Source organism: Typha latifolia, chromosome 5 (assembly GCF_019914945.1).
Source record: "Typha latifolia isolate L0001 chromosome 5, TyphaL0001v2, whole genome shotgun sequence".
Lineage (NCBI taxonomy): Eukaryota > Viridiplantae > Streptophyta > Magnoliopsida > Poales > Typhaceae > Typha > Typha latifolia.
Genome location: NC_133090.1, coordinates 7,529,026 through 7,601,114, shown reverse-complemented (window position 1 = coordinate 7,601,114; position 72,089 = coordinate 7,529,026). Strand labels below are relative to the sequence as shown.

Here is a 72,089-nt window from a genome sequence, read left to right as displayed (position 1 = left end):
CGCCTCCGCAACCTTGTCCTCAAGGTTTGAAATTTGGGAAGCAATCCATGATATCTGACTCTAGCTCCCATGTAGACTTGTCAATTGGTTTGCCCAGCCACTTGATCAGCACTTCGATCTCCAATCTGGATCCATGGCATCTTCTCTTGCGGCCTAAGACTCGGACCGGTTTAGTGGAGCTATCTTCCTCCATTGGTTCAGGCAAGGCTGAACCCACCACATGGTTAGGCCCGATCTGGGCCTTCAATGCCGATACATGGAAGATAGGATGTATTATAGTTCCCTCAGGTAGGTCCAACAGGTAAGCTACTGGACCAATTCGTTGTAGCACTCGGTACGGACCATAGTACTTGTAACCCAACTTCAGGTTCAAAATTGGTCTCACATTGGATTGCCAGTACGATTGAGCTCGAACGAACACCCATTGATCCACCTCAAATTCTCGCTCACGCCGGCCCTTGTCATGAGTCTGCTTCATGCGGTTTTGGGTTGTTGCTAGGTGAATCTTGAGTCGTCTCAATGTTTCATCTTGATATGCAAGTTCCAAGTCGAGCTCGGTTCTATCTCCCGCCGCGAGTCTATCGTAAGTGCACAAGACCGGGGGAGTGCGCCCATAAACTGCCTCAAAGGGGGTCATCCCTATGCTAGAGTGATGAGCGGTATTGTATGACCACTCGGCCCATGGAAGGAATTTGACCCAATCCTTTGGTCGGTCCACCACAAAGCATCACAAGTATTGCTCCAGTCCGCAATTCACCACCTTGGTTTGGCCATTCGTCTCGGGGTGATAAGCTGAACTAAGGTTGATTTGAGTCCCTTAAAATCTGAAGAACTCGGACCAAAACTCGCTGACGAAGATGCGATCCCGGTCTGACACGATCGGTCTAGGCATCTCATGTAAGCGCGCCACTTCCTGAAGAAAAATTTCAGCAACCTTTTTCACTGAAAACGGGTGAGACAATGTTATGAAATGAGCATATTTGCTGAGCCTATCCACCACAACAAACACCACCAATTGTCCTCGAACCTCCGGCAGCCTTCGATAAAGTCCATGGAGATATTCTCCCAAATATGCTCTGGTATAGGCAGTAGTTGCAACAGCTCGTTGGGTTTGACCGTCTCCGATTTGACTCGTTGGCAGATGTGGCATTCACGCATATATTTCTTCACGTTCGACTTCATCATTGTCCATGTACAGTTTTGGGCCAGCCTTAAATAGGAACGCTGGGTTTGACCGTTCACCCGCAAAGTCTTTGGCGCGGCTGTCCCTAAATAGGCATGGAGGGAGATATCGGCTATCATGTCCTCCACGGGTTGCTCCTCAGCTACTTCTCCTTAATGTCCAGCCACAGCTCCATTTTCAGCTGCAAACTCATCCTCCACATCCTCCAATCCATCTATTAGCATCATCAATCCCATTGGTTTAGCGCGATGCTCGGGTACAAACTTCTCATCACAACAAAAGCATAGGCTTTTGGCTCTTCGTTCCTCCACTTGAGAAGGTGTGAGTGCTCGTCCCGGACCTCTAGGTGCGTACTTCACATCTTGGGATGGCTTTCGGAGTGCTCGAGGAGGCACCATTGCAGCAGCGGTCCTTGGTACGTTTGTAATATTTCCCGCCGCTATGGTTGGTTGAGCTTGATTGCGGCTTCCTTGGCTCGTCCAATTCTGTTTCAGGTGTAACTTCATGGCCCTATGTTTGTCTTCCATGAGCACTGCATCTTCGAAAGCCTCCTTTAAAGTTCTAGGCCTTAAAGCCCTCACGTCAGCTTGTATGTCACCTTGCAACCCAGAGATGAAGGTGCTGCGAAGTTGCTGATTCGTCCATCGGGGTTGACATCGGGTACTTATCCTCTCCAACTCTTCTTGGTATGCCCCAACCGTGGTCTTTTGCACCGTCTTTGAGAGGAGAGCATTGAAGTCTTCATACCCCAACGCTCCAAATCGCCGCGTGATATCGTCAAAAAATTCAACCCAAGTTTCGATAGCCTCATTGGAATTGGCTTCTCGAAACCAATAAAGCGCCGCATCTTCAAGATGGAAGCTCACAAGCGTCACCTTGTATTTTTCCACCGTACCTTGGTATGAGAAGAATTGCTCCGCCCTATACAACCAATCGATCGGATCGCCACCTTTGAACTCGGGAAATTCGAGATGCACGATTTGTCCACGGATGCCGTTGTTTCATTCCGGATCATATCGAAATCCTTGTCTAACCGGAGGAGGATGCACCATGAAGGGTTGATAATCCTCCTTTGGTTTTGATTAACTCGCCGTGGTTCCGGATCGTATTGACCCGCCCACGGATCTTGATCTCCAAGGTGATCTCCATAGTGGTTCACTCATTGGATGGGTTCACCTGCAACTGGCCCTAGTGGAACCATCCTTGCTTGTCTCTGCCCATAGGGTGGTGTAGCAGCGGCTCTTGTGGTTGCAAATTCTGAACCAGTGGCGGTGGGTTCATGGGAGTGGACTCGCGTTGTGGGATCGATGGTGCATTCCCATTCGCCATGGCTTCCCTTGTCGCCCGTAATTCTCGCATCATCTCCATCATCATCTGTTTCTTGATTTCCATTTGTTCAGAAAAAGACCCCAATACGGCTTGAACAATAGGTTCTTCCGTATTCTAATTAGATCAGGTGGTTCCGCGGGTGGAAGTCCCCGCAACTATTTCCTCCTCCTATATTGGGAGAATCTCTTCTTCATCATCTCGCCGTGCAGCTATGGCTCTGATTGTCGTCATAAAAAGCGCGTGTCCGAGGAACGGTGGCTCGGTTACCAGCTTGATACGATCTCCCCTTTTGGCTAAGGTTCGACCTCTTCCAATTTTCAGATCTAGACTAGATCTGGCACAAAACTTTGTAAATAGATCTCAAAAGATGCTGCCGTCAGATTAATCTGAGATTTTGATATATTGTAGCTCCGGAAAAGAACTTTCTAATGAATCTAGTTTCAGGCAAATCAAATATAGGGATCTTGAGATATAGTCCGATTAGTGGATGAACATCACGGGGTCTAATCAAGATCTGTGGATGGAGGCACAAGATCCTAGATGATGGTGGTTGGGGATGGACTGGTGTTAATGGGGTGGCACCAATGAAAAGTGGTGGTGGAAGGGTTATGGTTGATGGAAGGGTTAGGGCAAGTGTTGGATAGATTGGAAGAAGGGGGAGTAGAGGGCCACCCCTAAGGGACTAGAGTGATTGGCCAATCGAGAGAGGTTAGAAGCGGCGTCGCTGGGGATCAAGAGAACGAGAGCGAAGAAGATGAAGGAGGCAAGGCAAAACTCAATTCTTCAATAATGACTGTATAGTTGCCATCTACATCCTTTAGAGGCTAACCAAACAATTCAAAATTAACCCTAAACAGTACATTATCGCCGACCGCGTTCGAATGCGCCCGCTCGCGTTCGAACACACCTAGTTCGCTCTTCTCTGGATTTGCGAACGCGATGCAGGTGTTCGAACGTGCGACCGAACGCACCTGTTTTCCACTTCTCTGGATCTAGACGTGATGTAGGCGTTCACAACTACGTTCACAACCGTGTTCAGAACTGCGTTCGAACGCACTCCACCCGCGTTCGAACGCGACTTAACAGAAAATTTATTTTCTTAGGATTAAACATTAAAACAAGAAACAAAGACACCCCTAAAGAGTATCTGTGCTTGAGACAACATCGGTGAAGTCTAAATCGTATCAATCTCCTTCGTCTGTCGAGTCCTCCCTATTCTTTGGGATCTCAAACACTTCTTCCTCTTCATCTTTATCCCTTAAACAACATCCACCATCCACCCGCATCTCTATTATCATCCATAACACTAACTTCCACTCCACCCGTCACCACCACCATTATCCGCAATATATCGTATTTTCATCCAAGTTTCAATTCGAATCTACGAAGGGCATAAATACAAATAAAAACATAGATAAGGGAGTTACAGATCGATTCTACTTAGTTTTGTAATTTTCTAACTATAGGAGAATATTTGGTGAATATTTTTTCTCCGTTGCATGGACTGCTTCTTGTAATAAATTCAGATCTTAAAGGAATCATTCAGTAGCCTATCATTAGTATTAGAGCCTATCTTTTGGTACTATAGAATCCCTATAAAATATCAAACTAGTTGGATAAGATCGCCAACCTCCAAATATTTAACTTTGGTATTCACAACTTCTCTAGATTTGGAATCTATCTACGGCAAAATAAAAGGTTAATCCGAGAAGATAAGGAAGACTGGTTTAGTTAAATTTGTTTTAGACTTTTTGATTTAATCTCTATAAATAGGGCATTATGGCTTCTATCTTAGATATGCTTGGAATGAAAGATTAATTGGCTTTTGCCCTAGCATCTCTCTCAACTAAACCGCCGACCTCTACATCTCCCTCCTCCTCCTTTACCAACCAGTGTCACCTCTTCGGTTAGCACAGTCTCGTCTAGCTTCTAATCTCCCTCTGCCGTCGATCCTCCTAGTCTCGTAGGGCAGGTCTACTTCTCCCCCTTCATCTCTTTATCTTAGTCGTCTTTACCTCTTATACGATTTTTATCCCAGTTGTATGCCAATCATAGCCTTCAACCACCACCACCATCATCTATTACCGAGCCACCTCCATCAATTACTCGGCCTCCACTCCATCATCACCTCCATTCTATACCTAGGAATCTGTGCCTCTACCCACGGATCTCAAATCCCATGCAGACCTGAATCTCAACTGCTACAAATCGGATCAAGCCAGTTCATAACAGCATGACATCTAAATCCACGTTCTTTCTTGCATACAACATTCACTCTAGATGACTCATTTTTAATGAATTTGTATTCATAACCTTCCTTAATGTGAAATTGCTTAAGAAGTAGCCTAAATGCTTGCACATTAGGAAAATTCATAACAACAAATAATCTAGGGCTCTCCAGGTCTTTTTCACCCATATATTCTTCATAATCAGGTTGATCATCATCACTTGAGCCCCCTCTCAAACTTTTTGCCTCTTGACCACTGGCAGAGTCATAAAAAGCATCTAAGTCCTGACCTCTTTTTCTTTTGGTAGAGGTAGGGATAGATTTGGAAGAATGCAAACAATTATCATCCATAAATTCACCTTCCTCTTCACTATCATTGGATTGCTCATCATGACTATCATAACTATCCCACTCCTTATCACTATAACTATCATCATCCCACAAATTATCAAAATATGCATATATTCCATTCTCATATGCATGTGTTTCTAGCTTAGAAGGTGGTAGTGTTTTAGGCTAAGGTACATGTGTTTCTGACTCAATAGGTTCTTCTGCTAGATTAGGTGGTTTATGTACTGCCTCTATGGATTTTGTTGGTTCATATATGTATAATAGTACCTCATCTAACCCAGCATGCATGCCAAATGTGATTAGAACATCATTGTCACTAGTAATCTCCCTTAATCCACTATTCAGGTCAATAGAAGGCAACTTGTAATACACCTTAGCTTTAGTACAATTTAATTTTTTCAAAATATCCAACACTTCTATATAAGACATCAAATCAGGGTATACTGTCATATATGATACATCTCCTCCAACATAACTGACATTGGGGCCATGAACTATCTTCCCCCCATGATTAATGACTAATTTGTGATAGGCAAAAGACATCTATTTTGAGGTAAAATTAATTAGTATAAATATTACATGCAAGGTATTTTGCTACTAATCTAGGGGACAATTCGGACAAAACTACCACAAAAGTGAAATCTAGACATTAGGTCAAACAAAATAAGGACCACAAATGCATTTTTTTTTCGACTACTGTAGAAGAAGAAACATTTTTCTAGCTTATAGTCACACTAAAAAAATTCAACATAGGTCCAGATATCAGGGACCACAAAGAGAAAAGCAACCATACTTTTATAGGAAGAAATCAAACAGTTCCCCAAAATAGAGACAAAGAACATATATTCGCACTAAAAATCATATTTTTTTACTTAATCCAAAAGATATTACACTATTTCCAAGACATTACACTACCTTCAGGCTATTTAGATGAAAATGTAGGCGATGACGACACAGAGGCGACGATGACACAGAGGCGATGATGGGAGATTAGGGCACAGAGGAGGCATAATGCCTAGATAAAAATGGAAAGAGGAAATTAAATTTCGAAATGGAGAAGAGAAAGGTAAAGTTGCTGTCGTTTCTTCCCCAATCAAATAACATCACATCGAAGGGTAAAATGGGTAATCCGCATTTTATCTAATAACAACTAGTAGAAATAGAGATTAATGCCACGTGGACAGGGATAAACGAGTAATCAACCATTTTCCGTTGCCACCGTCCGATTCGTTACAATCCCTGGTAGTTTAAGGGGCCTGGTTGTAGCGTTTTAAATGTCAGGGTGTTATTTCGATACTACCCTATAGTACAGGGGGTGTTACTGTAATTAAACCTATTATATATGTATTTTATTTTGTCTTCTAACATGATTATATGATTATATATATACAGATGATTATAGATAAACATATATTTATCATTCATTTGTTCGGCTGATCTAAGACATGAGTATACAGATGATATAGAAATAGTTCGATATTGATATATTATTTATATTTTATTTATTGAGTTGATATCGAATATGAGTATATATGGGATATATATATGATTGTAGACTATATTGCATTATATTTCTTTTAACTTTCTCACCACTTAAGTTTCAAATATGCATGAATTATTATAGTATTGAATAAATGCATATGATATATTATTTAGAAGAAAAGTATGAAATCTCATTGATATGATACTTGATAGAAAACGTGGGAATACTCGAGTAGGTGCCAAGGTTAGGAGTGCTTGGAGGGGGATTGATTGTGAGAGATATGATCATGTGGCTTATGATCGAGGTTAGTAGTCCGTGTATAGACATTTGGGCATATATCATTTGCTAGTGCATATGTGACGAGTTATCCTCATGTAATTTCAATCAGCTAGAGGAGTACCTAGTCTGGATGGATATTGATATACCGTTAGTGGATGGTAGGATATGATTATGACTGAGATATATTTAGCGGATGATAGAGTATGCTTTGCGCCTTCGAGCAGGATGATGAAACCGAGTACTGTGCATGGTAGCCTAAAATGATGATGTTATTTAGAGTTGACATTAATAGTTGAGATGTTGAGAAATGCATTGATTCTTTTATATGTTGCCATGCATGATTATTAAATGATCATCATGCATCATCTGTTGTTGCATTTGGAATTGTCATAGTATGGTCATGGTTGGCATGCATCATATATTGATATTGATATATTTAAAAAAGTTAGAATATGATATAAGACTTACTATCTATTTATATATTATTAATGATACATTTATATACTCATTTATGATATGATGCTCTTTTCTAATTCATATTATCCACTACATAATTTACTATTTATTTGATATTATTGATTCGGGTAAGGCCTATTCATTGAGCATTTAGCTCATGACTATGTTTTTTTTTAACCCTATATATGTCGTACCTAACAGCGATTTGAGATATATAAAGAGACGTTTAGAGCAAAGCTGGGTGAGCTATAGAGCTTATGTAGAAATTGAGTTGTAACGATGTTGTATATCTTTGCATTGTATTATATTAGGTAATGTTTTGTAAAGTACATGTTGGTTATATTTTACCTTTGTATTAGTAGTAACTTAATGGCTTGTCGTAGTTTGTGTGGACCTTACCAGATTATGTAGTCATTTACTATGATTATTGTGGATTTAGATATTCATATGTTAATATTTTTTAATTTGGATTGTAACATGATTTATATTTGTGATAGATTATATGAGTATAGATTTATATCTGTGACAAACCCGTCTGTATGGTCACATGCATTGCGTGTGCCGTGTGGCATGCATGTGGCTGCCGGGTGACAGGGCCATTACAAAGTATCTTTGACGCACCGTAGTGAATAAGCTCGAATTGATGAAATAAAGAATTATTACACTACCCTAACTAATGGTGTTGGCATACGACAAATCTTATATTTGAGGTAAATACATCATCTAGTATAATTTTGAAAGCTCTAGACAACTCTAGCTAGGTGTGGTATGTGTTATTAGTGATAGGTGGACCATTGACACGCAAACCCATCAAAATCATCACATCTTGCAAAGTCACCATGACCTCCCCGATAACAAGATGAAATATGTGTGTTTGTTGGCTCCAACAATCGGTTAGAATAGTAATAAATGCTCAGTCAATGGTAATCTCTGGTACTCTATAGGCAAGTAGAATTTACCCTCTATAAGAATACAAAGAATTAGTGGATGTGGCACCTATGGTCTTAAAGTTCGTATAAAATGATATCGACAAGTGAAGCTACCTGAATCTTACAATTTGCTAAGATAAAAATAGTTAAGTTATATAAACTAAATATTATAGCAAAGTCATTTACATAATAAAGTTTCTTACATTGCTTCTCCGGATAGCCTCAAACTTATACTATTTCTACAACCTCAAAACATACCTATTTATGAGGTTTAGATCCTCATGTGCATCTATGTTTACAAAACTACATAAAATTACATATACAATAGTATATATGCTAAATGTCGTGACATAAAAAAGTAACATACATGACAAAAAAGTTCATGCAATGAAAAAGCATGCAAAATATTTTACAAATCTTAATAGTATTACATATAAATTCTTAATTTAGAGTGTATTGAAAAGTTTGGCTAACCCCATAAGGCGAAATTTGTAATGACAAATTTATGGACACAAAATAGTAAATATTTATTATGTACAATCTAGAAATTATATATGATCAAGATACATTACTTATAGAAAAATGTCGATTCAAGTGAGAAGAATTAAAAACCTTAAATTTAGTATTTGCTACGGTGTTGGATGAAGTGGCATCTACTCTTTAGACAAATGTCATGTAGCCGGGTGCTAGATGACGTAGTGTCCACCCACTACCTGAACGACGTGGACATGATCGTGTTGGGTGCAATAGCATTTAGGCAGCGACCAAATGATGTGCGGATGGCTGTCACAAAATTGATGTACCAATATTTAAGTCGCATCTAGACATCACTTAATGGAAGCAGGCGGACGACACCACAAGGCATACAGATGATATGTACAATACTGGAAAAGAAACTTACGTAGCATTTTGACGACAAACGGTGTCCAAACTATGTAGTAGTTTAGAATCTAAACATTCTAAAACCTACTCACGACTTTACTTTAGTGGTTTCTCCTGGTAAGAAACAGTAATGTTTCCCACCTTTATATAAGTGATTTAGAGGTTTAGAGGAAGGCATCCAATTCATAAAATTTAAGTAAATCATATTCTGAGTTCTAAGATCCCTAGAGCTAAAGTTGTTGATCATCAATAGTACTAAAGGAGTTGAAAAAAAATTGTCTTCATCAATATCTACCACCACATCAATACTTGCGTCGGAGGTTGATCCATCACTTAGTTGCTATCAAAGGGAGATAATCTTTTTCGCAGAGTAGTTAATCAATTAATTCTTGTTCAAGATGTTACTTGAATACTATGACATTGGAGTGTTGAGATTAGAAATAAATCTTATTTCTATTATTTTGTGAAATAAAATCGATAAGCTTTGAGTGGGTCCATGGTTTTTCTTTTTCTCTCCATGCCAGAGAGGTTTTCTATGTTGACTTGCGTTAATCGCGTTTACTTTTTTTATTTATATTTAGCTTTTCATTTTTTTTATTCTTACTTAGATTTTTGCACAAAGTCGAGTTATCATTATTAGAGTAGGATTCAATTTTCTTAATTAGTTTTACTTTAAAATTTTAATTCTTATTTAGCTTTAGGGATTTAGTATGACTGGGTTTTCTTGAACCAATTTAGATTCTTTTTTCTAACTTTTGACTTTGATTGGGCTTTGGCTTTTTAATATCTCTAAACCTAGTCGGTTTATACAATTATACTAGTAATGCCATTTGGTTTAGTAAAACTTCCTAATATATTACAAGTTCACACCATACCCTCATCTCATAATAAATATTGAAAAACCCGTAGACACAAGTATGTATTTAAATACTAGGCAATGATATCACTCATTCGCTTAAATAAAAGTCCGTAGAAATATTAAGAATAAAAGCAGAGATGAACGTCAAGATTTTAACATGGAAAAACTCAAACGGGAAAAAACCACGAATCCAAACTCGGATCAAAACCAATCACTAGAATAGTAGCAGTTACAAGACTGACTCACAAAACAACCCGTCGATCCAAACGACTTTGTTCCTCTCAGTCTTGCTCGCTAAAACCCACGATTCACTGCTTCTCGTGATTGAAGTCCAACCTCGGTAACCCTCGAGATTGATCTTTCGTCTAGATAGCCCTTAAGACGAGAGATTAAATTTTGTAGATGAGTGGAACCTTGTTAGTTGAAGAATCGATGTAGTCTCAAAAAGTCTCCTTCAATAATGCTTCTTCAACCCTTTAGAGATAGGGCATCACAATCCTTATATATGATCTCCAAGATAGAGCCAAATCCAAGTCTTATATGTACTCACGAAAGTCCAATTTTTTCAAACTTCATTGGTGCGTTCGAACGCGGCCCATGTGAGTTCGAATGCGGCCCAGGTGAGTTCGAACGCGGCCTAGGTGCGTTCGAACAGCATGACTTGATCTCAGGTGCGTTCGAACGGGCCCGAGTGCGTTCGAACGCGACAACTTGAATTCTTCAGGTTGCGTTTGAATGCGTTTGTGAACGCAGCTGTCGGTCTGTGTGAACGCAAGTACTCGCGTTCGAACGCGTTTGTAAACGCAGCTCTCAGTTTCTGTGAATGCAAGTACCCACATTCGAACGCGTCTGTGAACGCACCGCGTTCCAACGCGTTTGTGAACGCACCGCGTTCCAACGCGTCTGTGAACGCACCGCGTTCCAACGCGTTTGTGAACACGGTGTGAACTCAATAGCTTTTCTCCAATAATTTTACAATTCTTCAAACCAGAGATATTTTAGACTTGTATAAAGCTCATATACATGTAAAAATACACTTAGAATATTTTGTACACAATTGCCAATAATTAAAAACCTAACAATCTCCCCCTTTGGCAATTTGTGACAAAACATCTAGTTTACAAGATATTACAAAGAATTCAAAATGAGCATTCAACAAGTCTATTACTTTTAGCACATCAATCCCTGCAAATAAAAATATACCAAACCAAGATCAAGTGAAAATAACTTGAAATGAATAATAATCCAAACACAAGTTATCAAGCAAGCAGTTCACAAGTATTCACGCAAAGTTATTATGCAGCAAACATAAACTAGTAAACTCTCCCTACGCCATTACTCCCCCTACACCAGTAAACTCCTAAACTCCAAACACACGTCTAAACTCACACTCACTCTTCCCCTTTTTGACAAAAATGCCAAAGACTAGGAACTCGGAGGGAATTGACGATGAAGAATCGACAACACAGAGTCGAGTACGGTCCCTTGATGAGCTTGCTCAGCTCGTAAATCATTCACAACCGAATGGAGGTCCTGCATCTGAGTGCTACGCTGATCGAAACGGTCAAAGAACTGTGGTAACTCCCCCTCGGTGTGAGATGAGTCATTGTCCGAACTGTCATCAGAAATGTCGAGGTGTGATGAACGTCCAGTGGCGGAAGAGGATGGCTTGAGAGGAGATGAATGATCATGAGCTTGACTCCGCTTAAGAGTAATCTGATCCAACAGTTTTTGCGAAGTAAGGGAAGGTTCTGAGGCATCCACTCTCACCCCACTCTGAGTGCACAAATTGATAATAAATATGCCAAATGGCAACCCTTCACGGGGCGCTTCTTTCTGTGCAGCTGTTAGAATGGAATCATAGATCACCGCAGCCAAATCAACAGAAACTCCTAACAACATCCCATGAAGGAGAAAGGCACGATCAGGACTAATACTGGAATGGCGTGTAACGCCCCCGCCTAGCACGTGCACACACACGCACCCACACGGCACGTGCGACTCACGCGACAGGTCGGGCGAGGTCCGTCATGCACAAATACACTCCTATGCACATACAATCATGACATCATCAAATAACACCTGCTAATATATCCATGATCACATAATCTATCGCCAAATAAATCATACTATCAACCAAATAAATCTGTTAACATATGAATATCTACGTCCATAATAATATACACTAGACCACTATATAATCTGGCAAGACCCACACAGGCCATAACAAACCATCAAGATAGAACTAAACAACTAATACACGAGTGCTATAAAATCTGACATATACTATACAAATCATCATCTGATACAATAAGGTACAACTATAACAAACAACGATACAACTCAATGTCTGGTTAAATTATCTTCTATACTGTCTCGCATCAATAGCTCACATCATCATCACTCTAAAATATCTTCTCAAGATATCTCAAGTCGCTATCACGTACCATAAATCTGAGGGGTTAGAAAAGAAATAGAGTCATGAGCAAAAGGCTCAGTGAATAGACTTTATCCCGAATCAGTGATGCCAAACAGAGAGTAAATCATGTACTGGAAAATATGAATCAGAAAGAGTATCATGTCATAAATGAGTATATGAATGTATCATCAATAATATATAAATGAAAAGTAGATAACATGACATAACTGATAAAAGTATATAATCCTCGACCATGAGTAAACAAATCTCCGTATCATACTATCATCATAACTCTCTCTCAAATATGACACATGATGCATGCCGACTATGACCACGTTATGATATCAAATGCAATCATATATGATGTATATTGACCACTCGATAATCAGGTAACCAAATGATAATGAAATTATATGCATTTTTTAACATCATAATCATCACCGACATCTCGGTATAATATCATCATACTATACCACTGTGCATAGTCAACACCCGGTACCCGATCTCAACATCATGCTCGAAGGCTCTGAGCATACTCTGCCATCCGCAAGGAGTATCTCAAATATAATCATGCCCTGCCATCCGTTAAGGGTATCAACATCCATCCAGACCAAGCACCCCTCATAGTTGATAGAAACCTCGTGAGGATAACTCGCCACATATGCCCTGGTGAACGGCATGTGTCTGATTGTCTGTGCGCACAGACTCAACTGACCTTGGACATGGGCCATGAGATATCGCATATCAGCGACCATATCATCACTCCAGGCACCCCTAACCCTGGCGCCTACTCGGGTATCCCCACGCTTTCTATCAACTATCCTATCAATCACATTTCATATTTTCCTTCTAAATGACAGATCATATGCATATATCTAGTACGATAACAAGTCAATGCATAACAGGAATTTAGGTGGAATAGGAATCAAGAGAAAAATGATGTCATGTAGACTCCAACCATATATCTAACACATGCATACTCCTGCTAGTCTATCACATGCACACTCATACTAGAAATCATTTCGACATAAAGTCATAATAGTATAATCATCTCTAATCATCTCTAATCATCTATATTTATCATCATCATACTCATCCAAGTTTAGCCTAATTCTATACATGATAAAAATATACTCGACTGTAATCATCTCTAGGTAAAGTCATATAATCATGCTGGAGGCCAAAACATGCATGTACATCATATATACTACTCACCGTCTGATCAGAAGATACAAACCACACATCTCTCACGTCCGTCAGGTAACCGAGTGACACTCATCGCTAGCAAGGTCCAGGGGGTCTCAAATAAGGGGTTCGGGATCTGAAATATTTAAATAGTATGGTGTTAGCCGTTTATCTAATTAGAATTAATTCAATTAAAATATAAATGTTTATTAAGTTTAAAATCACTTTTCTTTATTTTTGATTACATAACTAGGTCTATAATATAGATACGATTCAAATATTATAATTCTTTATTATTATAAAAGGTTAGTTATAACATAAGGAGAAGAGGCCTGTTTCCTATTATATGAGAGTATTTCTAAATATATAATTATAAAATAAAATAAATAAAATAAAAGGCTAAATAAGTATAGACAAGGTCTAATTTTAATTAATTTTATAATTCATACACTATCTTGATTAATTAGGGACAACGCAGTCTTTACTCGATAAAATAATAAATAAATAACTAACTAAACCTAGTATTTTATTTGTTGCAGAATAATCATAAAATTAATAGAAATACTTAAAATATATGATGAGGGTATTAGAATATAAATCTAATAATTATAATTTACAAATCTATCTATTAATCTAATAGATACGTAAATAAATAAATAAATATAAGTATTACCTATATTTATACCTAATTAATCATTAATTATAAAAATTATCATTAATAAAATTATATTGAAGGATATATAATATTATTAAAATAGTTAATGTCTAAATAATCTATTTGTATTAATTAAGAAGAAAAATACCTAAATAAATAACATAAATAAACTAATTAAATTGCCATCGTCAGTGCCGGGCTCGGCCAAAGATCTTTGTCTACTGCTGATGGGCCGAGCCCAACACCGTGCGTAAAGAAAGAGAAGGAGCTGAGGAAGAAGGAGAAAAAGAAAGAAAGAAAGAAAGAAAGAAGAAGAAGAAGAAGAAGAAGAAGAAGAAGAAGAAGAAGAAGAAGAAGAAGAAGAAGAAGAGAAGAGGAAGAGAAGAAAGAGAGGAGGTGAGGGAGGAGGTTGCGGACATGGGTCGGCGGGGAGGGCACCGGCCGCTAATAGCCAGCCAGCGGTCGGCCTCTCGCCGGCGGCTCGGCTCCGACAAGCCCAACCTCGGGCAAGAAAGAGAGAGAGAGAGAGAGAGAGAGAGAGAGAGAGAAGGAAAGAGAGGGGGAGTGAGAGGTCTCACCGGCGGCGGCGGCGGCTCCAAGGAAGGTGTCGGTATAGAGAGAGAGAGTAGAGTGAGAGGGTGGCCGAGAGAGAGGAAGAGAGAGAGAGAGAGAGAGAGAGAGAGAGAGAGAGAGAGATTTAAAGAAAGAGAGAAGGCGGTGGAGGAGGAGTAGTGGCGGCGCCGGGGCCCACCGCGGCTAGCTGGCCGCAGGTGCGTGGCGCCCCACCAAGCTGCATGAGCAGCTGGCATGTGCACGAGGTCGGCCACAGTGTGGTCGGTCGCGTCGTGCCTATAATTTTTTTTTGGGGGGGGGATTGTGTTGTTACATGGAGAGTCTTGGGGTGATGTTGTACAGACAAAGCAGATGAAGCATGCAAGCCACTGATGTCAGTTTCGCATGAGGCATCATGTTGCTCTTCCAACGTTCCCCTTTGATTCACACAGTACCAGCATATTTGTTGACATCAGGAAGTGGAGCAGACGATGGATACCGGAACTCACCATGAAGAAGTTGGAGTTCTGCACGAATAAGCATGAGGTCAAACTGTAATGAATACATTTTTATTAATCTTTTATGAATACATTTGTGATGACTAAGCATGAGGTCAAACTGTGCAAATCAAAGTCAATAGTGAGCTATTTAAAAAAAAAATTATGATGTCATGCTCACTCAAAAATATACACACGTTATGAGTGCATTAAATTTACTTTAATTCTCATAGAAGTCGAGAGAGTGAATAAATCAAAAATGATACAATATACTACAATATGACAAAATTGACTATAATAACTCATAATCAAAAGAAAAATTATATTTTTATGTCAAGAGTATATTATTGAATCTAGGAGTGCATCAATTTTTTTTTATGATAAAAAAACTCTCGACAAATCTGAAACTAAAAAGAAATGAAAAGAATTAATAAAAAAGAAACACGCAAACCAAACCACGCAAACCAAAAAAAAAATCAATCCAAAGCACAAATCCCTAAAGAAGTACCAAGATACTCAAATCTCTGTAAATCCAAAGGTTTTGTAAATAGATCACCCAACTGTTTCTCGGTCTCAACATATTCTAGTGCTATTGTTTTGTCTTCAACTAACTCGCATATAAAATGATGTCGGATATCAATATGTTTTATACACGAGTGTTGAACAGGATTTTTCGATATATTAATAGCACTCATGTTGTCACATTAAAGCACCATAGTATCTTGTTCAATACCGTAATCTTTGACCATCTGTTTCATCCATAGTAACTGAGAACAACAACTTCCCGCTGCAATATACTCGGCCTCCACAGTAGATAAAGATATCGAGTTTTGTTTCTTACTGTGCCAAGCAACCAGATTGTTTCCAATATAAAAACATCCACCTGAGTTATTTTTTCTTTCATCACATGAACCTGCCCAATTAGAATCCGTGTATCCAGATATGATAGCTCCCGAGTCATATGTAAACCAGATACTTAAGTCAACTGTGCCACCGACATATTTTATGATACGTTTCACAGCAAACAAATATGTCTCCTTAGGTTCAGACTGAAACTTAGCACACACACCGACACTAAATGCAATGTCTAATCAACTAGCAGTTAAGTACAAAAGACTACCAATCATGCTCCTATACAGTGTCTGATCGACACTTTTTCCTGAAATATCCTTACCTAGTTTGGTAGTTGTACTCATAGGAGTTCTAGCATGTTTTGCATTTTCTAAACAGAATTTAGTCACAAGATCCTTAGCATACTTGGTTTGAGCGATAAATATCCCTCTTTCCAATTGAGTAATTTAAAGTCCTAAAAAAAACTTCAACTCACCCATCATGCTCATCTCAAAATGACTATGCATGAGATCTGCAAACTCCTTAGCTAACGATTGACTCGTTGCCCCGAAGACAATGTCATCCACATATATTTGTGCCACAACTAAACTCTTGTTCGACCGTCTAATGAACAATGTCTTGTCCACTCCCCCTCGAGTGAACCCCGCATCCACTAAAAAAGTGGTCAACTTCTCATACCAAGCTTTTGGAGCTTGTTTTAGCCCGTAAATGGCCTTTTTTAGTTTAAACACATGAGAAGGAAATTTTTGATCTTCGAACCCTTTCGGTTGTTCCAAATAAACATCTTCATTCAGAGTACCATTCAAGAAAGCACTTTTAACATCCATTTGAAACAATTTAAATTTTAAGTGACAAGCAATAGCAAACAATATACGAATAGATTCTAATCTAGCAACAGGAGCAAATGTCTCATCAAAATCTATAGCCTCAACCTGAGTATATCCCTGTGCTACGAGTCTAGCTTTATTTTGAACTATATTGCCATGTTCATCACTTTTATTCTTGTAAATCCATTTTATTCCAATGACGTTCATATTTTTAGGTCTAGGAACTAAATACCAAACATCATTCCTAGAAAATTGCTCTAATTCCTCATGCATAGCATTAAACCAAGAATCGTCTAACAATGCTTCCTTCACATTTTTAGGTTCAAAAGAAGATGTATAACAAGTAAATGATACCTCACTTTGGATTTGTCATCTTGTCTTAATTGGTTCATTCACGTCTCCGATCACTTGTGACAGTGGATGATTTGATTTCACTCTAACAGATGGTTCATTTTAACTTTGTCCTCATCCTGATTCTCAATTTCCAGATCAAACTCCTTTCATATTTCTTCGTCATATGTATCTACAGAAACAGAAATAGGAGTAGCTTCAATTAAATCAATCATGGATTCATTTACGTCTCCGATCACTTTTGACAGTGGATGATCTGATTTCACTCTGGCAGATGGTTCCAGTACGTTGCAGTCATCTTTGTTCATTTCAACTTTGTCCTCGTCCTAATTCTCAATTTCTAGATCAAGCTGCTTTCCTATTTCTTCGTCATATGTATCTGCAAAAACAGAAATAGGAGTAGCATCAGTTAAATCAGTAGTGAATTCATCTATCATAACATTAGCAGATTCCATAACAGTAGAAGTGTCAAGATTAAATACTCTATAGGCTCTGCTATTATTCGAATACCCTAAGAAGATGCCTTCGCTACTTCTAGTGTCAAATTTAGTCAAATATTCTCGATCACGCAAGATATAACAATTACTACCAAAAACTCGAAAATATTTAACTCTAGGTTTCTTACCTTTCCAGATTTCATAAGGAGTCATTTTTGTACCTGGTCTTAGATAAACATGATTTATCACATGTACCGCTGTATTGACCGCCTCTGCCCAAAACCTTTGAGTAACCTGTTTAGCATGAAGCATAACCCTAGCCATTTCCTGCACAACTCGGTTCTTTCTTTCAACAATCCCGTTCTATTGTGGAGTTATAGGAGCTGAAAACTCATGTTGAATACCAAGAGAATCACAAAATATAGAAAAATTTTCATTTTCAAATTCTCTATCATGATCAGAATGAATCCTAACTAGGGTTGTAGATTTTTCATTCTGCAATTTTAAGCATAGTGATTTAAAAACTTCAAAGGTTTCAGACTTCTTACGTAGAAAGGTAACCTAGGTATATTTGGAATAATCATCGACCATTAAGAATATATAGCGTTTACCTCCAAGACTTTCCGTTTTTGTTGGACCCATCAAGTCCATGTGAACTAATTGAAGCACACGGTCGGTGGTAGCTGCATTTACCTTCTTGTGTGAGATCCGAATTTGTTTTCCAATTTGATACGAACCGCACACTCTTTTTGACATTTCTTTCATCTTTGGTATTCCTCTTACCACTTCTTGTTTGGACAGAGTAAATAATTCCTTGTGATTCACATGTCTAAGACGTTGATGCCAAAGATCTGCAATGTCGAAAGAGGCACTGTTAAATTTTAGTTTATGTGACGTTCTAACAGCATATCAATTATCAAATGTTCTAGATCCATAATATATAACATTACCACCATGATCTAAAATAGTACAATCATTTTTGGAAAATTTTACCTTATAATCTTCATCACAAAATTGACTGGTACTCAGAAGATTTGCTTTTAAGCCCTTAACATAAAGAACATTTTCAAGAATAGAAACCCCCAGCGAACTTACCTTTCCTTTACATATTACCTTGGATGAATTATCATCTCCGAATGTCACAACTCCCCCTTCATGGTTTTCAAGATTAGAAAATAACGACTTATCACCCGACATATGTCTTGAACAGCCACTGTCTAAATACCACAAATCAAAATTTAAAGCTTTGAAGGCTGTATGCACAACATAACATTTCAAATCACTTTTCTTGACCCATATGGCCTTTGTTTTCATCCCATAAATGAAAACAGTTCTAGGTTTTTGCAAAATTTTACAATGAGGTCGAATATGCCCTAGAATGCCGCAATGATAGCATGTCGGAACAAACCATTTTCTACTCACCTTTTGTCGAGGAGTGTGACTAAAGTTTACCTTTAGAAGCATTCATCCAGGATTGCTTTGTAAATGCGGTTGATGACTTCAGATATTCTTCCTTTTGTATACCTGCAGAAACGAAGACAGTTTTATTATTATTTGAATTACTAGTGTATCCAACACCATACCTATCTTTTCCAGATATCTGAGCCTTTAGAATCTCGTCAAGTTTGTTCTTCCCTTTTAGAAATGTCACTTCCTTATTCAGTCGCTCTAGTTCAATTTCATCAGCCTTCATTTTATTTTTTGCATTGTCAAGTTGTTTAGAAAGGTCTTCGACACGTTCAAGTTCCAATTTGTACTTCTTCTCAAATTGAATTCTTTCTAGTTTGATTACCTTGAGTCGTTGAAGTAGTCTAAGATTGCTTTTCTTGAGTTTAAACGACTCCAAGTACAGGTCATTATACGCCTTTTGAATTTCAAATTCATCTTCCTCAGCTGGTAATATATCCTGATCATCTGTACTATCAGTATCAACAACAGAATCGATATTAAGTAGAGAAGAGACAAAAGCAACAAAGTTTTTTTCATCTTTTCCAGAATCATCATCAGATTCATCTGAGTCATCCCAAGTAACTTTCATAGCTTTACCCTTCTTCTTAAGGCGATTAGGGCATTCTTGTGCTATGTGTCTAAAACCAGAACATTCAAAACATCGAACTTTATTCTCAGAATTCTTATTTTTCTGTTTGACACAGTTGTTACTCACACCTATATTCGAACTCGCAGTATTCTTCTTTTTCACAAAGACTTTGCTTTTCTCAAGTTTGTCAACATTCAACTTGTTTGACTTCCGAAAGAATTTATTGAACTTTTTGACGAATATGGCCAACATCTCAACATCTAAATCACCTTTATCATCAGACTCCTCTATATTTTGTTCAACTGTGGATAAAGCAATCCCTTTGGACTTCCTCGGTTTTGAAATACTGGACTTAAATGTTTGTAGATTTCCTACCAATTGTTCAACTTTCATAGAATCGATATCTTTACTTTCCTCAATAGCTGTAACTTTCGCTTGAAACCTTTCTCGAAGAGACCTAAGGATCTTACGGACAATTCTGTTTTTAGGAATTTTCTCTCCTAGGTTGAAACTGGAGTTGACTATATCACTCAGCTTTGTATAGAACTCATGAAATGTCTCATTCTCCTCCACACGTAGAGTTTCAAAACTAGTAGTCAACCTCTGAAGTTTAGACAGTTTTATAGCCATAGTTCCTTCGTGGGTAGTTTTAAGATCGTTCAAGTTTCTTTTGCTATCTCACAAGTAGAAATTCTTCTAAATTCTTCCGAGGAAACACAACTAAAAATTACATTTATTGCCTTGCTATTCCATCCAACTTTTTCATAATCTGACCTACCCCATGACTCTATCAGTTTTTCAGCAAGTTTATCATCCACCATGTACATTGGTGGACTTCAACCGTTCACAATGGCAAACCATACTCGTTCATCTATAGACTTCAAGTAAGCTCTCATCCTAGCTTTCCAATATCCATAATTTGATCCATCTAGGATAGGAGGTCTAATAGATGATGGTCCATCTCTATGAAAATCCATGCCTATCTGATCTCTCTCAAAGGGTGAGAGAACCTACTCTGATACCAATTGAAAAACCCCTAGACACAAGTATGTATCTAAATACTAGGCAATGATATCACTCGTTCGCTTAAATAAAAGTCCGTAGAAATATTAAGAACGAAAGCAAAGATGAACACCAAGATTTTAACGTAGAAAAACCTAAACGGAAAAAAACAACGGATCCAAACTCGGATCAAAACTAATCACTAGAATAGTATCAGTTACAAGACTGACTCACAAAACAACCCGTCGATCCAAACGACTTTGTTCCTCTCAATCCTGCTCGCTAGAACCCACGATTCACTGCTTCTCGTGATTGAAGTCCAACCTCAGTAACCCTCGAGATTGATCTTTCGTCTAGATAGCCTTTAAGACGAGAGATTAAGTTTTGTAGATGAATGGAACCTTGTTAGTTGAAGAATCGATGTAGCCTCGAGAAGTCTCTTTCAATAATGCTTCTTCAACCCTTTAGAGATGGGCATCATAATCCTTATATATGATCTCCAAGATAGAGCCAAATCCAAGTCTTATCCGTACTCACAAAAGTCCAATTTTTTCAAACTTCGTTGGTGCGTTCGAATGCGGCCCAAGTGCGTTCGAACGGCATGACTTGATCTCAGGTGCGTTCGAACGGCTCGAGTGCGTTCGAACACGACAACTTGAATTCTTCAGGTTGCGTTCGAACGCGTTTGTGAACACAGCTCTCGGTCTGTGTGAACGTAGTACCCGCGTTTGTGAACGCAGCTCTCGGTCTGTGTGAACGCAAGTACCCGCGTTCGAACGTGTTTGTGAAAGCAGCTCTCGGTCTGTGTGAACGCAAATACCCTAAAATAACCACTAGACACAAGTATGTATCTAAATACTAGGCAATGATATCACTCGTTCGCTTAAGTAAAAGTCCGTAGAAATATTAGGAACGAAAGCAGAGATGAATGTCAAGATTTTAACGTGGAAAAATCCAAACGGGAAAAAACCACGGATCCAAACTCGGATCAAAACCAATCACTAGAATAGTAGTAGTTACAAGACTGACTCACAAAACAACCCGTCGATCCAAACGACTTTGTTCTTCTCAGTCTTGCTCACTAGAACCCACGATTCACTGCTTCTCATGATTGAAGTCCAATCTCAGTAACCCTCGAGATTGATCTTTCGTCTAGATTGCCCTTAAGACGAAAGATTAATTTTGTAGATGAGTGGAATCTTGTTAGTTGAAGAACCGATATAGCCTCAAGAAGTCTCCTTCAATAATGCTTCTTCAACCCTTTAGAGATAGGGCATCACAATCCTTATATATGATCTCCAAGATAGAGCCAAATCCAAGTCTTATCCGTACTCACGAAAGTCCAATTTTATCAAACTTCGTTGGTGCATTCGAACGGCATGACTTGAACTCAGGTACGTTCGAATGGGCCCGAGTATATTCGAACGCGACAACTTGAATTCTTCAGGTTGCGTTCGAACGCATTTGTGAACGCAACTCTCGGTCTGTGTGAACGCAATACCCCACGTTCGAACGCGTTTGTGAACGCGACTCTCTGTTTGTGTGAACGCAATACCCGCGTTCGAATGCGTTTGTGAACGCGGCTCTCTACCTGTGTGAACGCAGTACCCGCGTTCGAACGTGTTTGTGAACGCAGCTTTCTGTTTGTGTGAACGCAGATTTCGCGTTCGAACGCGTTTGTGAATGCGATGTGAACTCGACGGCTTTTCTCCAATAATCTTGCAATTCTTCAAACTAGAGATATTCTAGACTTGTGTAAAGCTCATATACATGAAAAAATACACTTAGAATATTTTGTACACAATTGCCAACAAAAAAAAACCCTAATATACCCGCGTTCGAACGCATTTGTGAACGCACCGCGTTCGAACACGTTTGTGAACGCGGTGTGAACTCAACAGCTTTTCTCCAATAATTTTGCAATTCTTCAAACCAGAGATATTCTAGACTTATATAAAGCTCATATACATGTAAAAATACATTTAGAATATTTTGTACACAATTGCCAATAATTAAAAACCTAACAAATATCAACGAATTACTAATTTACAACAAGTAGAAAGTTAATCATTGTTATCGGTTAGTATAGTAGAGAATTAAAAGACGCTAATATATTCATATATAAAGAAGCTTGCCAACATTTGATAAGGGCGTGTTTGGTTACTAGAAAATGGAGTTCATTGAAGTATTTCATTTTAATGAAGTGACTCTCTTAATGAAAAAAAAATGAAACTATTTTTGATAGATTACAAAGTCACTCTAATTTATTTTTTGCAACCAAACATTAGTAGTAGAGAAGTTATATAAAGTTGGTACTTTCTACTTTCACTTTCTAGCAACCGAATACCCTCTAAATCAAAAACATTATTTGAGAGACTAGCAACATCACAATCTTATAATCTCACCAAAATGACTAATCTTGGCATGATTACCTAGACTTGCATAAGCAATTTGAGTGCAAAATATATGATAGGACATGGATTTATCCATTTTATCAAATAATAGCACTTATATGAATATGATATTTTATTTGCGAAACAAACAAAAAAAGAGCTAAGTATTCAGTTCTTATAGATGATCATATGGCTCTTAGATGGTGCATTATGTTACGTTTCAAAGTTTCAATTACGTCAAGTCGAATGTTATCAATCAAGTGGCAAAATCCAAAAATACAACCCATCACATAATAGAATCACACATTACATTCATGAGAACTAGTTCTCACATTAACTCTCCCTGTGGTGAGATTTAAGGGATGGAGAAATTGACAGTGATAGAGAGGAAAAGGAGGGTGACTAAAAGTGAGTGAAGACAAGAGCTTACATTGAGAGAGAGAGAGAGTATAATGCTCAAGGTTTGCTATTGATGCACCCATTTCAAGGGGTTCCTTTTAGTTTGGGTGCGAAAATCGTTGAGAGAGAGACAAATCGTCGCTCGGGTGACTTTTGAGAGGGAACTAAAGAGAGGAAGAGAGAAGAAGAAAGACCATGGATTTTGTCAAAAATAGGCTTGGGGTTTAGTAAGAAATAAAATGTTGTCTGTAACATCCTATTCAAGTTATTAAAAAAAAAATAGTGAGCGCACGTGCTTGGCACATGCGTTGCCTTACCCTTTCCCCCTCCCTCTCTTCTTTTCCTTCTTCTTTTCTTTTCAACCCCCTACAGCCGCCACTCTCTCCATTTTCTCTTCTCGTGTGCCGGAGTGTCGTCGAAGCTTGCCATCGCCGCGGATCAACTCGTCGGTAAGTCTCCTTCCAGCTCAAGAGGTTAATTTGGGTTAATAATTTTGTTAGTGCCTTCTCTCTTCCTTCTTCCTCATCGTCGGCCTTGTTGAGTGATTGGCCGACTGGCGGCTTCGTGCTTTCCCGTGCCGGCCCCGATAGCTTCACCTCCATAAAGGGGAGTCATTGGCACCTTGCTTCAGGGTTCTCGTACCCTGGGCGACGGTGTGGCCAACTCTATGGCCGCCGACATTGGAGGAGCCTTTCCTCTCGCCGCCGGCCACCTTAGCTGGCCGCTTGTGCACTATGCACACTCCCCTCGACCCCCACATCCTTCTAGCATGGGTCTTTCATTGATCTTTCTGGTGACTTGCTGATCCGCTCCCTCGTCGCCATTGAGCTCTCCCTTCCATGTCAATCGTGTTTCCTCACCGGTCGGCACCTCGTGTGCATTTTCCCCCAGTCGGAGAGAAGGGCCAGTAGGTGAGTGGCTAACTGTTAGTGTCGGCAATCGCCGACAACCACTCCCTTTCTTCTCGGCATGCCTCGGGTGAGGATGGGAGATTGGCTGTGAGGTTGGGCTGGGTGCGGCCCAGCCCATCTCGGACTTGGGTTGGGCTACAGGCTATAATGCCCCCGCTTGGCACGGGCACATGCACGCCCACGCGCCCACACGGCACGCGCGGCGCACGTGACAGGTCGGGCGGGGCCCATCACGCACAGATACTCTCCTATGCACATACAATCATGACATCATCAAATACTATCTGCTAACATATTCATGCTCACATAATCCAACACCAAATAAAATATACTATCAACCAAATAAACTTATTAACATATGAATATCTAAGATCACAATAATATACACTAGACCACTAATTAATCCGGGTAGGACCCACACAGCCACAATAAACTATTAAGATACAACTAAACAATTGATACACGAGTACACTATAATCTGACCTATATTATACTAATTATCGTTTATACAATGAAGTACAAATATTAAATAATGGTACAACTCAATATCTGATTAAATTATCTTCTATACCATCTCACGTCTATAGCTCATCTCATCTTTCTAAAATATCTCCTCGGGATATCTCAAGTCAGTATCATGTACCATATTATCTATGGGGGTTAGAAAAGAAATAAAGAGAGTCATGAGCAAAAGACTTAGTGAATAGACCTTACCCTGAATTAGTGAAGCCAAACAAAGAGTAAATCATATACTGGGTAATATAAATTAGAAAGAGCATCATGTCATGAATGAGTGTATGAATGTAACCTCAATAATATATAATTGAAATGTAGATAACATGTCATTAGTCATAACAGTATATAATCTTCGACAATGAGTAAATAAATCTCCATATCATAATATCATCATAACTCTCTCTCAAATATGACACATGATGCATGCCGACCATGACCATGCTATGATATCAAATACAACCATATATGATGTATATTGACAACTCGATAATCAGGTAATCAAATGATAATGAAATCATATGCATTCTCAACATGTTAGTCATCAATGTCAGCTCTATATGTCATCATCATACTAGACCACTATGCACAGTCAACACCCGGTACCCAATCTCAACATCATGCTCGAAAGCTCAGAGCATACTCTATCATCCTCAAGGAATATCTCAAATATAACCATACCCTGCTATTCGTTAAGGGTATCAACATCCATCCAAACTAGGCACCTTTTTATCTGATACAAATCTCGTGAGGATAACTCGCCACATATACCTTAACGAATGGCATGTGTTCGAATGTCTACTGTGCATACAGACTAATGACCTTAGATGTAAGGCCACATGATCGTGATTATGTCGAGCGTTCAATCATCCACCAAGCGCGTCCTAACCCTCGCACCCACTCGAATATCCTCACACTTTCTATCAACTATCCTATCAATCACATTTTATGATTTCCTTCTAAATGACAAATCATATGCATATATCTAGTAGATAACAAGTCAATGCATAACAGGAATTTAGGTGGAACAGGAATCAAGAGAAAAATGATGCAATGTAGTCTCCAACTATATAATCAACACATGCAAAATCATGCTAATCTATTACATGCATACTCATGCTACAGATCAACTGGATATAGTATTAGAATAATATAATCATTTCTCATCATCTCTATATATCACCAATGTACTCATATCCTAGAACAACCTAATCAAATGCATGATAAAATATGCTCGACTGTAATCATCTCTAGATAAAGTCATATAATCATGGAGGCCAAAACATGCATGTGCATAATATATAATATAACCTAATTTGAGAAAGACATCTAGGGGATAAGACTACTCACATTTGATCAGAAGATTCAAACCACGTATCCCTTATTAATCACATGTCAACTCATCGACAGGGTCCACGGGATCTCAAATAAGGGGTTCAGGATCTGAAAATATTTAAGTAGCATGAAGTTAGTCGTTTATCTAATTAGAATTAATTCAAGTAAAATATAAAGGTTTAGAATCACTTTTTTTTATTTTTGATTACATAATTAGATCTATATTATAGATAGGATTCAAACGCTATAATTATATTATTATCGTAAAATGCTAGTTATAACATAAGGAGAAAGGTTTGTTTCTTTTTATTTTAAATATTTTAAATATGTAATTATAAAATAAAAGCTAAATAATTATAAATACGATATACGTATAGACAAGATCTATTTTATGATAAATTTTATAATTCTTACTCTATCTTGATTAATCAGAAGTTATATAGTATTTACTTAATTATACAAAATAATTAATTAATTAATAAGACTAGTATCTTATTCTACACAAATGAATTATTAAGATTACTTAAAATGCATATATTATGAATATCAGTACATAAATCTAATAATTATAATTTACAACACTATCTATTAATCTAATAGAAATATAAATGCATAATTAAATAAATATAAGTATTACATATATTTATGCATAATAGTTTATAACCTAGTTAATCATTAATTATATTAATTATAATTAATAATCATAATGTTGAAGAATATACATTATTATTAAAATAATTAATGTCTAAATAAGTTATCTAGATTAATTAAGAAAGCAATACCTCACTAAATAAATAAAAAAAATTAAAATAAACAAATAAATAAATAATGCCACCAATGCTCTGCTACACAGCACTGTGCAGAAAGAGGAGGAGGAGAGCTGACGGAGAAGAAAGGAGAAAGGAAGAAAGAAGAAATAAGAAGGAAGAAGAAAGAAGAAGAAGAAGAAGAAGAAGAAGAAGAAGAAAAGAAGAGGAAGGGAAGAAAGAGAGAAGGTGAGGGACGGGGATTGCGGACTCGGGCCGGCGGGGAGGGCACTGGCCGCTGGTGGCCATCCAGGGGTTAGCCTCTCGCCGGCGGCTCAGCTCCAATGAGCCTGAGCCCAAGGGCAAGAGAAAGAGAGCTAGATAGAGAGAGAGAGAAAGAGAGAGAGAGAGAGAGAGAGAGAGAGGGGAAAGAGAGAAATTTACCCCGGTGGCGGTAGGCCAGCAGTGGCACGAGGAAAAAGAGAGAGAGAGTTTGAGGGAAGGAGGAGAGAGAGAGATCAAAAGAGAGAGTGGGGAGAAGAAAAAGATGGAGAGAGAGAGGCGGTGGGAAGGGAAGCTCCGACGACGGCGGCGGTAAGTCGGCCTCGGCGAGAGAGATATATATATATATATATATATAGGGAGAAAGAGAAGCGGTGGAGGGAGGTGGCGCCGGGGCCCGTAGCTTGCATGGGCACGAGGCCAGCCACGTCATGCCCAAAAACATTTTATTTTATTTTATTCTTAAAAAAGTTTTTTTTAGGCAGGTTGTTACACAAGCAGTCCATCCCAAGTTGGTGGGTCGGGCTGCGGCCTAGCCCAAGAGGCTTTTAGGCATTACAAGGTTAGTTCATTTAGGGTCTTGGGCCCAATCTGATGGGCTTGTGTTGGACTCTTAGGCTTTGAGTTAGCCCAAGTAAAGTAATTACTCCCTAATTATTTTAAATTACTTTGGTCATGTTATTTAATTATTGTTGGCAAATTTGATCCTTAATATTAATTATTGATAAGGAATAGTATTGTTAGATATAGTAATTGACATAAATTAATATTAATAAATTAGAGTACCACTACGAATTGCTTTAATGGGAATTTATCTCTAATTGGAGTTTGATAACTATATTAGATGTGCGGCTATATTAAATAGAGTAAATTAACCCAATGTGGTATATTTTATTTACTTCGAATCGATAGTAACTAGTCGAACGGTAAATATGATGAGAATTATATTAATAACTGTTATTGGTGCGTCAGACCGTCATAATTAATATACCCACTCTATTGGATTAATAAAGGTAAAGATTTTTGATAAACCTACTCAAACCTATATCGGATGTCAGTAGGGTTATTTAATTAATTAGTGGTAGAATTGTTATGCTCATGTTTTCATTACTTTCATTATCAAGGTGGACTCCATGCTATACAAGGATGATTCGTGGTGCGGTTGAAGTTGATTAACTTGGAAACTTGTCAGGCAAGTAAATCCTTCGTAATCTAAGAATAGTGTAACATTGATGTGATGTTGATTTTATGAATTCATGATATACAAATCACATGTGTGCAAATAATTTATTTATTGGTCAATGTTATCATATTTACTTTATTACTTCATAGTTATTTACGGGTTGTTGGTGCATACTTGAGTATGATAACTTTGATGTACATGTCATATGATCGATGATGTTATCATTGCACCACTTGCATGTATTACCACATAGTTAAGTCCGGACTAGGCAGTGCCCTTCACTAACTCAACTCGGAGTTAACAGTAGAGTTCATTGTATGGTGCCTATGAGATAAATAGTTTTTGCCTGAGGTCGTTAGCTTGAGTGGCATTCAAGCGATTACATTGCCTTGTCAGAGATTAGATATTGGTGATATGAAACTATAATTTAGAGCGTCCACTGATGAGCTGAGTGCTTTTGACTATCCCGCTACAAGTGGCGATGATTGTAGAGAGGGAGATATGGGCTTACGACTCGGGTCCTTAGTCTGTTGGCCACAGACAACCAGTCATATGCAGCGTCGCCAAACATGTATGGGCGATAGTACCACTAGATGTCTATCCCTCCTCATGTATAAGATGATTGGTGAGCATGTGTTTATGATGTGGTGGATAGCTCAATGAGTATATCATGATAATTTATAGCTATGGCTCTCTGGCAGCATGAGAGCAAAGATTTGATAGTTTAAACGATGCATATCATGTATTCCCTTATTATTATATGTGAGTTGTAGATATGGGCATGATAGACATGTTGCATGGATGCATTATTATGATCATGTTGCTACACATGCATATTTTGTGACATCATTTCTTACACTACTTTTAGATTGTAGAGGTATACTTGCTGGGCTTTGTGCTCATTACCTTCAGTGGAAATATTTTTAGATTAGTTGATGACCCCGAGTTTGTAAGGAGCTAGTGAAAAGTTGTTCATAGTCTCTTTTATCTATTTCACTGTGGTACGCAGGTATTTACCCTATTTAAGTTGTATGGATATGTATTTTGGGGCTTCTTACGACCTGTGGTATTTTGAGTTTTTTTTTATTGTATTATTTGTAGAAATGTGAGGTCGTTATCTTATTATTGTGTAGAAACTTGACCAACAGGTCATGCGAAAATCACATGGGTTCCACTCACATGGGAGGCACATATATTTGGTGGCGGGTGTTTCATTATCAATGAAAGTATTTTAATTAGTTAAAACCCTATTCTAGAGAGCATTATGTAAGTCGTGTTTTGGGAAAGCGATTTAATTAGCAGAAAATAATTTTCTAGTATACAATATAAATCTTTGTTTCAGATTTATAAATCGTCCTTTCTAGATAGAGTTTTATAAATCACTTTTCCTAACATCCTTTATATAGAAAATAATAATTTTCTAAGATATCGATGTATTGATAAAATTACTATGAATCACTGTCTAAGATAGTGATTTCTCACGTGATGCTGAACTAGCAAAAGTTGTAGCTTTGGAAATAATTTGAATAGTGCTATACTTTTGGAAATATTTTATCGCTTAGCTAGGGATGTAAATGAGTTGAGCCTAGGCGAATTTGAAATTAATTTCGAGCCTAATTTTTTTAAGACTTAACTTCACTTAAGTCGAGCAGAGCTCAAACTGAATTGACCCTATTTTCAAATTGAACTAAAATCGAGGTAGTATGAGCCAAGCCAAGCATATAACTAAGCTATTTTTAAGCCGAGCCAAACTGAGCCTATTATTCAAGCTGAATTTGATCGAGGCCAAGCTGCTAAGCCTTAAAATGAGCCTATTACTCAAGCTGAATTTGATCAAGCTGCCAAGCCTTAAAATGAGCCTATAGAACCAAGCCGATCAAGCCTTATAATATATATAATTTTCTGAGTCGAGCCTAAGCTTCACACGGGCGAAGCTTGAGCTGGAGCCGCTCATTTATTTTGATACCCTTCGTGTAGTTACATAGCAAAGGTTGCAGCGGTAACAGCCGCACAAATGGAGTTCCATTTTCCAGCCCGGCCCAAATCCAACCTATCCAAAAAAGGCCATGGAGGGGCCCGACCCAGCCCAGAAGGTTGGCTCGAACGCGACCCATCGCTTATCGATGATCATCATAATTCATACCCCGCAAGCAATCGGATGCCTCGTTGCCACTGCAAACGCCTGTCCGATCATCTCTCCGCTCGTTCTTTCGTGATTATTTCGTTCGAGTCCTGTTCCACACGCTGCTCGACGTCTGACCTCTTTTTTTTTTTTTTTTTTTATAATAATCTTCCCACGTTTTTTTAAGCCTTAAGCCTTTTCCCTTCTCCCCCGGTTCTCTTAATCCACTTTTCGCCGTGATGACCTCCTGCTCTTCCCCGTCGAGATGGAAGCTTTGTCTACTGCCGGTGGCTTCTTGAGCGGTATAGTCCGACCCCCACACATTCCTCGATCCCTTCTTTCTCTCGTCATCTTAATCGATCTTTGCGTTTTTAGCGTTTCGTTATTTTTGGAAACTTTTTTTAGTGGAGGAAGGAGTGAATGAGATGATAAAGTATCTGGCGAACGAGCCCTCCGTGGGGTTGTTCTTCGTCCAGCAGCACGTCCAAGCTTCCGCGCCTCACCTCCTCAATGTCACGGTAATTCTCTTCTCTTGCTTCTTGGAATCATCAAGGATTCCATGGTTCTTTTATTTCCGTGGTACAAAGTGGAGAGATCGGTTGGTATTTCTTCTTAGAAGATTAAAACTTGTGTTTCTTCGGACACTTTAGTTGTGAAAAGCGTAGATTTAAAGGAGAGCACAGATAATTTTATCTACCCATCTTGTTTGCGCTCATTTTGGTAAAGTCTAATCGTAGATTGATAGAAATCTCAGTTACATAAATGGCTATGGTATGAAATGCGTACATGATCAATGTTTCTTATTTTGTAGCTTCATACATATCAAAACTTTATTTTCAATCCTTTCGTATCCACTGAACCTCCTATTTGTATAACTGAAATAAAAATTTGCTACGTAATGAAAAATATATTTTGTTAAGTTGCACAGATAGTGTTATGTGAAAATTGGGGGTATATTGTCTGTTGCATCATAAATGATGTCACAATGCTAAAAGCTAAATATTATCCATCTAAGCAATTTTTGATTCCTGTTCGGCTTTGTCTTTTTAGAAATATCCCAGATTATACTGGGGTTATGTTGTTAGTTTAATTTTTTTAATATGACTTCCTCAGTTTACTTGATCTTTAACTTTGGAACTGTATATGAGGCAACATCATCTATTGTGAAGATTGCCTAATTGACATTCATTTTGGATACCTTGAAAAAGAATTATGTAGAATGCATCTGACATTGATTTGTGTTATTTGATCTAGACTAATTTGAACTAGGTTTAGGTGTTAAGTTGAAACATATAGGTCTAGGCTGAATTGGGTTGGATCTGACATCATTTGGGTTTTATGTTCTTTTGAACAACATGGATTGTTTTTAGACATTCATTTGAAATTTGAATCAATTTAGTCTAGATCTATTTGGATTGCCGGAGTTATCCCTCATTTGAGTTAGGGTGTGTTTGGTTGCTACTTGCTAGAAAGTGGAGTTTAATAAAGTGATTATACTTCAGTGAGATGACTCTTTCTACTCAAAAAAGGAAATTGAAAAGAAAAGGTGAAGCTAATTTTGATAGGTAAGGAAGTCACTTCTTTAATTTATTTTTTGCAACAAAACATCAAAGTAAAAAAGTTATTAAAAGTAACTACTTTCTTCTTTCACTTTCTAATAACCAAACACCTTCTTACTTGGAGAAGATCTATTTTAATTGTGTGATTGCATCTCACCGTCCATTTGAGTTACTTACCTTAAAATCTTTTTGGACTGCATCTGACCGTTCATCAGGTCAATCTACTTCATTCCTTGAGTAGATGACATAAAAAAGTGAGTTTTTTTTACATGTATACCCTTCTAAGTCCATTATTTATGTGTATATAGCTGTAAAACTGATACTTATATGCATACCCCTCAAAAACTTAATATTTGTATGATACTCCTTAAAACTCTTGTGTAACAGTTAACCAAAAATTAGATTTTGATCCATTTAACAATAAAAAAACAGAAATACCCTTATTCTATTTTGCATACATTACTCTCAAAGACTCAAGTAAGGGCATATTTTCCATTTGATCTATTAAATGTTCAGATTTTAACATATAATTATCAAAAAGTAACAAGAAGGGCATCCATGGAAAAACAATAGAGTTTGAAAGGTATTTACCATGGTTCTAAGTTTCAGCCAATTCCGATCCATGATTGGTTTCGGCCAGGAATCCAGTTGATACCCGATCCGTATCAAGTTGGGATTGGCCTTATCGGTCGATCCCGCCTAATACGGGCTCTCCCTCTCTCTTCTCTCACTCCCTCTCTCTTTTCTCTCTATTTTTTCATTTCTTTTCTTACTAGTGCCCCATATCTCATTTCTCTCTAGTCTCTCCCTCTATCATCTCCCTCTCTCTTCTTCTTCCTCTCTTTCTTTTCTCCAATCTCTTTCTCTGTCTGTCTGTCTCTTTCCTTCAATCTCTATTACTGCAACAAAAAAATCTGCTGTAGTAACAAAGAATGAGATAGATAGATGAAAGAGAGAGTGGAGAGTGAGAGAGAGATAGAGAGAGGAAAGAGAAGGGAGAGAGAAGAAATGAAAAAAAAAATCAGAGAAAAAAATTACCTTGCAATAGTAAGAGAGGAAAAGAGAGATTGAGAGAGAAAGAGAGAGAGAGAGAGACAGAGGAGGGAGAGAGAAGAAATAAAAAAAAAATTTGTCTTGTGGCAATAAGGGAGAGAGAAGGTAGAGAGAAGAAAGAAAAGAAAATTAAAAAAAAAATTTGCCTTAGTAGTAATAAAGAAAAGGAGAAAAAGTTAAGAGAAGGAAGAACTAACTCGGTATTCATTAAAGTTTTAAATAAGTTACTGTAATTTTTAGTTTTTAGACTTTACATGTAAATAATAATAATTTTTTTATTATTTTTCTAAATTTTTAGAAATTTTTCTGTATTTTTAAATAATATTTAGAATTTATATGATTAAAAAATAGTTTAATCCGATACGGGCGGCCGATACATCCGATACATATTTTTTTTTCGGATGGCCCATCCTGATCCCGATACTGAGTTTTGGAACCTTAGTATTTTTACAAATATACGAATTTAAAAGGTATGCATACAAATAAGAAACTTTTGAGGCGTATACTTGCAAAAATCCTTAAAAACAATTATTTTTGTTATATGAGATCTAAGCTTAGGCTTCTGCTTTTCAAGGTAAATGGAGAAGACAAATAAAAAGGAAATGAAAGAAAATGAAATAGTAGCTTGGTGCTTTTTTTTATTCCTAGGTCAGTGGAAGAGAACAATTGTTTACTTGAAATTCGTTCTGTAGTATAATTTATTTTGAGAACTACATGTTCTTTTTGTATGCTGGAAGCAATAAGCAATCCAGTCTGATATTTTTTCTATGTATAATGTTAGAATATATCAGCATTAACCATTTCTTCTGATTACAATAGAAAGAGAATAGATAAGTAGCAGAGGAATTTCTAAGACCTATTACTTATTCTATGCTATTTTAATTGTTTATTTTTATGTAGACCTGAAGTTCCTGAAATAGGACGTTGTACATTGTCTATGCAATCAAAGCGGGTTTGGAGGTGGGTGGATGTTGCCTGCTATATTCTGAATTAGATACCCTGTTGGACTTCTACTAGACAGAAGAAGATCATGCTGATTTCTAGCATGATTAAGAAAGTGAGATATTGGAAATATAAACAATTTATTCTTTTCAGGAAAAGGATACCATTTCAATATAGGATTTCCTTCTTGTTGAAGCCTAGGTGGATTTGTGGTTGTGGGCATCCTTTGACATCTGTGTATCTAATGGAATTATCTTGATGGTGTCAATATGTCCATGAATTATTTTACTTTCATATGAAAGTTAGTAAAAAATAATGTTAATGTGTCTTTCTTTTTCCCATAAATCTGTGGAGTTATTGCTTTTCAAATTTTCATTCATCATTATCATCCAATGCATCATGTATTATGGATCCATTCCCATTGGATATATACCATGCTACCATTCTACAATGCATCATATATTATGGGTCTATTCCCATTGCATTTATACTATGCGACCATTCTACGATGTTATGCTCTTTTGTTTATATGATTATAATCATGTTGACTGTAGAATCTTTTTGTCTTTAATTAGTTTTTACTTTTTAAGTCAAGTATACAACATAGGTTTTACACCTACTAATTCAACTTGCTAGTTTATGTATTCTGCTTTCTTTCTTTTTGCATTTTTCTCCTTGTATTACTAACTTGTTGATCTAGCAATTCACTTTGTTCTTTTATTTTGCAAGTATGAGATCTCGTCGGGTCCTTCTTGTGCTATAATTTATTAAATTGAATGATTTTCAAATTTCTTCTCTCCCCTATTGTAGTAAAAATAAGACAAATCAATTTCGTTTCTAGGATAAGTTTGCAGACAAGATTCATGAAGTAACCTTGCATACGGAAGATATAGAGGATTCAATTTGTTCAGTGAGGTCAATGGCTGAGTACGGGCTTCCTATTGCTGATGAGATGATTAAGGACATCAATGAGTCTCTTCTTCTCATTTCAACATCCCAACCAAAGAGAGGGTAAGTTTGCTATTATCTATCCCAAGAACTAAATTGTTATTTATATTACATTTTCTTGTTTACTTAGATATGTGCCTCCGTTATAATACATCTAAATGTTGTACCGCTATTATTACTATACTGCCAAGACCTTCTGCCATCATATTAGCATCTTCAATGGATCATGAATTTTTTCTATAAGGATTTCCTATTTTTGTTTTTTTAAGTCTCACTGAGAATCAAGAATTTTAGGGTCTCATTCTATTTCATTTATTGAATCAGAATATTTTCTCTTTACTATCCAGTGCATAATTTTGTTGTGGAATTATTTTGGAAGTTGCAAAGCACTCTTCTTCTGTCCTGGCCCATCTTGTCGAATTCTTCTTTTGTTGAATGGATTTTGCAACATAAATACTTGGACATCTCAATTTGTTCATCTTAATGTATCCATTAGCAAATACCTATATTTGTCAACTATTATTTGTATCTATTTTATTTAAACAAAAAGGAAATTTAATGGATGTAGTAAGGATTCATTTTTATTTTCTGGGAACCTTTCTTGGCATGGGATTATAAGCATGGATCGAAAAATTGGTCGATCCCAATTCAGATTTAGATTGGGATCGGCTGGTTCTGGTTGACAGGGAACATATTTGACCCAGATGCAACCCTCGGGGACTTTAATTGATGCCCCCATTTTCGTGTTCTTCCTCCTTTCTCTCTCACTTTTTCTCTATCTTTTTGTTTGTACCATAGCCATTGCTTCTCGATGTAGAGATCTAGCTCTAGCAAACTTCGGCGGCGCAGATTCAACTCCAGCGACAAAATTTATGACAACACAGTTTTTTTTTATATTTTTCCTCTCTTTTCACTGCGACAATTTTTTATTTATTTTCGGTTCTTCCACTCTCTCTCTCTCCCCTCCTTTTTATTCTTCACTGTGGCTGATCCTTTTTTCGGTTCTTCAACTCTCTTTTTCTTCATCACTGTAGCATATCTTTTTTTTTATCTTTTTGGTTCTTCCACTCTCCTGTCTTCTTCTTCAATGCGGCAGATTTTTTATATTTTTGGTTCTTCTACACTCTCTCGCTCAGTCTCTTTTTCTCTCTTCTTATTCATTTCAGCAAAATATTTTTCTTTTTGATTATTCCATTCTCTCTCTTTTTCACTGCGACAGATTTTTTTTTGTTTTTTTGTTTTTGGTTCTTCCATTCTCTCTCTAATATCTTGTCATTTTTTCTAAATTTTTAGAAATTTACTTATATTTTAAAATAATATTTAGAATTTTATGTAATTAACAAATAGTTTGATCCGATCTAGACGACCAATATGTATAGTTTTTTTAGATGGCTTATCCCAATCTCGAGTTTTCGAACCTTAATTATAAGGATCATCATTATGTAATGATAATGATGATTAGCTATCTAGCTTTTTCCTAAGATCTTCAAATGGAAAGGATCCGATGTCCCCCCACTCACCCACCTCTCTTTCTCCCTTTTCTCTCTCTCGCTCTTTTTTCTTTTCTTTCTTTCTCTCTTTCTCTTTTTTCTTTTCTTTCTTTCTCTCTTTCTCTCTTTTCTTTCTTTCTCTCTTTCTCACTGGCGACTAAGTAGATCTCCGGTGACCTCGACCTACGGCGACGTTCTCCGATGAAGATCTGATGACCTCGACCTCCGGCGACCTCGGGTGAGTTTTTTTCTTTAGTTTCTAATTTCTTTCTTTCTTATTTTTTTTAATTACACACCTGCTGCTGTGGTGATGCAGCAGCTGCACCAGTAGCAGCACCAGTAGCAGGGTGCTGCTGCTGCGCACCACTGCTGTTGCTCAGCAGTAGCACCTGAGCAATAGCAGCACCTGCTACTGCTGAGAACTTAAGAGGCTGAGGGGTGGAAACTGAAAGGAAGTAAAAAAAAATAGGAAAAAAATTGAGAGGGTTTTATACTTTTATTTTCATAAATTTTAAATTATTTTATATTTTATTTTAATTTTTGTTTATGTTTTTTAGTTACAGAGTTAAAATATCAATGACTCCAAAAGAGAAGTCATATGATACCGACATTGGGTGGCAACATTGTAGCACTATTGGGCAAGATAAAAAACGTATTAAATGTAATGTGGAAATGAAGTGAGTGGTGGTATCAGCCATTTGAAAGAACATTTAGCTAGAAGGCAAGAAAATGTAGCAGCTTCCACTCAAGTGTCCTTGGAAGTTAGAAAGTAGATGTTGGCTCATCTAATTACAAAAAAAAGGATAAACAATCTACACAACAGAGAAAGTCAATAGTTCATAAAGAATTGATGCATAATCCTGTATACATTGATGATGATAGCAGTGAACAGAGTGGGGAGGATGAGGAGGGCAATGAAAGAGAGCAGAAATATACATAGAAGAGATGAAGAGATAAAAAGAAGCATTGGTGGTAACTTTCAGAGATCTAGATTAGTTACAGGGAGAGAGAATATGGGGGTAGCAGTTCTACTCCTAAGACTCCTGGTGTAACAGCAGAGTGGAAATATTGAACCATTGGATACATATCTTAAGAAAAAAAAGAGGTTATAAATAGACTTCCATCAAGACAGTTCTCAAAGGAATTAAAAATGCAAACAAATATATTGGTAGGGCTATCTCTAAATTTTTCTATTACAACCATATTCCTTTCAATGTAATCGATAATCCTTATTATCACACTATGGTGGATGCTATACAATTAGTAGAGCCTGGTGTTCCGCCTTCTAGTTCAAATGATATTGCTATTAAATATCTTGATTCAGAGGTAGATGAACTTCGTACTTACATTGAGACATTTAAATGGTATTGGGATGAATTTGGTTGTACACTAATATGTGATGGGTGGAGTACACAAAATAGAAGAAATATAATTTTCTTAGTGTACTCGGGCATAGGGACAATAATTTTGAAGTCTGTGGATGCTATTGCTTATTTTAAAAATGCAGATCATATTTGTTAGTTGATGGATGAGGTGGTACAAGAAATCGGTAGAAAAAGAGTAGTCCAAGTGGTTACTGATAATAGGGCAAATTATAAAGCTGCTGAAAATTTACTTATGATAAAAAAACCTCATTTATATTGGACGGCATGTACTGTACATTGTATTGATCTAATATTAAGGGATATTATAAAAGAGCCTGAAATTGACATGGTGATACATGAAGGTTAGAGGTTGACAAATTTTATATATAACCATGGTTGGGTTCTTAATTTACTTAGGCAGATAACTAGTGATAGGGAGATCATCAGACCCGGCGTCATTAGATTTGTCACTCATTTTTTAGCCTTGGAGAGCATCATATGCTACAAAGATAATATTATGCGGATGTTTACATCACAGTATTTGGGCCTCTTGTCAAAGCATTACGATTTATAGACAGTGATGACAAGTCTGAGATAGGTTTGTTATATGAGGCAATGAACATAGCAAAAGAATCAATAAAAAAAAATGTGGGCCAAAGTTATAGGAAGTGGTGGAAGATGATTAATTTTAGATGGAACAGACAACTACATAGAGATATACACGCTGCTGGTAGGCATGCTTTTAAGTTTTAAGTTTTAATTTACTAATTTACTTTTATTTATGAATATTTAAAAATTTGAATGGTTATAAATTTTAAAATTTTATAGGGTATTTTTTTAATCTAAGATTTCAATTCTCTACAAATGTCAATAATGATAGTGAAGTCTTATTGTGAGCTAGGAAGGTAATTAGCAGGCTTGAGCCCGATATTCATAAACAAATATTTTGCGATAAAGAAGTGAGTTATGATTTAATTAAATAATTTTATTATTATTTGTTTTAAGTTTTAACTTTCAATATAATCAGTATGCAATAATATATTTTTGATTTCAGATGGAGAGATATAGATTGAGAGCTGGGCAATTTAGTACTGCTAAATTTGCTGCAGCTATATCTCATAACACTCTAGCTGAATGGTGGTCAATTTATGGATAGGAGGCACCAAATTTGACGCCAATAGCAAACAAGATTTTAAGTCAAACTGTGTTTTTTTCATAGTGTGAAAAAATTTGAACTAAAATTTTCTTAATTTACACAAAAACATGCAACCGATTGATAATAAAAAGATTAGAGAAGTTAGTTTTTTGTCATTATAGTATGAAATTGAGGGAGATAAATTTAAGAAGAAAGATAGAAAATGAACAACTGATTGATTTAAATCATGTTTTTGATGAAGAAGACTCTTTAACTTCATAGATCAGAGAAATAGAGGATAGGTAATTAGATGACAGAGATAACCCATGGTTAGATGAGATATTGGGGGAGACCACGACGAGGAGGCTGGTACGAGTCATTTAGCAGCGAGAGATAGTATACTTATCAGTACTAGTCATAATCCTGATGATACACCTAGTAGTGAGATCGTCCCATCTACATTTGTTGAGAAAAGTTAAAGAGGCATAAGGATTAAAGACAGAGAAATTGAGGATGTATATACCAAGGTTCCCAGTATCGGGATCGGGATCGGTATCGACCGTCCAGAAAAACGATACGTATCGGCCGTTCGTATCAGATCAGACTATTTTTTAATTATATAAAATTCTAAATATTATTTAAAAATGCAGAAAAATTTAGAAAAAATGAAAAAAAATAAGAAAACAAAAATTACTCACATATGAAGTCTAAAAACTTAAAAAAAATGTATTAACTTACTCAAAATTTAAAATTTTGTTGAATACCGAGTTGGTTCTCGTAAATTTCTATAGTCTTCATCATCATAATCACCATAAGTTTGTAAATATTGATGTCTGGGACCTAATGCTCCAAAAAGTGATTCCATCATACTAGTCATATTGTATGGATCTTGTTGTGTGACTTGCGTTTGAGGATGATAATAACCAGCATTTGGATCTTGTGCCTGATAATACTAAGGATAATAACTAGCATATGGATCTTGTGATGGCTCCAAACAATAAATACTCGATGTACTATAATCATAGGAACCAAAATGCATCTCATGACGACATCGCTGATATGTATATATATCCTTAGTTTCTCTGTCTTCACTCCTTATGCCTCCTTGACTTTCCTCAACAAATGTAGATGGAACGATCTCACCACCATATGTTTCATCAGGACTATGACTAGTACTAGTAGGTATACTATCTCTCGCTGCTGAATGACTCGTACCAGCCTCTTCCCTCGTCGTGGTCTCTCCCAATATTTCATCTAATCATGGGTTATCTCTGTCATTTAATAACCTGTCCTCTATTTCTCTGATCCATGAAGTCAAGGGGTCTTCTTCATCAAAAACATGATTTAAATCAATCAGTTGTTCATTTTCTGCCTTTCTTCTTAAATTTCTCTCCTTCAATCTCATATTATAATGATAAAAAATTAACTTCAATCTTTCCATTGTCAATCGGTTGCGTGTTTTTGTGTGGATTAAGGAAAAAGTAGTCCAATTTCTTTCACACTGTGATGAAGACAGTTTGACTTAAAATCTTCTTTGCTATTGGTGTCAAATTTGGTGCCTCCTCCCATCCATAAATTGACCACCATTCAGCTGGAGTGTTATGAGATATAGCTGCAGCAACTTTAACAGTACTGAATTGCCTAGTTCTCAATCTATATCTCTCCATCTGAAATCAGAAATATATTATTAGCTTATTGATTATATTGAAAGTTAAAACTTGAAACAAATAATAATAAAATTATTTAATTGAATCATAACTCACTTCTTTATCGCACAAGATTTGTTTATGAATATCGGGCTCAAGCTTGCTGATTACCTTTCTAACCCTCAACAAGACTTCACTATCATTATTGATATTTTTAGAGAATTGAAATCTTGGATTAAGAAAATACCCTGTAGAAATTTAAAATTTGTAAGCATTCAAATTTTTAAATATTCATAAATAAAAGTAAATTAAAATTTAAAACTTAAAAGCATGCTTACCAGCAGCGTGTATATCTCTATGTAGTTGTTTGTTCTATCTAGAATCAATCATTTTCCACCACTTCCTATAACTTTGGCCCATATTTTTTTTTTATTAATTCTTTAGCTATGTCCATTGCCTCATATAAGAAACCCATCTCAGACTTGTCATCACTTTCTACAAGTCTTAATACTTTTGACAAGAGGCTCAAATACTGCGGTGGCAATTGTAATATTATCTCAAAATGTATTTCCAAGAGCCATATTTTTTAAAGTTTCACCTAAAGATTTACTTTTAGGTTTCATATTCTTAATTTTCATAGACCACTCCTGTGATGTAAACATCGGCATAATATCATCCTTGTAGCGCATGATGCTCTCCAAGGCTAAAAAGTGAGTGGCAAATTTAGTGACGCCGGGTCTGATGATCTCCCTACCACTAGTCATTTGCTTGAGTAAATTAAGAACCCAACCATGGTTATATATAAAATTTATTAACCCTCGACCTTCACATATGACCATGTCAATTTCAAGCTTTTTTGCAATATCCTCTAACATCAGATCAATACAATGTGCAGCACATGGTGTCCAATATAAATGAGGTCTTTTAATCATCAGTAAATTTTCAGCAGCTTTATAATTTGCCTCATTATCAGTAACCACTTGGACTACACTTTTTTCACCGATTTCTTGTACCATCTCATCCATCAACTGACAAATATAATCTGCATTTTTGAAATGAGCAGTAGCATCCACAGACTTCAAAAATATTGTCCCCATGTCAGAGTACACTAAGAAATTAATTATATTTCTTCTGTTTTGTGTACTCCACCCATCACACATCAGTGTACAACCAAATTCATCCCAATACCGTTTAAATGTCTTAATATAAGTATAAAGTTCATCTACCTCTAAGTCAAGATATTTAGTAGCAATATCATTTGAACTAGGAGGGGGAACACCAGACCCTACTGATTGTATAGCATCCACCATAGTGTGATAGTAAGGGCTATCAGCTACATTGAAAGGAATATGGTTGTAGAAGAAAAAATTTAGAGATAGCTTTACCAATGTGTTTTTTTGCATTTTTAATTCCTTTGAGAGCTGTCTTGATTGAAGTCGTGTACGACCCTTTTTTGAAGATATGTATCCATTGGTCCAATATTTTCGGACTCTCTTTGTAACACCGTGAGTCCTATGGGTAGAACCGCCGCCCCCATTCTCTCTCTCTCCTCGTATATTAACTGATCTAGATCTCTGAAAGTTACCACCAGTGCTTCTTCTCATCTCTTCCTCTTCTCTATGCATATTTTTGCTCTCTTTCATTGCCCTCCTCATCTGTCTGTCCTCCTCACTATGCTCATTGCTATCATCATCAATGTGTACAAGATTATGCATCAATTCTTCACGAATCATTGACTCTCTTTGTTGTGCAGATTGTTTATCCTTCTTTTTGCCAATTAAATGAGCCAACATTTGCTTTCTAACTTCCAAAGACACTTGAGTGCAAGCTGCTATATTTTCTTGTCTTCCAGCTAAATGTTCTTTCAAACGGCTGACACCACCACTCATTTCCTTTCCACACCAGTTGTATTTAACGCGCCTTTTATCTTGCCCAATAGTGCTGCAATATTGCCACCCAATGTCGGTATCATATGACTTCTCTTTTGGAGCCATTGATATTTTAGCTCTGCAATTAAAAAACATAAATAAAAATTAAAATATAATATAATCTCTGCTTTGCGGCCAGCCAGAGAAGTCTCGCTGAAGAAGAAGACTCCGCTGCGAGTGCGAGATGCATTCTTGCACAATGGAAAAAAAAAAAAACTGAAAAAAAAACTTACCAAAGGTCGTCGGAGATCGAGGTCGTCGGAGAACGTCGCCGGAGGTCGAGATCACTGGAGAGATGGAGATCTACTCACTATTCAGTCACCGGTGAGAAAGAGAGTAAGAGATCCGTGAGAAAGAGAGAAAAAGAAAAGAGAGAAAGAAAGAAAAGAGAGAAAGAGAGGAAAAGAGAGAAAGAGAGAGAGAAAAGGGAGAGAGGCAGGTGGGGGGTGGGGACATCAATTATTGATGTCCCCCGGGTTCGACCCGTTCCTACCTGTTTCGGTCAGGATTGGCCGAAACGACCGATCCCGACCGAAACGGCCGACTGGTTTCGGCTGGGATCGGGATCGGCTAGGGCCAATCTCGATCCGTTTCGACCGATCCCACTCGGGATCGGCCGAAACTGGGAACCTTGGTTTTCGGATACGGATCAGATAGTTTTTGGATACGGATCGGATAGTGTTCGGATAAATTTTCGGATCTTAAACAGATACGTATCAAATTTTAAACAAATTAATATGAACTTACTACGAATATCAATCAAGTCTAAAACCATTCAAATACAATTTGAACAAAACTTAAAGTATTTGAGAACTGATTCGTTGGCAAAAAGATAGTAACGGTGCAAAAAGAAAAAACAAAAGAAATTATAGACTTTAAACAAACATAATATGCATAAAGTAATGATCTAAACTTTGATCAAAAAATTACAACAACAACAATAATGAGATTCTAACTTTGTCAATTATAAAAGCAAATAAAATATTTTTGCACAAGTTCATATTGTCAACCATAAAAGCAAATATAACATTGTTGCGCAAGTTCACATTGTCAACCATAAAAGCAAATATAATATTCTGGTACAAGTTCACATTGTCAACTATAAAAGTAAATAAATTATTCTAACACAAATTCACATTGTCAACCATAAAAGTAAATAAATTATCCTAACACAAGTTCATATTATCAACCACAAAAGCAATTAAAATATCCATCAAAATAAAGTTTAGAGTTGACACAAGTTTACATGAACTTCAACAAATAAAATTAACCAAGTTTAAAAAGTATCAACATCCCAAAGTTAGAGGAACAAAACATCAAAACATCCAACCATTCAAACAATCCTTCTCTTCAAGTGCATCTGCAAAATAAATGAAACTAAATTAACCAACTTAAAAGTAATATAAAGAAACTAGATTAATCAACTTAAAATATAAAGTGAAAAATACTTACAATATGATTACTCCCCTTTTAAATCAACATCTTCAGATTGTTCAACATCCTGAATAATTGATGCTATTTGTCCTAATAAGAAAAAAGTATACGAAGATTAGTAAACAATACTATTTTATAAAATACTATCGAATATTATAATCATTACCTTTTCTTGTAGATCTTATCCAATCTTGAGTGCATACTAAAGCTTCTACTGATTTGGGATCCAACTTACTACGATAAGCATCAACTACTCGGCCACCTGTACTAAATGCAGATTCAGATGCAACTGTGGCGACTGGAATTGCTAATACATCACGGGCAACTCGTGATAATATATGATAGTTTCCACTACCTTCTGTCTTCCACCAAGATAATAAATCAAATTTACTGTCATTACGTTGCCATAAAAGTGAGGCATCCTCAATATATTGATCCAAATTTGTCTTAATAGTTTGTTGTTGATATTCCTCACTTAAAAATTGCTCTAAATCTTCATCAACATCAAGATCAACTCTACCACTCTGCAACACTTGGCTATTATTTATATTCACATCCGGATCAGACGGAGAAAAAAATTTGGATGCATATTCATTATACAAATTCCTTATGACTTCACGAACTTCCTCAAGTTCCTTAACACCACCAAGAGGATAAATTTTAGGAAAGTAATACACCATAAGTTTCATCTTGTACCGAGGATCCAAAAATGAAGCCACTGCTAGTATAAGATTGCATTGCTTCCAATATTTATCAAATTTGTCTTGCATTGATGTTGTCATAGAAAGAACAAGTTCATCAAAAATTTTGCACCATTCTTTAATTTGCAACTGAATAGCACAAAATTCTTTGAAAAATAAGTTAGCTGTTGGATATAAAGTTCCTAAAAGCAATTCAGTAATCGTATGGAATGTTTTCAAACATTTGCATAACACTGCTGCTTTATCCCATTGCTCATTTGTTGGACATGTAGCAAATTTAATTGGATCAGCACAATAAAGTCTCTTGAATGCATTGCTATAATATATAACATCTTTAAGCATCAAATATGTAGAATTCCATCTTGTAGATACATCAATTGAAAGAGACTTATTGGTATCTAAATTGTATTCTCTTGCTCTTTTGAGAAACTCCTCCCATTGCAAAGGTGAATTTTTGAGAATTATAATAATATGATGAATATTCTCCACTGCATCTTTTATTTTCTTCAAACCATCTTGCACAACTAAATTAATAATATGTGTGGCACATCTAACATGAAAAAATATGCCATCACAAACAAAAGCTTGTTGTCCATTCAGCCGAGTAACCACATCTCTAACACAAACATCATTAGCTCGATCATTATCTAAAGTTAATGAAAAAAGTTTCATGTCAATATTCCAATCAATCATATTCTTTAGAAATGCTTGACAGAGATTCAACCCTGTATGTCTTCTAAATGCATAAAATTTATGATTCTTTTTTGAATACTCCATTCATCATCAATGAAATGTATTGTAACACACAAATATCCTTTATTTTGTCTAGAAGTCCAGAGATCCATGGTAGCACTCATACGGTATGAAAGTGAAGTAAACATATCATACAAAATCCTCTTTTGCTCAATATATAGTTCCAAGATCTCTTTTTTCATAGTAATATGTGACTTTGTTGGAAAAGCAGGCCGTAGAGATTTTATAAAGTCAATAAAATACTCATGCTCTATAATAGAGAAAGGATATTCATGCATTACTATTGCCATGATAAGTTTTCTTTGACTTATTTCTTCATTATATTTGTATGACTCTAACATTCCATCTTCTCCAACTTTTGTGAGATTGAGTACCATTTGCTTTCTATCTCTATTATGCTTGTTCTTATAATGGTTCCTCAAGTGTGATGTTCCCATAGAACTTTCCCCACTAAATTGCTTTCGATAATATTTACATATTGCCTTGTACTTGCGAATTATTTTTCCATCAATTACTTCTGTCTCTTCAATTTTCTCAAAATTATTCCAGACATCCGATGTCAACTTCTTCTTCTTTGTTCTATCATCATTAAAAACACTACTTGAGGTGTCACCTTGAACTGATGCACTTATAAATGCCATTGACTCCTAAATATGGATATTAAAACTAATTACAGCTAAAACATTAAAGATCAAAGCATAAAAGAGAGAATACATTAAATACAAATATTCTTACCAGTCTAATAATTTTTGAAAACTAATTATTCTTCCAAATAATTTGGACCAAATTGCAAAAATATCAGACAAGAGAGGAGAGAAAAAAACTAGCTGCAAAATATGCAAACAGAGGCAATTTAGTCAAGCATGTAAAACATAAATGCCATGCATGTAAACATATGTCATTATTAATGTAATACTTCTACTATAAGAGAATATGTCTTCAAGGAATTAGACTACAAATTCTATGATAAAACTATGAAAAAAGTTGCAACACTTTTGTAGAATTGAGTGAGGTTCCTGGTTCACAAGAGCACATCCGAAGGTGAAAAAAATGCGAAAGTACTTTAGCAAGTTGGTGTATTTCCTAAACAGAGATCAAATAGATCAATAGTGATTGAAACCAAGGAATTGGGCTTAGAGATATTAAGCACCTTTAAATTAAATTCTCAACATTAAGAAATTGTTCAGCATTAAGTTCTCCTTTATACATTCTATTTGCTCATCTATTATAAGTACTCTCCAGTTTATCTTTCCATTTTAGAGTATATACATTAGTCTCCTTTTACTAATGCCACTTGCTATATGTTACATTCTTCACAACCTACACTAAGTATCCTATTTCGCAATCTGTCGTTTACTGATGGGTATTGAAAATGGCTACCATTTTTTATTTCTCGAAAGTACCATATCTTCATCTCTAATTAATCTCTCTCTCTCTCTCTCTCTATCTCTCTCTTTTTTCTATTACTCATACTATCAATAGTCATTTGCAAGAATAATGCATCCTCATACATTCCTCTGAATTTCTCTATCTATCTGGTTCCTCGACTCCCGGCACTCGACATGCCGATTTATCTTTCATATAGTACATTGCATGAATTTGCCACTTGAGCCGCTTCTCGGAGAAGTTATCTTCTCCATCTGTCATCTCTTCTGGCTATCTCTAAGAAGACTCTACAGATGGGTATAGGATTAGTATATTTGTGCTTTAGTTGTAGCCTCTCTTTTGGTAGCCACTGCTGTATATGTCAATAAGGCATAATTGCTATTAGCCTCCCATTTCATACGGTGAAGTTCCATTCCTCATGCAATAATGACTAGGAGATTCTGATGGAGGAGAGTTGACCATCTCTAATTATCCCACTACCTTCATTCGTTCAAGCTGAGAGAGAGTCAATCATAGATAGACTCTCTCTCAGCTTCAGCTTGATAAAACTAGTAACACTATAACAGACTGACAGTGGATGTCACTGAGAGATAGTTTTTAGATAAAAAGATAATATACATTTTGCTTAAAATGCCTCACAAATACACTTGACATTAACTTTATTATAATTAGTTAATGTAAAAAATGGCTATGAATGCATTAATATACCTGACCAATGGAGTGGAGGGAGGGCCGACGGCAGTGGAGGAGGGAGGACCCGTGGAGGGAGGGTTGGTGGCGGTGGAGGAGTACCCGTGGAGGGAGGCCGGTGGAAGAGAGTTGAGGTCGACGAGGGAAGGCCGGTGGAGGAGAGCCAAGTTTAACGAGGGAGGGCTGGAGGAGGGAGGCGGTGAAAACGGGGAAGGGCGATGTTGATTTTTGTCCTTAGATGGAGGCGGCGCCGCGGCTAGCAATGAGGCTGTGAGGGCGATGGAGATTTGGGGGAGATGGTGAGTAGATGGAGGCAGTGATGGTGGTGAGGGCGGTGGGCTAATTTTAGATGGAGGCGACTGGATCGAGGACCCGTGGAGTGAGGCCGGTGGAGGAGAGCTGAGGCCGACGAGGGAGGACCGGTGGAGGGAGGCGGTGAAAATGGGTGAGCCAATGAGGCCGTGAGGGCTAGCAGTGAGGGCGGCGCCGCGGGTAGCAGTGAGGTCGATGGAGATTTGGGGGAGATGGTGAGTAGATGAGAGATAGAGGTAGGGTTTAGTAACTTTAGTTGGGTATTTAATCTTAAGCGGGTAAACGGATATCCGTTATCTGAATCCGTATCCGATAAAATCAACTAAACCTGTATCCGTATCCGGATCCAGATTTTTTTTAAAAGGCTATCCGTATCCGGATCCGGATATTTTTGGAAATAGCTATCCGAATCCGTATCCGTATCCGATCCGATCCGGATCGGATAGCGGGTCGGGTCGGACTTAATCCGACCCGTTTTCACCCCTAGATACGGGTCAGATTGGATCACATCATAGGGATATTGGGCTCGATAGATCAAGTCTAGTTATCTTATTTATTCTGCTTATGTAGTTTAGTTAGAGTCTAAGTAGATTAGAGTTTATTTAATTAGCTAAGTTCAGTTTAGTTAACTTTTGCGCAGTTTTAAAAAAATATTCTGCAAATATTCAGAAGTCATCCGAATATTATGAAACCACTTGGAGAAGATCGACACATCCTGATCTACAACTTTCGTATTCAAGGTTTCTCTAGATTAGGACTATCTATGGCAGAACAAAGAATCATTTCGAGAAAAATAAGGAAGACTGATTTAGCTAAGTCATGTTTATGTTTACTATAAGCTAATAAGGCAAATCCTAATGAAAGTCGATCTAGGGTTAGCCTCTATAAATATGTGGAGTGCAGTCCTAATTGATTATCATTGAATGAATTTGAGTTTAGCCAAGTTATTATTTTCGTCCTTATCTTTTACCGTAGTTGTTAGATCACTTTTATTTTTCTAAGAGTAGATTATAGCCGTAGAAGCACTCCGATCTTCCAAACCCTAGCTATCTTCCTCCACCAGTAGCCACTATACTTTAGGGCCGTCCACCACCACCCTTGGTCGTCCACTACCCTTCGACAGCCGTCGCAACATTGGATATTTACTATTGATGCAAAACGTGGTGGAGAAAGATGAAATAGGGAAATAAGAAGGGAATGAATGGAGTTTCATATCTCCACCCTAAGAAATGGTTTCACACCAAAATCCTCTAGAGAATAAATCATATAAACTTTAATTAAGTTCCAAAGAAAATATAACGGGTCTATATATAGACCTACAATGGAATTAAGCAAAAAACACCCTACATAGGAAATAAACAAAAGACACCCTAAATAAATAAAAATTAGAACCAGATCCCTATAGGAGGGATCATCAACTGTTGGTGCCTCCTGCGCTGGTACACATGCCATCGCGTCCTATCAGTGATGTCCGCATCATTCTCCCTGGGTGGAAGAGAAGTCGACTCCGTCGAGTGTGCTGCTCTGCTGCTCTCATACTGCTCTAAGGTATCAGGGTGATGCACCTCCAAATCATGACGATTAAGCCACGTATCATCAGATGTAGGCCGTCCTTTCCAACGTACTAGATACCGTTGGGATCCACCTTCTCTAGTTGAAATAATTTCATCATCTAAAATTTTATCAATTTCGTCTGCTGTGTTAGGTGGAATATTGGGAAGTGGAGATAAAGAGGGTCTCTCATAAACAGGCTCATGGGTAGGCTCAATATCTAGTGGGTTATTTGGAGTAAAATCTGGACCTTTATAAGCTACTAGATCCTCAATATTAAAAGTAGAACTGATGCCGAAATCAATAGGGAGATCTAGAACATAAGCATTATCATTAATTTTCTTGAGAATTTTAAAAGGTCCGGCACTTCGTTCATGCAACTTTTTGACAGTTCTAGGTGGAAACCGTTCCGGACGTATTCAGACCATCACAAAGTCTCCAACATTAAATTCTTTGAATCTCCTTCTTAGATCAGCTCGAATTTTATAATTAGTATTATTTTGAGCAATTCTGTTACTGATTTCTTTATGCAAGTCATGAATATGTGATGCGAATGCAGATGTAGACTCAGACAACCTATGATAATGGGACATAGGAATGAGATCTACAGGTTGTCTAGGTTTGTAACCATATACTACCTCAGTTGGACTCAGACCTATGGATCTATCAACAGAATTATTATATGCAAATTCAGCAGTTGACAGTTTTTTATCCTAGTCTCTTAGATTCTCGCCGACAAGAGTTCCCAGTAGGTTACCTAAGCTCCTATTGACTACTTCAGTTTGCCCATCAGTTTGTCGGTGGAAAGTACTGAAGCTTAGTTCCCATCTTATGCCATAGGGTTTTCCAAAAATAGCTAATGAATTTTACATCCCTATTTGATACAATAGTTTTTGGTAGCCCGTGCAACTTAACGATTTCGTCAAAATAGATTTTAGCAACTTAAGAGGCGTCAAGTTCGGGAACAGGGTATAAAGTGGGCCATCTTTGAAAATTGATCCACCACCACAAGAACGGAATCATGCTTTCGGGTAGTTTTTGGAAATCCAAGTACGAAGTCCATATAACATCTTGCCAGGGGCAATTAGGAACAGGTAAAGGTGTGTACAATCCTGTATTTTGCTTTTGCTGCTTAGCGAGTTGACATGCATGACATCGACTGACAAGTCTCATAACATCTCTCTTTAAGCTTGGCCAGAAAAATCGATGTTCCGTAGCTTCAATAGTTTTTGCGTGCCCAAAATGTCCAGCTAAACCCCCAGCATGCAATTCCCAAATTAAAAATTCCCTTAACGAGGTGCTGGGAATGCATAACCTTCGAGACTTAAATAGATAGCCATCCTGCAAGATGAAACCATCTATTTCTTGAGTCGCTCCATCGCTTAATAAATTGTAAACTTCATGAAAATCTGGACATGATTCATACTCAGTTTTGATTTTATCAAATCCTATTACTTCTGTGTTCATCTTTGAAAGAAGAATCATGCGACGACTCAGTGCATCAGCTGCTTTGTTGTCTGCTCCAGACTTGTGTCACAAGGTGTACGTATAGTCCTGGAGAAATTCGACCCACCTACCGTGTCTAGCATTAAGCTTCTTTTAGGAGTTAAGGTAGCGAAAAGCTTTATGGTCAGAGAAAATTACGAATTCTTGAGGAAGCAAATAATGTCTCCAGTGGCGAAGAGATTAAACCACAGCATAAAATTCCTTATCGTAAGTGGTATATCGTTGTCTAGTTTCATTCAGCTTTTCACTAAAGTAGGCAATCGGATGACCCTCTTGGCTCACGATTCCCCCTATACCAACTCCAGAAGCGTCACAAGTGACCTCAAAAACTTTAGTAAAATCGGGGAGTCGCACGACAAGGGCTTCCACTATTTTTTTTTTGATTTCAGTGAAAGCTTTAGTAGCACTTGCTGACCACTTAAATTCACCTTTCTTGAGGCATTCTGTTATGGAAGCCATAATAGTACTAAACCCTTTGATGAACCGACGATAGAAGGTAGCGAGTCCATGAAAGCTTCTCACATCTCTTATGGTACGGGGTTCAGGCCATTCTTTAATAGCTTTGACCTTATCAGGGTCAGCAGACACTCCTTTAGATGAAACAATGAAACCCAAGAAAACAACTTTGTTTGTCAGAAACGTACATTTCTTAGGGTTTGCATACAGTTGCTCTCTCCTCAAGATAGTGCAGACTTGACGAAGATGATCTATATGTTGCTCCCGAGATCGACTATAGATAAAGATGTCATCAAAATATACGACTAAAAATTGTCCCACAAAAGGTCGTAATATTTGAGTCATCACTCTCATGAAAGTATTCAGAGCATTAATCAAGCCAAAAGGCATAACTGTCCATTCATATAACCCATCTTTTGTTTTAAACGCAGTCTTCCATTCATTGCCAGGGCGTATACGAATTTGGTGATAGCCACTTTTTAAATCTATCTTTGAAAAGATTGTGGCCCCTGTCATATGTCCAGCATGTCATCCAAACGAGGAATGGGGAAATGGTATTTTACCGTTATTCGATTAATAGCGCGATTGTCGACGCACATGCGCTAGGTTCCATCTTTCGTTGGCGTTAACAATGCGGGAACTGCGCAAGGACTTAGGCTTTCCCTCAGAAAGCCTTTTCTCAATAACTCGTCAACTTGCCATTTGAGTTCAGCGTGTTCAGTTGGGTTAAGTCTGTAATGAGGCAAGTTAGGAAGAGATCCACCCGGGACGAAATCGATAGCATGTTGAATATCTCTCATTGGTGGCAATTCATCTGGGAGATCCTATGGAAAAACATCCGAGAATTCCTCAATCACAGCAGTGGCTTCAAAAGGAATCGATTCACTAGGCTCATTCAGAATTTCTCGAACAGCAAGAATCATAATAGGAGTTCCTTTACTCATCTCGCGTTCAATTCTTCTTGCACTAATCAAGCTGACTTTATTGTCCGAGTGGATGGGATTAGACTTCTTTTCCATCTTACCACCTCTAGGCTGCGATGAAAGAATCTTGATTTTCTTACTCTCGTGTTCAAACATGCAGATATTTGAACGATCATAAATATGCACATCATTATCAAATAGCCAAGGTCTTCCAAGGATAATTTGACTCACATCCATCAGTGACAACAACAGATTCTATATTCGTTTAGTCTAAGTTATTTGTGACAATCTAGGAGAAGCCTATTAGGTGTGTAAAAATTGTGGAACCTTTATGATGGCAAGGCCTGATCTTATATAAATTAAACAAATTGCCGAACTTTGAATTTGTTCAAATTCTTACAGATGTCAAATTGTCAATGTATTAACTTTAGATGAATGCTCTATATCTCAATTTTCGTGCCATGTCAGGTTACGTTGATCCACAATCACAGATGCTGTCTGTCTCTTGATGTTTGTACTATTCTTCACCTTTCTCTTTATGGTTTTGATATTCCATTTATTTTCCCCATATGTAGATAACATTTTCAATAATTTCTTTGTAAGCTGTCTTATGATTTCATATTATAGATTATCCTTATTAAAGAAATTGTTTATTTGGGAAAATGAGTTCATTAAGTTTATTCAATTATCAACAATGCCATCTATAATTACTTTTACTGATAGTAGCATTCAACTGCGAAGGGAAATTGTAAATGATCCTGGTCATCCCATTTTCAGTTGGAGCATCTTTTGTGTATTCTTCTCATCAAATGGTTTCTAGTATAATTGATGCCAGGGCACCATCTTGCAGACAACTTCTATTAGTGTTTCTTAGTCACGTAAAAGAATATTCCTAACTCTTATGATTTTCTCATTAGTAAACTGCAATATTCACATTGGAGAAACAGCTTTATCTTTTGAAATCCAAGTCGGCAGTTTATTCTCTCTGTAGTCTATGCCGTAGCCAAATTTTTTGTTGCTGGACTCTAAAACTTAGGAATATTCTTTTAGAGTGCTTAAAGAGAAGCTATACTTTGGTTTCAGATTACTCCTTAATCCTCGGTGGGGGTTTCAAGTAGGTAGAAGCAGATCAGGTATGGGGGATGATTCAAGTTATACCATCAGAAATGACCAGCAGGATGGAGGAAGCAGCCGAGGTTATCTATCAGCTGTCCTCAATTCAGCAAAGCAGAAAGCGGCTACCTTCAGATGGTCTCAAACAGATATACCCAAAAGCCCCAGTAGTGAGCCTCCAACGTCATCTGCTGATCTACAACCACTGGCACCAGGTGTTAGTATGATTTCGACTTCGTTGACAGAAGGTGATGTGGTGCCTGTGTCAACCCGCCTATTAGATGATCAATCCCAAGAATCAGCTACGGTTGCTGAAGCTCTGCATATACCTGATATGTCATCTATGTTCGTGGACTATGATAAATTCAAATCAGAACAAGAACATAAGCTGCGAGAATGGCTTCAAGAGACTTGAGATGATAAATGCAGAGAAAAGGGTGAATAAATCTAGTAAAGCTTTCGTTACCAAGTGGATATGACCTTCATCAAGCTATTCTTTGTATGTTTAATTTTATACAGTGAAAGTGGTATTTCAGCTATCTTTTTTTTTTCAAAAAATTTGTCTCTCAGAATTATCAGTCTTGTTTTGTTTTCCCAATACGCTATCTGCTGCCTGACATGCATCATTCTATTGTATTATAATTCTTTCTTATTATGATTACGAGCTAGTTCTTTGCCTGAATTTTATCTATTTTTCGGGTAGGTAGGTGTAGTTTGTTACACCCTTTTCTTAAAATGAAGTGTTTCTTACCACCGAATAAATGGCATCAGAGGCAACTGAGAATAGTGTGGAAGTCAAAAGAGTTTCCTTAGGATGCTCCTTTTTTTTCCTTTTTTTTTCTTAGAGTTAAATAATGGGCTTAGGCCAGTTATGATTTATAAGGGAGAATGTACAAGAGTTAAAATTATAGAGTGAAGGAAGAAACGAAAATACTACAAGAAAGAAGGGTAGTAAGGTTCTTATTTTCGCCAAAAGTCCAACTAACTCTAGGAGCAGTTTGAAATTGAAAATTTTATTATTAAGTTCTCCCCAAATCTTCATCCAATAATAAAAATAAGCATGTCCAGCAAGGATAGGGAGTAGTTGGCCCTCCCGGTTGGAGATCAAACCTAGAGGTGATTCCCAGTTTGGAGTAGAAGCCATTAAGGATATGCGAGGAGTAAGAGCACTTTTAAAGAATGTGCTCTACTGTTTCAACTTCTTTGTTACAAAGAACACAGGATAAAATGATCTACTTAACCTTAAACACAGGATAAAATGATCTACTTAACCTTTCTTGGCCAGGTTTGCATTGGAATGGAGTTTGTTGAGGTGGACTAACTATTAAAAGATTTTGACCTTGGATGGAATTAAGGACCTTCCAAATTGTGTTATGCCATCCAAATTTCAGCCCGAAAAAGTTCAACAGGTGATAGAAGGATTTCATAGAGAAAACTCCTGTAGAAAATCTTCAACTGATTTGATCAAGATCTGAACTAATGGACATTCCTTGGGTCAAGCTTCAAATTTCCATTAATTCTAAAGTGGGCTAGGCATTCAGATCTTCTAGCCTCCTTTGAGATACTCCTTTCTCCGCTATTCACGAGAGCTTTCCCCTATCTCTTTTGAGATACTCCTCCAGTCCACTCTCTTCACCTTAACCTCTCTCTGTCCCTCTCATTTCGACATGGCAACCTTTGAGGAGGAATTACTAAAGAGTTTCTCCGCCCTTCTGAGAGGTGATAGTACGGATGAAGCCATCTCTCTCGATGCCAGTAGTACGATCTCGTCGAGAAACCCTAAACTAAGCCTTGTTGGAAAACTCATCTCCAACAAGCATCACACCTTGCTGGACTCAAAGCCACTTTCTCAAAAGCTTGGAGCCCAAAAGGCAAGTTGGAGTTCATAGAAGCTGGTAAGAACGTTTACCTAATAGCTTTTAAACTGGAGATCAATAGATGGAAGGCTTGATATGGGTCACCCTAGTCCTTCAACAGGTTTTGTTCGCCCTAGCCTATTTCCAACCAAACAGGCCAACAAAGCTGTGGGTGTTCTCCCATGTAGAATTTTGGGTTCAGTTTCATGGACTCTCCCTTGAATATCTCTCCTCTAACACCGCGTGTACACTTGCTGAGCGAGTGGGTCATCCGGTCCTAGCAGACCCTTTGGATGAAGCAAGATGGTCGAGATTCATACGCTCAAGAGTCAGAATAGACATTGCCAAGCCACTGAGCCCAACCATGTTGTGGAAGGAACCCCACCTGCTGTCGGTACTGAAATGCCCCCGCCCGGCACGGGCACGTGCACGCCCACACGACACGCACGGCGCACGCGACAGGTCGGGCAGGGCCCGTCACATACAGATACTCTCCTGTACACATATAATCATGACATCATCAAATAAAACCTGCTAATCTATCCATGATCACATAATCCATCACCAAATAAATCATACTATTAACCAAATAAACCGGCTAACATATGAATATCCCAGTCCACAATAATATACATTAGACCACTACATAATCTAGCAGGACCCACACAGGCCACAACAAACCATCAAGATACAACTAAAATAACTAATACAAGAGTACACTATGATTCGACCTGTAATATCCAAATCATCGTCTAATACAAAAGAGTACAAATATCAAATACTGGTACAACTCAATATCTGGTTAAACTATCATCTATACCATCTTGCATCTATAGTTCACCTCATCATCGTTCTAAAATATCTTATCAAGATATCTTAAGTCACTATCACGTACCACATATCTTAGAGGGTTAGAAAAGAAATAAAGAGAGTCATAAGCAAAAGACTCGGTGAATAGACCTTACCCCGAATCAGTGATGCCAAACAGAGAGTAAATCATGTACTGGATAATATGAATCAGAAAGTAGTATGATGCTATGTATGAACATGTATATATGTATCCTCAATGACATATATATGAATGAAATTAATTCTCATGAATGAGCATATTATATTCTCAACAAAAAATATATCACATGATGAAATTACCATATAACATCACCGAATATAACGACATATCATGTATAACAATAATGAAACTAGTCACATCAATGATGATGCATGATGCATGCCAACCACTAGATAATTGTATATGTCAGAGCCAGATATAATCCACATATCTCTCACTATCACAATCAACTGTCTCAACTCTAAATATCATCCACCATGCTGGACTACAATACCCGGCCCCAAACTCGATACATATCATGTCACAAGCTCAGAGCATACCCTGTCATATGCTAAGAGTATCTCTGTAGATGAATCATACCCTACCATACGCTAAGGGTATCTCTGTAGATAAATCATACCCTACCATACGCTAATGGTATATCAATGATAGTTATACCATGTTATATGCTACGAGTACAACCATCAGCCATCACCATACTCTACCATACGCTAAGAGTATGTCCAGTACCAATCCGGACCAAATACCGTTCCAGCCATCACATCATATCACATCACATACACATATACTTTTATAATTTCCTATACATGATAAATTATATGCATATATTCAGTACGATAACATATCATGCAACTCAGGAATTTAGGTGGTAAAGAAGCCGAGAGAAAAATGATGCAATGTCGACTCTAATCATGTATACTTTTGCTAGTCTATCACATGCATACTCATGATAGAGATCATCCCGACATAAAAACCATAATAGTATAATCATCTCTATATATCACCAATATACTCATATCTCACATCAGCCTAATCAAATATATGATAGGATATGCTTGACTGAAATCATCTCTAGATAAAATCATATAATCATGCTAGAGGCTAAAACATGCGTGTACATAAGATATAATATATCCTAATTTGAGAAAGGCGTCTAGGGGATAAGACTACTCACACTACTGCAATTACTAAACCATCACTCATTCACATTGCTACGACCATGATCAAGCCTCGATTGCTAAGTCCACAGGGTCTTGAACAGGGAGGTCGGAATCTGAAGTTATTTAAGTAGTATGATGCTAGCCATTTATCTAATTAAAATCCGTTCATGTAATATATGATAATTTAAAAGGTTTTAAAATTCCTGCTTATCTTTATAACTAGTTAGATTTTTAATTGCAAATAAAAAATATAAATATAAATATAGATGAAAACCTAACTATAATTATATCTTGATTAATTAGAAATTACTTTATAAAATAATAAATAAATACATAAGCCTAGTATTTTATTTATTACAAAAATAATAATATATAATAATAAATTAATAGAATTACTTAAAATGTATATCATAAGAATATTATAATATAAATCTGATAATTATAATTTACAAATCTATCTATTAATCTAATATACATATAAGTAAATAAATAACTAAATAAATTTACGTATGACCTATATTTATGTGTAATAGTTTATAACCTAATCAATCATTAATTAATTATAATTAGCAATAATCATAATGATGAATATGTATTAACATAAATAATGTCTAAATCTATTTGTATTAATTAATACAGAAATACCTAGGTAAAATAATGAATAATAAAAATTAACAAAAACATTAAGGGATCACTAGTACTAGTGCAAAGCCCAACACTGTTGTAGAAAATAAGGAGAGAAGAAGCAGCTGAGGAAGAAGAAGAAGAAAGGGAGAAGGAAGAAGAAAGAAGAAGAAAAAGAGAAGAGAAGAAGGGGAGGGAGGTGCGGACCCGGGCCGGCGGGGAGGGCACCGGCCTCTCGCCGGTGGCTCGGCTTCGACAAGCCCGACCCCGGGCGAGAGAGAGAGAGAGAGAGAGAGAGAGAGAGAGAGAGAGAGGTCTCACCGGCGGCGGCGGCGGCTCCAGGGAAGGTGTCGGTATAGAGAGAGAGTAGAGTGAGAGGGTGGCTAAGAGGGAGAGATAGAGAGAGAGAGAGATTTAGAGAGATAGAAGGCGGTGGAGGAGGGGTAGCGGCGGTGTCGGGGCCCGTCGGGGCCAGCTGGTTGGCTGCGGCAGCGGCCGCGAGCGCATGGCGCCCCACCATGCAAGCTGTGTGAGCAGCTTGCATGGGCACAAGGCCGGCCACAGTGTGGCCGGTCGCGTCGTGCCCCTTTTTTTTAAGATTGGGTTGTTATAGGTACTCTCCCTGTCATCAATGTGTCGCTCTCTCAACATCTAACCAGAAATGTCCTATCCCCTACATTAACTCCCACTCCACCTGTCGACCCCTCTTACACTATAGTATAGCCTCATAGCCTTCCTGCTCAACAGCTAAAAGCAACATGAGTTACATCCCCTCTGATACAAACTCTCCCCTATATCATATCACAATCTAGACTTTAGCAGGCCATACCGAGGAGATCCAACCCATCACGTCCCCAACCACCTCTCCCTTATCGACAACTTACTTAGCAGTCCCAACAACCCATAACCACCTCCATCCTCTCAGGCATGCCCAATTGAAGCTGCCACCTTTCGCCTAATTCAATGCATGTGCCATCATGCGTGCAAAATATTCCTATTCACGTACTAAATATAGCAAGTTCCTCGAAAGCTAATTCAATCCAAACCCTAAAAGACTTCATCGCCTCCATTACTCCCCAAACAACTGATACGATTCGGACTTCACCGACGTCGTCTCGAGCATGGATTCACTTTAGGAGTATTTTTATTTCATATTTTAGTGTTTAATTTCCATTAAAATAAGTTTTCTGTAAGTCGCGTTCGAACGCGGGTGGAGTGAGTTCGAACGCGGTTTGTGAACGGGGTTGTGAACGTGGTGAAAAGAATGTACTGTGCGTTCGAATGCGGTGCGTTCGAACGCACTGTGAACGCTTGCATCACGTTCGCAAATACCGACAGGCGCGTTCGATTGCGCGTTCGAACGCCTGCATCGCGTTCGCAAATCCAGAAGAGCGAACTCGGTGCGTTCGAACGCGGTCGGGCGAGTTCAAACGCGGTCGACGAAAATTGTGTTTTAGGGTTAATGTGAGTTGTTGGTTAGCCTATAAAAGGATGTGTAGGGCAACCAAAATTATTATGGATTATTGAGATTGAGTTTTGCCTTGCCTCCTTCATCTTCTTCGCTCCCGTTCTCTCAATCCCCGGCGACGCCGCTTCTAACCTCGCTCGTCCGGCTAATCACCCTAGTCCCTTAGGGGTGGCCCTCTTCTCCCCCTTCATCCAATCTATCCCACACTTGCCCTAATCCTTCCATCAACCACAACCCTTCCACCATCACTTTTCACCGGTGCCATCACATTAACGCCGGTCCACCATCCACCATTACCTAGGATCTCGTGCCTCCATCCACGGATCCAAAATAGAGCATCCTGACGTTCGTCCACTAAACGAACGATATCTCGAGATCCCCATCTCCGATTCACCTGAAACTAGATTTTTTGGAAAGCTCTTTTCTGGGGCTACAACATATCAAAGTTTCACGTCGATCCGACGGCGGAATATTTTGGGATCTTATTTCAAAGTTTCATGCAAGATCTAGTCCAGATCTGAGAATTAGAAAAGATTGATCTTTAGCCCTAAAGGAGAGATCGCATCAAGCTTGGTATCAGAGCTCCATAGCCAGAGGCGTGATCGCATCAAGCTGGTATCAGAGCTCCATAGCCAGAGGCGTGATCGTATCAACAACACCTCTCCCTCCTCTACTTCCTCTTCCAATCACTTCCCAGCAAAGAAGACCACCTAGATCTAAACCCCCAATTGAACCTCACAGTGATGCTACTTCCACTGTTAACCTTTAGCCCCAAATTTCCCCTCCATCCACACTCCCCCCAAACAATGTTTCTACAGGCAAAAGAAAGGTAGTATCGTCTACCACCTCTTTCAAGGAAGATGCGTCTATCCGAGCAACTACCACCATGACATTGACATTCTCAAGATCGCCAGGAAAGCGTGGAGTGGTGCTTTGTCGAGAGGACTCCAATGAACACACTGGCCTAGAATTGTCGGGGGGTGTGGAGGCTCTGCGACAATTCGCAATGCTATAAGCTTCCTTCACAGCTCTTGATCCAACTTAGCTTTCCGTTCAGAAACCAAATGTAACTCCGCAAAAGAAAAATCCATAATTCCCACTCTTTCGCTCAAGCATAGCTATGTTGTAAGCTTCCAAGGTCAGTTAGTGGTCTTTGGCTTGTCTGGGATGACTCCATTAATGTCCAAGTCTTAGAAGCCTCACCCAGCTTCATTTTTGCCACTATTAGTGACCTTTCATCCAAATCTGACTATATCTTCATAGGTGTTTACGATGATCCTTGGCATGGGCATACAAGCCTCTAGAATAGCATTAGCTATGCCTTAGGATCCGTCCCCTTTTGCTGCATTGGGGATTTCAATGCCATTGTTGCGACATACGAAAAGGAAGGTGGCAACAATAGCAACTTCTCCCATTGTGCCACATTCAGCAGCCACATTGACAATGCAGGCCTGCTAGACCTGGGCTTTGCTGGCTTGACCTTCACCTAAACCAATAGGTGAATGGGCAACCATCTATTTTGTGAGCAGCTCGACAAAAGTCTAGCTTTTGTCTCTTGGTGCTCCACCTTCCCCATAGCGTGTGTCTTCCACCTCCCCATGATTAGAATGAATCATAACCCTCTCCTTATTATGTTGAGGCAAAAATTAAATGCAACCCTTCGCTGCTTTCGCTTTGAGAACTAGTGGACCCAACTGAAGTCTTTCATACCTTTCTACAAGAAGACCTAGTCCTCTTGCTACATTCTAGGTGACCCCTCTCAAAGAACCTCTCTACTATCACCAGGTAAATAAAATCTTGGGCTTGCACCAACACCCGCAACCTTTAGAAAGAAATCAATGAGGTTGAAGACAACATTCTGTTCTTGTAGGCCTTTATGACTTGCAATGATCCTGATATTGCGAAGGAAAATTTTCTTCAATTTAAACATGAGAACCTCCTCCTCAAGAGTGAACTTTACTACGACGCTCTCGTATTTTATGGCTTCATCACGGTGACCGCAATACAAATTATTTTCTCCACTACAACACACCGCAAGAGGAAAAATGATATTCTCCACCTTAGAGATGATAATGACACCTAGGTTTACGACCAGCTTACGATTGGAAATCAGTTTGTTGACCACTTTAGAAAGCTCTTTAAATTTGTTGACTTGCTCCCATGAGCGACCTCAATTAGTCAACTTGGAGCTCCCTCCCCAGAGTTCCTAGGGAAGCTACAGCTAATATGTGTCGTTTGCCTTCTAAAGAAAAGAAATTCTCAATCATTAAAAGCCTCAACCTGGACAAAGCTCTGGGTCCGGACGTCTCACCGCAAGATTCTACCAACTGTTCTGGTCTGATCTGAAGACTATTATCTGCCAAGCCATCTCTTCTTTCTTCACAACTGGCATCCTTGATAAAGAAATCAACAAGACTATTATCATTCTAAAAAAGAAAAATCCTACCCCAACAATGGTAAACGAGTTCAGACCCGTTGGGCTATGTAACTCTATTTATAGAATCATTTCCAAGCTCCTTGCGTTAAGAACAAGGTCACTACTCGATCTCATCCTCAACGCCCACAAGGCTCCATGGTAGACAAATTGTCGACAATCAAGTAATTGACCACGAAATGGTTCATTTTCTCAATACCTCCATGAGCAAGATAGGCTACTTCATCTTAAAAGCCGATTTGTCAAAGGCTTTTGATAAGATGGATTGACATTTTTCTAAGATATATTTTTTCCTTTTTTTAAGGGTGTTATATGAGTGCTTGGGATAAGTGTTTAGCTTGTAATGGTTGAGGCGGTTGAGAACCAAAAGCAACAATATCAATATCTGTTAGCAATACATGCCAATAGCCAAAGGGTTTTTGATCAACACGATCGTTGGGAAGAGGCAGATCTAGTCAATCATGCTTTAGGCAATCATTGGGAAGGTTGCATATGAGATCTCACAAATTTTTTGCCCCTCTAGTTTCCATACTAAGCTCCTTGAAGATGGGGTCACCGATTGTAGTACCATAAGCCGCTTCTCAAATAGGGTCAATTGTTAAGGAAATGATTGGATTAGCATGGCTAGTGACTAAAAGCTCAACACATATAAGAGTAGTGTGCATGGGCACACTTGAACCCATCTTGGAGGTGGCCAACATAGGGGGGTGGGAGGCAACTATCCTTATAGGCCTAGATATGGGATTCCCTCTCTAGTTTCTTCTCAGCATAGTCTCCGAGGACCCCGTGCCACCTCAACCAGTCTCCCTGAGTGTCCAAAGAAGGCCAAGAACTAGTTGAATGGTGTTATGGTCTGACCAAGCTAAGCCGAAGCTAGGAGCACGAGAATGATGGGTTCAAGCTACAGTCTACAATAAGGACCCTGAGTTTTATTTTAATTAGCTTCTGGTTTATGTTTAGTTAAGTCATTTGTAACAATTAGACTCAAGGGTCTAACTAGTATTTTGCATTTGGATGAGTAGGAGTGAGTCGGACCTGAGCTCATCAAGCAAGGGGACAACCTAGTCGAGTCCAATAAATGAGTCAAGTAAGTTAATTGAGTCCCTATTTCATAGGGTAGCTGCCTATAAGAGTTGTGGCGTGCATCCTATTGGATCACAATTGAATGAATGATGTCATGACTTGAAATAGAAATCATAACCAGCCATGTATCCCAATAGGCTTGAGATACACGAAGTTTTAACAGTAATTATCTAACTCTATAATATAATGAAACTTGAAATTTGAACTATAATTCAAATACTTAAATTATACAATCAATATCTTCTAAATATCACTAAATCAACATTTAGTTTTTCAAATTGAAACAAAAATCACTATTATAACTAAAGGTGTAAATGCCAAAATCCTAAGTGGAGGTAGAGTCCGGTGCTCCTGTTTATTCGCCATGTTGACCAACATTTGAAATATAAAAAAAGTTTAAACAACTTTAGCTTAGTGAGTGAATACACCCAAAACTAGAGAATTATTCTTTATCTAATATGAGTTACTAACCAAAGTTCAATAAATAATAACATTAGCTAGCAAGCTCATAATATGAAATTATAAGTCACAAAGATGCAATTTAGTAAGTTAATACGATGCTCTATTTCATAGTGCAAACCTCCACAATTTCAATCATGCCAACTATCTCAGCTTGGGAATGTGCCTACGGATTCATACTAACGAGAAGTCATTTCGAGATGGCACTCGAGTCTTTTCTTATAACTAATCCTATTAGGGTTACTAGGAGATGTCATTACGTGATAAAAGCAATATATCTTTCTCAAACCATGGAAAGTGATATGGATCGTGCATATGTTCCCGACCAAGCTCGGATCCAAGGAAGCAGTCTGCGCAATCGGAGGAGAATAATCTCAAAATATTTTTCCGTAGTCAGACAATTACAAAACTAGTGGTGATCGTTCCATATATTTCTAATCTACATTTTTTATATTCATGCCCTTTGCAGATTCTGACTACACCTGGGGTAAAAATACGCAATATTGTAGTGAAGGAGGAGATGACGGGTGATGGGGATAATGGTGATAATGGTAGTGATAATGGTGATGGATTTAATGGCACTTGGTGTTGAAGGGATAAGGATGAGGGGGGAAAGTTAGTGAGATCCCAAGGAGGAGGGAGAACTCGACAGTCGAGGGAGATTAGAGGCAACCAACGACGAGATGACACACAACTAGGGCTTGAACGAGGAGGGAGAAGAGTTAGGGTAGATAAGGAAGGGAAGAGAATTCAATATTCATTTATAATCCCCATTTAGGTTGCCATCCACATCTTAAGAGACTAACTAACAAGCTAAACTAACAAGTAATAACCCTAGAAACATTGCATTCTTGCTGATCGTGTTTGAACAGAGTCGAGCGCATTTGAACGCGCAATTTGCGTTCACTGTCGATGCGAATGTATGCACATTTGAACACATAATTTGTGTTCTCTATTGATGCGAACGTATGCAGGTATTCGCAAGGGGCGTTTGAACGCTACCTCCCCGCCTTTGAACACGGCATCCAGAATCCTTATTTTTCTGAAGAAAACAACTAAAATAAAACAAGAAATAGATCCTATAGGTTGTATCTATACACGAGATGACTAAGTATGGTCCGAGTCACATCAGAGAGAGATTAGAGTCACGTTAGGGAGAATTTTGGTCTAGCCTGAGACTGTTTTGTAACTGTGTCAGAGTCATCTAAATGGATCATGTACTAATCAGGAATAAGTTTGTTCCTTGGACTCCACGGTAGACTTGAGCCACATAGGGAGATGCATAAAGAATACCTAGCCCTATATCTATTCTCGATGTCTAGCCAACCTGTAACTAATATTTTACTATTTGCATGAAGAATAATAATGCACGAAGATCAATATTTCATGAACTATATAGTATTGCACAAAGTAGAGTAGGACACGAAATACAATATAGCATAAAAGATAATAATGTATGGAGAATAGTACTACACGAATAATAGTACAAAGGAATTATAGTATGAAATACAAGATGATAACTATGTAAGTGAATTCACTCACTTGAACTCCACGTGGGATAGCTCAAATCCTCTGAAGTACAAGTATAAATCTTCATATTTATCCATAAAAAAATTTCACACTTTAATAGTATTTTTAGAATAACTTGAATCCTTTTAATTGGGTTAAAATAAAATCCAATACTTGGGCTAGCCCACAGCCCACAACATTAAATAATTGGTTGAGCCAAGTCCTAAACTAAATCATATTCGATTAAGCTGCTAATTGCAGCCCACCCACAACTATGATTGGGTCCTTAAAAAACCGGTTGATTACCATAACTCCATAGGTAATATCAGTATTAATATAAAGTGATCTGACATAGAATGATTACATAAACTTTGCAAATCAATATTACTTCATTCAATTATTAATATATCATAACTAGGATGAAATGAATTAGAACAAAATGTAAATATTCAACTTGAGCCCACAACCCACCTTAACTAACTGGCTCTAAGGAGGTCCCGCTTCAACCCAAGGACATAAACCAGGATAAGAAAAAGAATAAGAAGAAAGATTAAGGAAGAGAGGAGGTTATTGTAGATATCTATTGTTGCTTGCGACCTAGGACTAGGTCCAAAAACAAGAGAGCAACTAAGGAGGGTGAGATTGGCTGGCGGTGGCGACAGTGAGGATGACGATCCATGGCCGAAAATGCAATCAAGAGCTGTTGGAGGGATCATACATGGTGAAAGATGAAGAGAAGTTTTAAGAAGCTAGTGAATGCTACCAATGCGATGAGGGCATGAGACAAAGCTTCGCAAGTAGATGTGAGGTCGATTAGAGATCATTGGTTGACAAATCACTCCAACAAAGCCCAATTAATAGAACCGATAATAGCATGCTATAGATGTAAAGAAGAGAAAATTGATTGCGAGGGGTGAAAGATAACTTGTGATTTATTTGGTGTTATACTCCGGCGACTCCTTGATGACCGACTCCAACAATGGTAGCTCGGACGGGGTACGGATGAAAAAACAATTAAATGAGGAGGTAGGAGATGACAGCCTCCTCATCTCGGTTGTAGCACCACTATAGTATCGCCCCATAAAACCTTCGTTTTCTCTTTTTTTTTTTCTCTCTACACTATAGCAGTGCTACAGTACCACTGCCAAAAAAAAACCTTTTTTTTTTCTAAGCCTCCCTTTTTATAGATAAAAAATATAAGAGTCCTAATAGGATAGAGATTCTGATCTTTTTCTTATTTAAAGATACACCTAATATAAACATTAATTCAACTTAATCCAAATCCTAAAATATAAAGGATAAAACTATATCTTTCATTATCTAAATAATTATCTCTATTTATTTATTTTTCAAATTCTGGATTGTTACAAATGAAGTTATTTTCTTGCATTAGGAGTAGTTGTTAATGTAACTTCCAACAACCCTAGCTCAACCTGATCACCGATCACCGTCCACCACCACCACCCTCACCGAGCTCTACCAATATCTTCCATGTGTGGCCACTCTCTCGAGCTTTCAAGAGCCATCCATGCGCAAGTACCTATAATGGTTACTCCTAACTGATTAGACCGTTACAAATGGAAACTTGCATCTAAGTAATAACTCGGATGCCCGTTGAATACTTGAAATCCTCGGTCATTGCCCAAACTCTATTAGGGATATAAGAGATATCCTCACAAGTGATGATCGCCCTAAACTGGGTCATCTCGTTCCTCCAATAGCAATCCAAGTCCAACACCAGAAGGACTCCAAAAGAACTATTGTTCTCCTTTATTGACTTCTCTCTCCAACAACCAAAATGAAGGTTAAAGAGAGTAATCCATGAACATTATGATACGATCTTGAAGATGCCTTCCTATCCACAAGTGGTGCGAGTATGAATATGGTCTCCAGTTCATGATCCGACCTTCGGTTTGGAAGCTAGGTCTACCGTGAAGCTTTAAGGTTAAGAGGGTCCTTGCGATTCAACAAATGGATCAGAACAAGATTTAAATGTTTGATAGATTTGGATGGACAATTGAATCTATTAGAATGGATCAGCGAAATGGTGACTGAGTGGTGGTGGTGGTGATGCTCAACGAGGGTAGGGCAACAATGGTTATGGTGGTGTGCTTTGGTGGTGGTGTAAGGCTATAGGGATAGTTTAGGGAAGAAGGGAGGAGGGAAAAAATAGACCATTCCTTAGAGTCAAGGGGGTTGGTTGAGCGAGAAGGTAAGCAGCTTGGTCGACCAAGCTTGGTGATGGTTGACAAATGAGGAGAGAGAGAACAAGAGAGATAGACTAGCTAGGATTTCAATAATCCAAAGATGATCGACTCTGGTGTACATCACAATGTTTATAGGTAGCTCCCTAACTTGACTAAGTTACCCAAATCGAATAGGCTCGAGTCTGACTAATTCACTTAAGCAACAATTCCTCCACATAACCAAATGATTAAAAACAAATACACCAAACATAGGGTCTAAACTATAAGAGTCATCTAATAAGCAAATAAAAGATAAATATAAATAGATAGCTAGTCAAGAGAAAAGACGTAAATGCCCCTAACCACCTCAAGGCACCGAACTCAATGGAATTGAGTTATAGCCCACATGGCTAATTCATAACACATTAAGTGAGAGATACGTTGGCAGTGCCTTAGTCTACCAACTAGGGTTATTTGAGGATGAAATCACTTCCCAACATAGAAAACCAACTCGGATAGTTTCTCTAGGAAGCTCATGCAAGGGGAAGGGGACAATGGATCTCCTCTCCCTAATCTTCTTCATCCACCACTTCCAACATGGAGGACCTTGACGTAAAGTGCAAGTGTAATTTCAATGCTACTCACCATGACCAACTTATCTTCTAAACCCACCATTGAGTGAGAAAGCTTGGAAAAGATTCTCTAAGAAGTTGGAGAATGAGAGGCAGATCATGTACTTCTGATACGATCTCCCTTTCTCGCCAAAGGCTTGATCTATTCTGATTTTTAGATCTAGACAAGATTTGACACAGAACTTTAGAAATAGATCCCGAAGGATGCTGCTGTTAGATTAATGTGAAATTTTGATATGTTATAGCTCTAGAAAAGAGCTTTCCAACAAAGAAAGTTTTAATTGAATCGGATGTTAGGATCTTGAGATATCATCCGATTAGTGGATGAACATCGGGTAGTCTATCTTAGGATTAGGGCAAGTGATGGATAGATTGGAAGAAGGGGGAGGAGAGGGCTGCCCACTAAGGGACTAGGGTAATTGGCCGGTCGAGGGAGGTTAGAAGCGGCATCGCCGGGGAACGAGAGAACGGGAGAGAAGAAGATGAAGGAGACGAGGCAAAAACTCAATTCATCAATAATGATTCCATGGTTGTCATCCACACTTTTAGAGGCTAACTAAATAATTCAAAAATGGCAATTATTAACCCAAAAATAGTTCATTTTTGTGATACGATCACACCTCTGGCTATGGAGCTCTGATACCAGCTTGATACGATCACGCCTTTTTGGTAAAGGGTCGATCTCTTCCAATTCTTGATCTGGACTAGATCTGGCACAGAACTTTGAAATAAGATCCCGAAATATGCCGCCGTCGAATCGACGTAAAACTTTGATATGTTGTAGCCCCAGAAACGAGCTTTCCAACAAATCTAGTTACAGGCGAATCAGATGTGGGGATCTCAAGATATCGTCCAATTTGTGGACAAAGGTCAGATGGTCTGTTTTGGATCCGTGGATGGAGGCACGTGATCCTAGGTAATGGTGGTTGAAGGTGGACCGGCGTTAATGTGGTGGCACCGGTGAAAAGTGATGGTGGAAGGGTTGTGGTTGATGGAGAGGTTAGGGCAAGTGTTGGATAGATTGGACGAAGGGGGAGAAGAGGGCCGCCCCTAAGGGACTAGGGTGATTAGCCGGACGAGGGAGGTTAGAAGCGGCGTCGCCGGGGATTGAGAGAACGGGAGCGAAGAAGACGAAGGAGGCAAGGCAAAACTCAATCTCAATAATCAATAATCAATTTGGTTGCCTACCACATCCTTTTATAGGCTAACCAACAACTCAAATTAACCCTAAAAACACAATTTTCATCGACCGCGTTCGAACTCGCCCGACCGCGTTCGAACGCACCGAGTTCGCTCTTCTGGATTTGCGAACGCGATGCAAGCGTTCACAGTGTGTTCGAACGCACCGCGTTCGAACTCACTCCACCCGCGTTCGAACGCGACTTACAGAAAACTTATTTTAATGGAAATTAAACACTAAAACATGAAATAAAAACACTCCTAAAGTGAATCCATGCTCGAGACGACGTCGGTGAAGTCCGAATCGTATCAATCCACCACGCTTCCGCAACCTTGTCCTCAAGGTTTGAAGTTTGTGAAGCGATCTTTGAACTCGGCTTAAGTTCCTCCATGGTATGATCTTCCGCATTGGTTCCCCACATATCTCGAAGATATAGGAAATGCTTTGGTCTTTGAAAGAGCGGCAAGCTCACTTGTGTCCGGCTGGCGCGAAAGAGCATCGGCGGCTCGATTTTCAATCTCCTTTTTGTAGACTAATTTGTAGTCATACCCAAGGAGTTTCGTGACCCACCGATGTTGGGCTGGGGTGTGCACACGTTGCTCCATGAAGTAAGGTAAGCTACGCTGGTCCGTGCGGATAGTAAATCGTTGGCCAATTAAGTAGGGTCGCCATTTGGTGACGGCGTGTAGAATCGCTAGCATTTCGCGCTCGTAGGTAGATAGCTGTCGCGACTGACTTGACAATGCTTTGCTCATATATGCCACGGGTCTGCCCTCTTGCATCAAAACTGCTCCAATGCCCTCACCCGAAGCGTCGCACTCCACCACAAAGGGCTTGCCGAAATCTGGTAGTGCTAGAACCGGAGCTGTAGACATAGCTGTCTTCAAGGCTTCGAAGGCCTCCGTTGCTTTGCTCGTCCATTGAAACCCACCTTTTCTGAGTAAGGAGGTCAGCGGGGCAGCAATTTTGACATAGTTGGCAACAAATCGCCGGTAGTACCCTGTCAATCCAAGGAATCCCCTCAATTCCTTTTGATTAGTAGGAATCGGCCAATCCACCATATTCTTCATCTTGCTTGGGTCAGCTTCCACTCCTTTTACAGAGATTATATGCCCCAAGTACTCCACTCTTGACTCTCCCCAAAGACACTTGCTCATCTTAACTTTTAGCTGGTTTTGTCGCAAGATATTTAATACCTCCCGCACGTGCCGCAAGTGCTTACTCCAATTCCTGCTGTATACTAGAATATCATCAAAGAAGACGAGCACGTACCGACGCAAGAGTGGGCGGAAGAGGTCATTCATCAGCCCTTGGAAGGTGGCCGGTGCATTGGTGAGCCCAAACGGCATGACTCCGAACTCATAGTGGCCATCGTGAGTTCGGAACGCCGTTTTGTGTACATCTTCAGGGTCGACTCGGATTTGATGGTATCCCACTCTTAAGTCAAGTTTGCTGAAGTAGGCCGACCCTGTGAGCTCATCCAGCAACTCCTCGATCACCGGTATTGGATACCAGTCCTTGACAGTAATTGCATTCAAGGCTCGGTAGTCGACGCAAAATCGCCAACTCCGGTCTTTCTTCCGAACCAGCAGCACCGGCGATGAGTAGTTACTTCTACTCGGTTGAATAATCCCTTGCTCGAGCATTTCCTCCACCAATTTACTGATCTCTTCCTTCTGGACATGCGGGTACCGATAGGGTCGGACATTCACAGGTTCAACCCCTGGAATGATTTGGATGCGATGGTCATGACTACGATTCGGCGGTAGTCCTTGGGGTTCCTTGAAGAGATCCTGAAACTCCTGCAGCAGCTCTTCCATGTCAGAGGCTACTTCCCTTGGTGGTGGATGTTCTGGTTCAACAATAGCCATTTGCAATAGTAGAGCTCGGTCCCCTGCACAAGGAAAACACCCACAAGTGGTTGCAATGTCGGCCCTTGCCGCGGTTGATTTCCATCCAGCAGCACCCTTCTTCCATTCCTCCGAAATGTCAGTGTGAGGTTTGAGAAATCAAATGTTACGGGCCCCAAGCTTTGAAGCCATTGAGTCCCCAAAACAATATCGGCACCTTGCAAGGCCAACGGATAAAGGTCCAATGTGAAAGTTTGGCCTTGCACCTTCAATTCCACACCTCCACAAATAAAATCTGCTCGCAATGTGGTGCCATCTCCGATCGTCACATCGAACCCTTCCATGGGTTCCGACTCGAGCCCAATCTTCCTAAGGAGCCTCTTGTCAATGAAGTTGTGGGTGGACCCTGTGTCAATCAAGATTCTCACTGTGGTTTTCTTGACTACCCCGTTCACCCGCAAGGTCTTTGGCGTAGCTGTCCCCGAATAGGTGTGGAGGGAGATTTCGACTATCCTGTCCTCCACGGGTTGCTCCTCAGCTTCTTCTCCTTGATGTCCAGCCACATCTGCACCTTCAGCTGCAAACTCGTCCTCCGCTTCCTCCAATCCATCGATTAGCATCAACGATCCCATCGGTTTACCGCAGCGATCCCATTGGTATGGAAAGAATTGCTCCGCCCTATACAACCAATCGATCGGGTCGCCACCTTTGAACTTGGGGAATTCGAGACGCACGACTTGTCCACGGATGCCATTGTCTCGTTCCGGATCTTGTCCTTGTCTAACCAGGGGAGGATGCACCATGAAGGGTTGATGATCCCTCCTTCGGTTTTGATTAACTTGTTGTGGTTCCGGATCGTATTGACCCGCCTACGGATCTTGATCTCCAAGGCGGTCTCCATAGTGGTTCATCCGTCGGATGGGTTCACCTGCAACTGGACCTGGTGTAACCATCCTTGCTTGCCTCTGCCCATAGGGTGGTGGTAGCAGCGGCTCTTGTGGTTGCAAAGGCTGAACCGGTGGCGGTGGGTTCAAGGGGGTGGACTCGTGTCGTGGGGTCGATGGTGCTTTCCCGTTCGCCATTGCTTCCCTTGTCGCCCGTAGTTCCCGCATCATCTCCATCATCATCTGGTTGTTGATGGCCATTTGCTCTGAAAGAGACCCCAACACGGCTTGAACGCTAGGTTCTTCCGTATTCTGATTAGATCGGGCGGTTCCACGGGTGGAAGTCC

General features: G+C 38.4%; 1 protein-coding gene across 1 annotated transcript; it reads left to right on the top strand.

Annotated features, from left to right (window-relative positions):
* Positions 1-30,674: 30,674 nt before the first annotated feature.
* On the top strand, positions 30,675-54,222 carry LOC140788119 (uncharacterized). Its single transcript, XM_073137248.1, has 4 exons — positions 30,675-30,979; positions 31,083-31,195; positions 35,073-35,242; positions 53,538-54,222. The coding sequence occupies exons 1-4, from the start codon at positions 30,943-30,945 to the stop codon at positions 53,980-53,982; spliced, it is 765 nt and encodes a 254-aa protein (XP_072993349.1). The 5' UTR covers positions 30,675-30,942; the 3' UTR covers positions 53,983-54,222.
* The last annotated feature ends 17,867 nt before the right edge of the window (positions 54,223-72,089 follow it).

Coding starts and splice junctions, on each gene's coding strand:
- LOC140788119 (XM_073137248.1), top strand. CDS start 30,943: ATGGAAGCTTTGTCTACTGCCGGTGGCTTCTTGAGCG. Junction 30,980..31,082: donor TGCCGGTGGCTTCTTGAGCG/GTATAGTCCGAC, acceptor AACTTTTTTTAG/TGGAGGAAGGAGTGAATGAG. Junction 35,243..53,537: donor ACATCCCAACCAAAGAGAGG/GTAAGTTTGCTA, acceptor CTTTGGTTTCAG/ATTACTCCTTAATCCTCGGT.